Source organism: Emys orbicularis, chromosome 13 (assembly GCF_028017835.1).
Source record: "Emys orbicularis isolate rEmyOrb1 chromosome 13, rEmyOrb1.hap1, whole genome shotgun sequence".
Classification (NCBI taxonomy): domain Eukaryota; kingdom Metazoa; phylum Chordata; order Testudines; family Emydidae; genus Emys; species Emys orbicularis.
In genome coordinates this window covers 23,020,806-23,092,894 of record NC_088695.1, presented here as the reverse complement: position 1 = coordinate 23,092,894, position 72,089 = coordinate 23,020,806, and the positions used below count along the sequence as shown (strand labels likewise).

Sequence of the window (72,089 nt, the reverse complement as noted above, 5' to 3'; positions counted from 1 at the left end):
GCAGGGACTGAGGGCAGTGGATTGAGGGTGGGAGGCACAAGGGGGACACTGCGGGGGAGGCTGAGGGAACAGGGTCAGGGTGGGGGCTGAAGGCAGTGGGTCGGGTGAGATGATCGGGGGGAGGGGAGGGACTGTGGGGGAGGCAGAGGGAACAGGGTTGTGGGGCTGAGGGCAGTGGATTGAGGGTGGGGGGCACAAGGGGGACACTGCGGGGAGGCTGAGGGAACAGGGTCAGGGTGGGGCCTGAGGGCAGTGGGTCTGAGGGGAGCCCCCACAGGGGGACCTGCCACGGGGCCAGATGAGCCCAGCAGTGCTTACCTGGAGCAGCTCCCAGGAAGCATCCAGCAGGCAGGTCCCTCCCAGTCCCTCTGGCCCCTTCCTAGGGTAGGGTCGGGTCGGGTCAAGGGGAGGGGGGCAGGGGCGGGGGGGGCTCTCTGCCCGGCGGCCGCTGCCTGCTGCCGGAGTCTACAGGCCCCGCCAGTCGCGGCTCTGAGACCCTCTCACACTAATCCCCAGATCTCCTCATATCAGAGCACAACTCAGAGAAACTCCTCATTCTAATCCTCAGATCTCCTCATATCACAGTCACAGCTTTTGGAAACTCTCACACTGAGCCCCAGATCTCCTCGCATAATAGTCTATGGAATCCCCACACCTTCCCTTTGTATTTCATCGTAGTCTCTGTCTAGTGCGTTCAGGCTTCAGCACTCTGGTCTGTTTTCCCAGCCCTGATGAGGGGGCTGTTTCTTGTTTCAGAAATGGGGGAATGTTCACCCCCATCCCCACCCCAATGGCCTGTTCATAAATCAGGTCCTAGGCTGAGCATGTCCCAGCAGGATTATCAAACCCTGTCCCCCTCCCTGCCTCTCCCTGTGTATTTTCTGCCCCTCCCCCTCTACCACAACCTCCCTGCAGCTCACCACAAAATTCCCTACTTCAGCTGGCTCCACCACAGCCTTTTCCCTTCCCTGTCTCCCGTAAAATGGGACAATCTGGAGCAAAACATGGTCGTTATTCTGCAGCCTGTCAGGGTGAGAAGGGCCATTGGGGAGGTTTCTGAATTAGCGTTAGTCCATTTCACAACCCAATTCCCCCCAGACTCTTTCCTTGCAGACAGTTACTCTAGACTCTGCCATGCTAGGAAAACCCTCAGTTACATTATTACAACACAGACCTGTCCCCTCCCACAGGGACTAAACCCGTGAGACACTTTTAAACCCTCCCAGGAACAGAGTCTCTGAGCCATACCCTAGAAAAGAGCAGAATAAAAGGAGCCATAGGCGCTGACTCTGTGGGTGCTCCAGGGCAGAAGCAGCCAAGCTCCCCTACCCGTCCCCCCGCCTCACCTCACCTCCGCCTCCTCCCCTGAGTGTGACGCATCCCCGCTTCTCCCCCTAGCTCCCAGAGCTTGCTGCCATGAAACAGCTGTTTCACAGCATAACAAACTCCAGGGGGGAGGAGCAGGAACGCGGCTCACTCAGGGGAAGAGGCGGGGATGGGGTGAGGATTTGGGGAAGGAGCCCAATAGGGGCAGAGCGGAGGCGGAGTTGGGGCGGGGACTTTGGGGAAGGGGTTGGAATGGGGGCGGGGCAGGGCAGGGGTGGAGTCGGTGCGGGGTCAGGGGCAGATGCAGGTCGAGACCCACCGGCGTCAGCAGAAGTTGGCGCCTATGAAAGGAGACACTTTGGGAGATCCCCCTGACACTGTCCCCAGGGCAGCACATTCCCCCAGCAGCACAGGGACTAGCCAGGGGCAGGAACTGGCTTTTCCTCTCTCTACTCCTCACCTTCTTCCCAGGAAAGTCAATCTGCCCCGGGATGCTGCAGGAAATGGAGCTGGGAACGGCTGGGAGCTGGGAACCTCTCTCCCCACTTACTGCTCTGGCTGCCCCTTTCAGGCTCTCCACTCTCCCTTCTGCATGGAAGAACTGGTTACTGTCCTGCCAATCCTGTGGGTGTTTCCTCTCTAATAGCTATTGCCACTGCTAACAGGAGTGTGAGCCTGGATGTGTCAGGGGCAGCAGCTCTGGGACTTACAGACACCCGGGAGCAGAGATGGGGTGAGGAGGGGCCGTTTTCACAGCGTCACTTTCCTGTTTGGTCCTGCCAGCATTTTCTCTTCCATCACCTGGAGTCTCTGGCTCTGAGAAGTTTATGCCGGCAGAGCCCATGGCTGCTCCAGGGGCTGGTTCAAGCCACTGGAGAAAGTCCCCCTTTGGCTGGGCATAGAGGGGGCGTTAGTGATGATCTGTCCCAGCACAGACCCCACTGGACAGCAGCAGCTGCTCAGCCCTGTCTCCCAGATCACAATGGAGGCAGCAGCATCTACCCCAGGAAGCCCAGGTAGCTCTAAGGCTCCAATATCCTGAGCACAAAGAGAGACTGACACTGGCCTCCTCTGCCTTAGCAATTACCAGAGCCCTCTGCTTGGGGCAGCTAATGACCGAGCCTCCCTGTGCTGCCCCTGCAGCCCCCAAGGGACAGCCAGGCCGATGCTGATCTCATTTGCCATCTGGACTCACACTGGAACCAGAGAACCAGTTCAAACTGGGATTTCGTATTTGAACCAGAACCCAAACCTTATTTTCATTTTAAGAGAAGACAACAAAATACCCAATGGGCTGGTGATTTTCCCAGAACGGGACTAATCAACAGTTTCACTGACTGAACCTGAACCGTAACTGAACTTAAAGCGGGGGGAGGTGGTGGAGGGGGGAAGTGGCAAGCACTGAGTTGGGCAAAATTTCATTTAACCAAAACATGGATGAAGACAGAAATCCTTGAGCCAGAAATAATGAGGTCATAGAAACAATGTCAGACATGTCTGAAATTGAAAGATAAATTGGAACTTCTGGACCAAGGAAAGCCCAAAAAGGGATTTGGCCAATTCTTGATTCATTTGCGGATGAAAGAAAACATATCAAACTACCGGGAACATCAGAAAAATGTCACGCCCAAGCTTATCAACGAGGAAAATATGCATGGGCAGTTCCAGCAACACAAGTGAGTGTTGAAAGAAAATTTCCAGACCTCAAATGTATCCTTTCACTGCAGAGGTCCAATATGGCAAAGCAAACCTTTAAAGATGTTATTTTAGATTGTTCAAACAAATTATTCATTAAAAGTTTTTTGTTTATTTGACAACACAAAAACACTAGGAAAATTCATGTAAAGTTAAAGTTAATAAATAAATAAATAAATAATCAAAAATCAAAACAGTTTCCATTTTAAGTTGCAGCTCTCTTTTTTCAATTTACCTCCACTGAGATTGAAATAGAATTTGAACCGGTAACTGAACTTTTATTTTTATTTCTTTGGGAGGCTTGAACTATAAATGAAATTGAACATATTGAATGGAATTCGAACCAAATGAAAATAAATACACCCCTACCCTGATATAACGCTGTCCTTGGGAGCCAAAAAATCTTACCGCGTTATAGGTGAAACCGCGTTATATCGAACTTGCTTTGATCCGCCGGAGTGCGCAGCCCCGCCGCCCCGGAGCACTGCTTTACCGCGTTATATCAGAATTCGTGTTATATCGGGTCGCGTTATATCGGGGTAGAGGTGTACCAGTTGGACTGCCTGCCTGCTGTTGCTAGCAGTGACTCTGGTTTGACACAGAATCCTGCACAGAAATCCTGTTCAATCCTGTCAACCCCAAACAAAACCAGACTAAATTGGGAGGGGGGGGGGCCCACAGGAGTAAATTCTGAGTCCTTAGGGCAGTGGTTTTCAAACTTTTTGTATTAGTGACCCTTTTCACACAGCAAGCCTCTGACTGTGACCCCACTTAGAAATTAAAAATGTGGGCTCGGGGATGTCAGCCCCATGGAGCTGAAAGCTCATAACACGCTTGTAACCATCTTGCGACCTCCTGCGGGATCATGACCCCAGTTTGAGAACCCCTGCCTTAGGGGGAAGTCCCCTGCCCTCCCAACCACAATGCTTGTTTGACCATGGGGTGGGGTAGCTGCCATTGTATCTCTCACCATCCCTCTCCCTTCTCCTACCCTCTGGCTCTCTCTCCTCACCAGCCAGTCTCCACTTGCTCTCATATTCTCCCTCCAGCGTCCTCACAGTCACCTCATAGAATCATAAAATATCAGGGTTGGAAGGGACCTCAGGAGATCATCTAGTCCAACCCCCTGCTCAAAGCAGGACCAATCCCCAACAATCCCCCCCCCAGGCAAATGCTCAAACCACTGAGCTATCCCTCCCCCATATCCCCCCTTTCCTTCTCTTTATCCTCCCCCCAATGTTTCCCTCTATTCCAGCTCTGCTCCCCGGAGCCCCAAAATTCTCCCCCTGCCCCAATTCCTGGGTATTTCCTCAGCCTCCCTTCAGCGTCCCCTGCATTCCTGTTCACCACCCTCCTGCCCCCTCACACATCCCTGTTCACCCCTCAATGCCCTCTGGCTCTCAGAGCCCCCTGCCCCTCTCCAGCCCCCTTCTGGCTCCCACCCTCCCTTTTGTCCCCCCAGATGTCGCTTTCCCAGCCCTCACCATGGCGGGGGTAGCTTCACCTGCCCTGCAAACAATGGGAGCTGGCGGCAGTTTTCCTGGACCCAGGGCAGGAATCGCAGTCAGCTCTGCTGGGAGTAGCCTGGGGCCAAACCCTCCCCACGCAGCCTGGGTGGCACCGCTCCCCTGTGGGGGGTGGGCATGGTGGGCAGGTCTCTCTTACCTTCCCTCCAAGTGGTGCCCTCCCTGGGAGCAGGGGCTGGGGCCCGGGAAGGGGGGTCCTGGCCAGGCTGTGGTCTCTGCACTGGGAATGTTACTGCTTAAGATTCACCTTTCCCGGCTGCAGCCAGGGCTCTGGGGTCCCAGCAACAGCTGCCAGGGCTCAGGGATCTTGCAAGGTGCATGGGCTCCCCACAGTGCCCCAGAGTCATTGTGATTCATTTCCTGCTGCCAGGACTGAGTGTCCCCAGGGATCACCCCCAGAGCTGCATCCCAGCTGCTCCTGGATCCTACTGACCAAGAGATTGCACTACAGCCCCCTGCCTCAGACCCTGCCTCCTGGGGCCCCATGTCCCCTGGGCACTGGCAGCTTAGAATATCAGGGTTGGAAGGGACCTCAGGAGGTCATCTAGTCCAATCCCCAACTTTCCCCCCCCCCCGATCCCTAAATGGCCCCCTCAAGGACTGAACTCTGGGTTTAGCAGACCAAAGCTCAAACCATTGAGCTATCGCTCCCCCCACAAAAATAGTAGCAACTCTCAGCATTAAGGGGGCATCAGGCATAGAAGCCACCCTGTCAATGGACAGAAAGGAGACATGCAGATCTCTGGGAGGGGGAAGAAGGGGCGTTTCTATGGAGACTAGGCATTGCTCCAGAGAGTCCCCAGTATCAACAGGGACGCAGGAGTCATGGGTCCTGGTCCTAGAGAAGCTCCTGTGACCAGGAGCTGCAGGAGACACATTTCTCAGTGACGCTGACTCTGTGTGTGAGTCGCTCTGGTCACAGACTGGCACAGGGAGCAGTTTGTCAGAGATGGTCTCTTGTCTCCACGCCAGGTTCACTGGCTACTAGCCCTGGGCCGGAGCTGCAAGCTCTGCTTCCCTGACTCAGGCCATGGAGTTGTCACTGTTCAGTGCTTTGCCACCAGCTCTGTTTGGTGATGGGCAGGGCCAGATTAACCCATCGCTGGGCGTTGGGCAAAGCCCCTTATGTCACGCCCTGCCCCAGGGTTCCCCTCTGCCCCTCTCCCAGCTGGATCCCCCATGTAGACCCGCACTGCAGCTCCCTGCTGGATACCTGGATGTTGGCACTGAAGCTCCTGCTGGTCTGGTTCAGGTACTGGTGCTCTGTCCACTCAGAAGGGGCTTCAGCATTCCACCTCACCCCATTGTGAAGATGTGGGGTGCTGGCACCAAAATTGAATGAGTAGCCTGGTGCCCCTCCCCCCAAAATAGGCCATAGGTCTGGGCCTAACCTGAATGGGCAGTGGGGCAGCCAGCACTGAGCCTTCCCACTGCTGCCATGGGGCAGGGTCCTGAGCCCCCTCCCCCCCGATCTAGATACATGCCTAGTTTACCTGTTCCTTAACCCAGCCCTGACTACACCTGGCCCTCTGGGGTGGGGGTCTGACGGGGAGGGTGTGGGGAGTTGATTCAGTAGCTGTTGTGTCCAGAGGGGTCTGGTCCCTGCTAAGAGAGAGGAGGCTGTGCTCGATCTGAGGATTGTAGAGTGACTCCATGAGAGCTTCCTAGAGACATCCATGGAGGATTCCCACTCCATCCCCAGGCACATAAACAGCCTTTTCCAGGGAGTACCCTTTGTGCAGCTGGACTGGCTGCTACTGTATCCCAATTGTTTAACTCAGATTAAACATTAAACACAATTGCATTTAACCCCTATAGTGTGTTTACAAATATGCACTCACCAGAGGTACCTTCCTTGCCATCACGGTCCAGCAACAATAGGTCCTGGGAGGTGATTGGCTCCAGAGTTAGGAAAAGGTCCTGGCTGTCAGGGAGAATGGATCCTCCACTTGCCTGCTGTGCATTCTCCTCCTCCTCCTCCTCTTCCTCATCAACAGTGTCCTCCTCATTGTTGCCTGAGGCCACCTGAGGCTCCTGGGAGGTATCCATGGAGAGTTCTGGGGTACTGGTGGGGTCCCCACTTAGAATGGCATGCAGCTGCTTGTAGAAGCGACATGTCTGTGGTTCAGAACCAGAGCAACGGTTCGCCTTCCTTGTCTTCTAGTACCCTTGTCTGAGCTCCTTTATTTTCACGTGGCACTGCTGTGTGTCCCTGGTGTAGCCCTTGTCCCATGTGCCCTGTGCAATTTTGGCATAGATGTCAGCAATTTCTTCTGCTGGTTTGGAGCTCTGCCTGCATGGACTCTTGTCCCCAAACAGCAATCAGATCCAGTGTCTCCGGTATGCTCCATGCTCAAGAGCGTTTGTGGCCCTGGGCAGCCATGGTCAGCTGTGGTGGTGAGCTCTCCATGCTGATCAAACAGGAAATGAGAATTCAAAAGTTCCCAGGGCTTTTCCTGTGTACCTGCCTGAAGTACAGTGGAGTTGAAAGTGCTGTCCAGACACCTCCTGGAAGCCAATCCCTTCGAAATATACAGTGCTGTGTCTACACTACCCCTAAGTCGACCCGGGAAGGTCAACTCTAGTGCTACGTCTCTTGAGGAGGTGGAGTACAGGAGTCAATTTTAAAAGCTCTTTAGGTTGGTGGAAGGGGCTCAGTAGTGTGGACACATTCATTATCAAATTGACCTAATGAGGTTTATTTTGACCTAAAGCTGTAGTGTAGACCAGCCCCATGTCTCCATGGAAGGGGGATCCTGTCTGGGAAGGGAAGGGATAGGGGAGAATTTCAGCCAGGCAGAGGGAGCTTCTGGAGGAGTTTCTCTCTGTCCCTTCTCCCACCTGTGGCCCATCAGCTCAACGGCTAGGGCTGCAGCAGGGAAGTGGGACTGATCAGGGCTTCTCCTCCTCTGCCTGGAAACAGGACCCCAGAGTGGTGGTTCTTGGAGTTAATGCCCTATTTGGATGCATGGGGCCGTTCTGCCTTCTCAGCGCTGTTATCTTAATCTCTCTGCAGACTCAGACAGATGTTACTGTATCAGATATTGTTGGGTCTCAGTTTCAAGTTTTCCCCTGCAAACATGAGGGCTAGAACCTTACTCAATGGCTATTGGCAGTCGTAACATTAAACAGCCAAGTAAGATTTTGCAGGCCTGGGAGTTTAGATTGGAGGCTTTGGGAGTCTCTGTTGATATTCAGCCTGTTCCTCCTCCTACATCTTTCCCCAAATTCATTCTTGTCTCACTATAAAATAGTTGTTTCTGTTAATGCCATGGTTATCTGTAATACAGCAGCAGCCAGAGGCTCCACCCTATTGTGCTAGGTGCTGTAAATAAACATCATGAGAGACAGCTCCTAAGGGAAAGACCTTACAGCCTCAAGATCAAAAATTGTAATAATAATAATTAATAATGATTTTGTAGGTGTCGAGAGAGATTCCATGATTAAGGCCATTTCCTTACAGCAGGTATTCAACTTCCATTAAATGAGAAAAGTATAGATTCCCCCCCCCCCAAATTATTCTTACACATCACCTGAGAATTTACTGCTTGGGCTGGAAATAACTTCAGTGCTTATCTGAGGGGTGGAGAGGCTCCCCTGTGGCAGTGTAGTGTCCACCGGGTGCTGCACGGGACTCCGGATGGCTTTGGCACACATAGGGCTCGGCTCCTCCTGGGCAGTGCCCCAAGCCAGTCAGAATCAGTGGGGGAGGAACGAGTCTGCTGAGCAGGCTGCATGTGTGCTGAGCATTCCCGCCAGGGGCTGGTTCTCCACACAGTGCTGGGAGCGGGATGCGCCCTACCAGGGGTTTATGGGGGAGTAGTGGGCTGGGGGTGGTGGTGAAGGGACAAAGTGGGGAAAGGACAGCGAGGAGGGGAGCATGTAAAGGGTCAATGGGTGGGCAGCAGAGGCAACATGTGAGGCAGTCACATGACTCCCCTCAACCTTTGAATTGTGCCTCCCCCCTCTATCGACAGTTATGAGTTGCCTGTGCTGGATCTCCTGGGCCTGTGGGTAGAAGAGGCTTTGCAGGCACAGCTACAAAGCAGCTGTAGAAACGTCGACATCTGTGAGCATATTGCTCAGGGATGCAGAAGGGATACGAAAGCAGGCAGTGCTGCGTGAAAGCCAAGGAACTGCAGCAGGCCAATCAGAAGGCCAGGGATTAGCCACTGGGCCAACATGACTTGTGCCCAGGGGCCCAGCCAACTGGGGGATCCTGGAAAAAATCTGCCACTGGGTGGCAGAAGCCTGGATCCCTGGCCACTGTGTGGGTCGGCGGGGGAAGCCCCAGAACCCCGACACCATCCCCAGCAAAAGCCACGGGATGGGGGAAGCCCTATTCTCTGGCAAAAGCGCGGGGTGGGTGGGGCAGAAGCCCCAGCGCCCTGATCCTGGTCCCCCACAGAAGTGCAGGAGAATGGCAAGGGCAGTCCCAGGACCCCCTTGCAGCCCCAGGACTGGAGGAGCTTTCACTCCCTGCTGCAGCACTGGGGCGTAGTGGGGGACAGAGCTTCTCCAGTCTTGCGGCCATGGGGGGGGGGCTGAAGTGGGGGGCAGAATGGGGGAAACCCAGGGTGGAAGAGGAATGGGCCATGGGGAAGGGGCAGAAAGAGGTGGGGCAGTGGGAAAAGCAGAGGAAGATGCACCAGGACATAATAGGGCTTCTCCAACAGCAAGCATAGAGGCTACAGCCTGTTGTGGATCTACAGCTTCAACAGTCATGGGCTCGCCTCCCTGTGTAGTCCGTGGAGATCTCCACTGCAGCACTTTCCTACAACCCCCCCTCAACATGTTTGCATAACCACAGAAAAATAACCCTTTCTGTTGATGTACTCTGGGGCAGGGTAGTGTGTTGCCCAAAATAGGGGTATGATTGCTGTCTATCGCTCCCCCGAAGGTAGGGAACCCCATTGCTGCAAATCCATCATGTCCTGCAAGTATCAAAGTCCTGCGTAGCATGAGACGATTAATGGCCCTCTATGCTTGTATGACAATGACCCCCACAGTGGACTTTCCAGCTCCAAACTGATTTCCCCATGAGTGGCAGCAATCCGGCATTGCAAGTTTCTACAGTGTGATTGCCACTGTCAGTGCATCAAAACAAACATTGCTGGTGAGGTCGTGCAGCACTGACACAAGGAGACAAGTATGCAAGTGCACAAGCAATATACTAGTGGCAGTGGCTTTATGGTGACATAACTTGCGTTGGCAAAGTTTGTAGTGTAGACAAGCCCTTAGACTTTGTGGGTCAGTGTTGGTCTTGTGATTTTTTAAGCACCTAAAAATTAGGTGCTATTATGCTCAGTGTTGCAACACCTAAATCCCTTCATGGATACCAACTTGGAAGTTCACAGAAAACAACCCTGGTGGGGAGATGGGAGTGGGATGTCTCCTTTTTCTCCCTTTAGATTGCATCATTTAGTTCATGTCCACACTGGGACAAAGGTGTGTTGTTCAATGCGATAGCAAACACAAGGCAATGATCTCATTATTATACAGTCCTAGTGGAGATGAAGCAAGTGATGCTTTCACTCTGATGTAGCTGATCAAGGTGACGGCTAACCCTCCCAAAATTTCCCAACCCATTAATTTCTTCTCAACCCGATACACTGCAGTGAAATTATCACTTACCTTTTCTTTTGAGGGTTATTTATTTTGCAGGATGTTTAACCCTTTCTAGCCATGCGTCACACCCCCAACATGAGACTGGTGTGGAAGGGCGAAATTAGAGCTCCTGGATACATCTTAAGGACCTTTCAACATTGATACGAGCTGTGTTTATACTGAATTCTTTGTAAGGCCAAATTATTGATGCACGCTTTGGCCCAAGTTAAAAACTTAGTCCACGCTTTGTGAAACACTTTAGTGATTCCAGGGTTTGGTCTATGTGTTGACTTAACATAGCAATTAATGTTCTTCAGAGAGCACTTACTCTGGCATTCAGAATCCATGAAGGCTGTGAGGTGCTGTATCTCATTTTCCCTTTTGCACAGCAGTTCAAGCTTGTAGTGGTTTTTCTGATGTGTACAGTTTCAAGATTAACAGGAGTACTTGTGGCACCTTAGAGACTAACACATTTATTTCAGCATAAGCTTTCGTGGGCTACAGCCCACTTCATCGGATGCATAGAATGGAACACACAGGGTATGTCTACACTACGGGATTAATCCGAATTTATTTAATTTGAATTTAGGAAACCGATTTTATAAATTCGAATGTATTCGGCCACACTACGCACATTAATTCGGTGGTATGCGTCCAAGCTACCGTACTAGCATCGATTTCCAGAGCGTTGCATTGTGGGTAGCTTTCCCATAGCTATCCCATAGTTCCCGCAGTCTCCACCCCCCTTGGAATTCTGGGTTGAGACCCCAGTGCATGATGGGGCAAAAAACATTGTCGCAGGTGGTTCTGGGTACAGCCTCCCCCTCCCTCCCTGAAAGCAACGGCAGACAACCATTTCGCGCCTTTTTTCCTGAGTGAACTCTGCAGACTCCATACCGCAGCAAGCATGGATCCCGCTCAGCTCCAGAACGCAGTCATGAACATTGTAAACACCTCGCGCGTTCTCGTGGAGTTTATGCTTACCCAGGACAAGAAAAAAGAGGCGAGGAGAAGGCGGCGGCGACTGCAGCGCAGCGACAAGCGTGATGAGGACATGGACATGGACCGTGAATTCTCTCAGACTGCGGGCCCCGGTGCTTTGGAGATTATGATGTTAATGGGCCAGGTTATAGGCTTGGAACGCCGATTCTGGGCCCGGGAAACAAGCACAGACTGGTGGGACCGCATAGTGTTGCAGGTGTGGGACGATTCCCAGTGGCTGAGAAACTTTCGCATGCGTAAGGGCACTTTCATGGAACGTTGTGAATTGCTTTCCCCTGCCCTGAAGCGCCAGAATACCAAGATGAGAGCAGCCCTCACAGTTGAGAAGCGAGTGGCGATAGCCCTGTGGAAGCTTGCAACGCCAGACAGCTACCGGTCAGTCGGTAATCAATTTGGAGTGGGTAAATCTACTGTGGGGGCTGCTGTGATGCAAGTAGCCAAAGCAATCACGGAGGTGCTGCTACGAAAGGTAGTGACTCTGGGAAATGTGCAGGTCATAGTGGATGGCTTTGCTGCAATGGGATTCCCTAACTGTGGTGGGGCGATAGATGGAACCCATATTCCTATCTTGGCACCGGAGCACCAGGGTACCCACTACATAAACCGCAAGGGGTACTTTTCAATGGTGCTGCAAGCACTTGTGGATCACAAGGGAGGTTTCACCAACATCCATGTGGGCTGGCCGGGAAGGGTTCATGACGCTCGCGTCTTCAGGAACACCAATCTGTTTAAACGGCTGCAGCAAGGGACTTACTTTCCGGACCAGAAAATAACCGTTGGGGATGTTGAAATGCCAATTGTTATTCTTGGGGACCCAGCCTACCCCTTAATGCCATGGCTCATGAAGCCATACACAGGCAGCCTGGACAGGAGTCAGGAGTTGTTCAACTACAGGCTGAGCAAGTGCAGAATGGTGGTAGAATGTGCATTTGGCCGTTTAAAAGGTCGCTGGCGATCCTTACTGACTCGCTCAGACCTCAGCCAAACCAATATCCCCATTGTTATTACTGCTTGCTGTGTGCTCCACAATCTCTGTGAGAGCAAGGGGGAGACCTTTATGGCAGGGTGGGAGGCTGAGGCAAATCGCCTGGCTGCTGATTACGCGCAGCCAGACACCAGGGCGATTAGAAGAGCACACCAGGAAGCGCTGCGCATTAGGGAAGCTTTGAAAACCAGTTTCATGACTGGCCAGGCTACAGTGTGAAATTTCTGTTTGTTTATCCTTCATGAAAACCCGCCCCCTTTATTGACTCATTCTCTGTAAGGAACCCACCCTCCCCCTTCCCCCAGCTTGCTTTCAAAGGAAATAAAGTCACTATTGTTTAAAAATCATTTATTCTTTATTAATTGATTATAAAAAGAGGGAGAGAACCTGAGTGGGGTTTGGGAGGAGGATCAGCGGGAAGAAAAAGCCCACTAAAAAAAGGTTAAAAAAATGGCAGCCTTTTGCTTGGGCTGTCCACTGGGGTGGAATGGGAGGGTGTACGGAGCCTCCCCCTCCGTGTTCTTACACGTCTGGGTGAGGAGGCTATGGAACATGGTGAGGAGGTACGGGGGTTATACAGGGGATGTAGCGGCACTCTGTTCTCCAGCAGCTGTTCCTGAAGCTCCACCAGAGGCCGGAGCATGTCTGTTTGCTCACGCAGCAGCCCCAGCGTTGCATCCTGCCTCCTCTGATCGTCCTGACGCCACCTCTCATCTCGAGCGTCTCTCCTCTCCTCACGTTGGTCCCTTCTGTCCTCACGTTGGTCCCTCATGTCCTCACGTTGGTCCCTCCTGTCCTCACGTTCACTGGCTTCTTTCCTATACTTGCAAACCGTGTCCTTCCACTCATTCAGATGAGCTCTTTCACTCCTGGTGGATTGCATGATTTCGGCAAACATCTCGTCTCGCGTCTTCTTTTTCCGACGCCTTATCTGGGATAGCCTTCGGGAAGGAGGAGGGAAGCTTGAAACATTTGCAGCTGCTGGAGGGAGTGAAAAAAGGAGAGAATTTTTTTAAAAGATACATTTTTCAGAACAATGCTTATACTCTTTCACGGTGAATACTATTCACATTACATAGCACATGTGATTTCTGTGCAAGGTCGCATTTTGCCTCTTAATATTGAGTGCCTGTGGCTTTGCTGCTAGAGATCACAGACGCAGGTCCGGGCAACAGAATTCAGCTTGCATGCTGCCATGGTAAGCCACTGTCTTTAGGCTTCTGCGCCCTGCTTTCCCACATACCAAGCAAAGCCCGTTGTGCTGCAGTTTTCCTGTTAACCTTCAGCAGCAGAAAACAAGCTAACACCCCCCTACCATCCAATTCTCTGGGATGAGTGCTTTATCCCTCCCCCCACCGCATGGCTGGTATCAGGGAAGATCCCTGCAGGAACCAAACTAACACCCCCCCCAACCCACCATGAATTCTCTGGGATGAGTGCTTTATCCCTCCCCCCACCGCGTGGCTGGTATCAGGGAAGATCCCTGCAGGAACCAAACTAACACCCCCCCCCAACCCGCCATGAATTCTCTGGGATGAGTGCTTTATCCCTCCCCACCACCGCGTGGCTGGTATCAGGGAAGATCCCTGCAGGAACCAAACTAACACCCCCCCCAACCCGCCATGAATTCTCTGGGATGAGTGCTTTATCCCTCCCCCCCACCGCATGGCTGGTATCAGGGAAGATCCCTGCAGGAACCAAACTAACACCCCCCCCAACCCGCCATGAATTCTCTGGGATGAGTGCTTTATCCCTCCCCCCACCGCGTGGCTGGTATCAGGGAAGATCCCTGCTAGCAAAACGCGAAAAGCTCTGGGCCAATCCTCCCCCCCCCCCTTTGCACTTGGCTAAATGCAGGGAAGGATTTCTTTTCAGCCACAGGCAAACAGCCCAGTAGGAACGGCCACCTCTGTCCCCTTAATTAAATTCCCGTATTTCAACCAGGTTACCCTAAGCGATATCACTCTCCTGAGGATTACACAGCAAGATAAAGAACGGATGTTGCTTGAATGCCAGCAAACACCGGGACCATACACTGCCAGGCTTTGTCATGCAATGATACCAGATTACTTGCTACTAGCATGGCGTGGTCAAGTGTCCTACCATGGAGGACGGAATAAGGCTGCACTGCCCAGAAACCTTGTGGAAAGGCTTTTGGAGTACCTCCAGGAGAGCTTCATGGAGATGTCCCTGGAGGATTTCCGCTCCATCCCCAGACATGTTAACAGACTTTTCCAGTAGCTGTACTGGCTGCGAATGCATCCCAAGTGCTCAGGGCAAATTAATCATTAAAAATGCTTGCTTTTAAACCATGTTTTATATTTTAAAAGGTAAACTCACCTGAGGTCCCTTCCATGGGGTCATGGTCTTGGGTACTGGCTTGGGAGGCTTGGGAGGGTACTTCAGTCAGGGTGAGAAACAGATCCTGGATGTTGGGGAGAACGGAGAGCTGGGTGCTCTCTGCCAGCTCGTCCTCCTCCTCCTCCTCTTCCCCTTCCGCGGAATCATCAGGTGTACCTGATGAGATTATCCCCATCTCAGAATCCACAGTCAGAGGTGGGGTAGTGGTGGCGGCCCCCCCTAGAAATGCATTTAGCTCGGCGTAGAAGCGGCATGTCCGCGGCTCTGACCCGGGGCGACCGTTTGCCTCCTTTGCTTTTTGATAGGCTTGTCTGAGCTCCTTGACTTTCACGCGGCACTGATCTGAGTCCCTATTGTGGCCTCTCTCCATCATGCCCTTGGAAATTTTTTCAAAAGTTTTGGCATTTCGTCTTTTCGAACGAAGTTCTGCTAGCACTGAATCCTCTCCCCATATAGCGATCAAATCCAGTACCTCCTGTACGGTCCATGCTGGTGCTCTTTTTCGATTATCAGCCTGCATGGTTACCTGTGCTGATGAGCTCTCTGTGGTCACCTGTGCTCTCCACGCTGTGCAAACAGGAAATGAAATTCAAATGTTCCCGGGGCTTTTCCTGTCCACCTGGCCAGCGCATCCGAGTTCAGATTGCTGTCCAGAGCGGTCACAATGGTGCACTGTGGGATAGCTCCTGGAGGCCAATAACATCGAATTGCGGCCACACTAACCTTAATTCGGATTGACAAAACCGATTTAGACACTACTCCTCTCGTCGAGGAGGAGTACAGAAATCGAATTAAAGGGCTCTTTAATTCGAATTAAATGGCTTCGTTGTGTGGACGGGTCCAGCGTTAATTCGATTTAAAGCAGCTAAATCCGAATTAAAGTCGTAGTGTAGACCAGGCCACAGAAAGAAGATATTTATACATACAGAGAACATGAAAAGGTGGGAGTTGCCATACCAACTGTAAGAGGCCAATCAATTGAGATGAGCTATCATCACCAGGAGAAAGAAAAACCTTTGAGATGACCCATAGAAGGTGTGAGGATACTTAACATGGGGAAATAGATTCAATTAGTGTAATGACCCAACCATTCCCAGTCTCTGTTTAAACCTAAGTTAATTGTATCTAATTTGCATATTAATTCAAGTTCAGCAGTCTCTCTTTGGAGTCTGTTTTTCAAGTTTTTTTGTTGCAAAATTGCCACCTTCAATCTGTCACTGACTGGTTAGAGAGGTTGAAGTGTTCTCCCACTGGTTTTTGAATGTTATGATTCCTGATGTCAGATTTGTGTCAGATTAGATACAGGCACTAACTGTGAAATATCAGTATTACCAGGCCTTTTAACGTAAACTGTTTTGTCATGTAATGAAACAGTATAACCATGGGTTTCCGAGTAGCAGCCGTGTTAGTCTGTATCCGCAAAAAGAACAGGAGTACTTGTGGCACCTTAAGTACTCCTGTTCTTTTTGAGTATAACCATGAAGGCTTTTACAACATAATGAGTTCTTATGTATTACTCCCAACATGTTCAGGGGTTTTTCCAAAAAACCCTGTACATTATACATTTTTACAGTTCTTGGTATCAGCACCACAGTCACAAAAGTTAACATTAGCATTAACATCAAATGTATTACAAGTGTACATTCACAATCATTTTTGTATGCCAAGTCTTTTGTTTAGACAAATCATTCTTTAGGTCAGCTTGTTCAATATCCCTTTTGAACCTCTGTAGCTTTTTCTTGACCCCCAGGGTCTTCCTTAACATAGGCTTTTAGTTTAACCACTTCCTTGGGGTTTTGGTATTTTAGGGTTCCTCCCTGTCCAGTAGGGTCAAAATCTGAACTCTTTTGTATAACAGAATCCATTGGCTGGCTACGGGAAAGTCTTTCTCCCCCCAGTCAGCCAGGTAATTTGCATTAACACAGACACTAGCTTGTTTACTAGTTTTCAAATCCTCAAGCTTTACCAATTCCAAGGCTGGACTCTTTCTTAAAGAGATACCATCCATTTTCACTATCATGTTAGACTCAAGGTTCTTTTGTCCTTCCCTCACCAACCTCTGCTTCCACATGGAATCAGATGTCAAGTCCACTAAGAGACTACAAGACACATCCAAAATAGATGAGAGTTTACCTGTCATCCCCTCTATTCTCGTAACTGCACAACTGTCCTCCTGTTCTGCAGATTCAGCTGTCCAGTCTTCCCTCTGAACTTGAGATACAGACTGTTTACTCAAAGAATCAACATGGAGACAGTCCTGTCCCAACAATATTTTCTCCCCGACAAGCTGGTTACGCTTATAGGGCTGTTTAAACTCTCTAACAATTTTTATTCCATTTGAAATCTCCTCAAATCTACAATGAATTATTTCAAAGCAAATTCAGTGGATTCATTTTCATTTGAAAGACTTTGGCCACTAGGCCCGAACACACTTTCCTCAGAAGAGAGACTGTTTCAATGTTGTTCAACATTTCAATGACTGTTCAACAATGGCCCATTAAGAGTCAATGGAAACAATTCCTTTTTGCCCTACTAGGCACAGCTATTGACTTTTTACAGACTTCAGAGACTTCACCCAGAAATTCCTTTCTTTCTGCAATATCAAGCACTGAAACAGATTCTTTCTGAACTTTATTCCTATCCAGAACTGACTTTGGCACAACAGACAAATCACCAAACTCCATCTGAGTTTCACTTACATCCAGAATCACCTCTGACCCATCAGGAGGATTTTCACAAACCCCCCTTTCAGGTAAACTGCTAGACTTCATAGTCACAAGATCAGAAGCATTATTTTCCTTGTTACAAGTTTCCACACTGTCAGTGGGTAACAGTCAAATCACCTTCATGCTCTCCTTGTGCCTGGATATATCACATCACCCTGATCAGACAAGGTTGTCTTATCTTTACCCAGCAACACTAGCAAGAAGCAAAATAGAAGTACCCGAATCGCTCGGTCTCTGGGAGCTATTTATGACATCAACTGGATGTAACCTAGTTGCAATGTCATCATCCCTAGCAGACACAAATTTAGGACCACTTCCTGCCTGCTTTAGTTGGATCTAGAACCAACTTTGGGTCAACTGATACATTTTCAACCTTCAGAGGCTGACAGCTTCTTCTGTCTGCTCTACAAACAGAAAAGAGCTGGAGAAACATTCCCCTTTAACAAACAAACAGCTTGGGATATCCTTTCCTTTGTGCCAGCACACATGACTATTCACAGACAACTGCTTGGAGATTGGGGTAGTTCCCTTCATGGGAAAGTCATTACCCCTAACAGACACAGGACCATTTCCTTCACTGTCATAATTCTCCACACACTGGTAACAGATAAGGTATAGGGATAGTCACGTTCCACTAACCTTGCCTTCCCAAACTGCTGATTAGACAAAGCCATCAGCTCAGAAAGCTGCCTATGCTCATCTAAACTTAAGCTTTTTTTACCTTCCCCTCCCTTAACAGATAAACTACTTTCTCTTACAGATAGAGTCTCATTACACTGAGCTGCTTTAAACAAATCATTTCTACCTTTTTCAGGCTTACTTTCAAAACCTTTACTTGCAAACAATCCATCACTCACCAAGGCTGTACCCCATCCTTCCTCAGTTAGGGCTTTAACCTGATCACCAACTTTAATTTGCCCTAGAGAAACATCTTCCTGAGCCTTGTCTAATGCCAGATTCACTTCTGAGATACCAGACACTCAGAAATTTCTTCCACATATGCACTGCTTCTTTGCACAGATAAACAGCTATCTTCCTCATACAGACATTTGGAGAAACCCTCCATAGGCAAATCCTTGCCTCTAGTAGACACAGGTTCAGGACTATTTCTTTCCTGTGACTGGTTTATGTTATCAACTTGACTGAACAAAGTTTTGATATCATCCCCAATCAAAAGATCCTGAGGCAATAACTTCCTTACACCAATCAAGATGGATTCTGGCTAAACGCGCACTTACAGTAAACTCATAGAGGATCACAATATTCACACTCTTATCTGGTAAATAATCTTCCTGTTTGACAAAATCTGATTTAAAAAGAGTGATGTTAGAAGCTGTAATTTGTGCTAAACAACTTTTACCATTGACGTTTACATTTTCTGCACAAGTTATGGGGTTTCCTTCACCTGAGCTTACAGTAAAATCATTTACATAAAAGGTGGCAGTGTTGAGGTAAATTTTGTACACACAGATAACTGCTTAGAGTCAAACAATATACCAACACGGTTACAAACTGGATAGATTTTATCCCCATCTTTGCTGTTGGGAGGAGCTGGCTTTCCAGGATGATACAGTTCCTGTTGTTCCTTCATTCTCTTGAGTTGGAGCTTAAGTCTGTCCACTTTTGCCTTAGCTTCTAGTTACTGCAATCAAATGTATGCCATTCATGTTCAAAACACAGGCACTCTCTTTCAGCAGCTTCTCTTTCCATATCAGCTATTTTTGGTTCATGTTCAAACTGCTGCTGGTTTCTTACTGCAAGCATTTCCCCTGGATCTGCTTCCTTATCACTGGCAATTAGCACTGTCTAGCTTCTTCATTGTTGTACCTGAAAGGCTAGTTGTAGGTGTTTCCAACTTCACATCTTTCAGTAATACATACATAGCAAAACTTCATTACTTCACATACAATGATAGTACATAAATCCAATGAGGTATTAATGTTTAGCAGATCAAGACCTTTAGAATGATACCTCACAAGGCATACTTGGACCAAACAGATCATAATTATATTACAGTGGTGAATATGGAGGTGCCAGGGTGTTGTTTTGGGGCATAGAGTGTCACACTTGTTTATCTTGTGATTTTTGTCCACTCCCTCCCCTCCCTCATGTGTTTGATAATTTACAGTGGTGCCAACCTTCCTGCAGGAGGGTCAGGGAGGAAATTCCAAGGGTCACAGAGGCCAGAAGGTTGGGTACATAGGTGTCCTCCAAGATCATAAAGACTAGGGAGTACGAGGCTAGAAAGGCTGATTTCAGGGTCCCCCGTGTGATATTCTCTCATATCTCAGTGACAGAGTCTGAGCTGGGAACTCCACCCTACTCCCACCCAGGGGAAGATTCTCTCCCCAGGGACAGAGGCTGGTGGGAAAGTGAAGATTGGGGACTCATCATCAGCATCCAAAAATGTCACCTGCTTACGTTCACAGTCCAGACAAACCCAGATCCTGCTGGGGACCCAGCTTTGGGGCAGGGGAGTCGGAGGGGAGGTGAGAGCCCAGCACCGACCCCACCAGCACTCCACAGCCTAGATCCCCCACTCAGGGTTATGACTGATCCCTCCCTTCCTTTTCACAGACTCTCTGGCAACTCCAACAGCCCAGAATTCCCCACCCCCCACCTCCACCTCCCAGCAATGTCTCCCTGAGGTGAATCCCTCACACCCCAGCACACAGAACTCAGTGTCAAATCTCTTAGGATTGTCGGGCAGATCCTGCCATGTGTCTCTCCATCTCACACTTTTCCGATCCTCAGACAGGATGAGCTGGGGATGAGCTGTGTCTGGATCCAGAGTCACATTCACTGGGGAGAGAGAGAAGCAGAGCGTTAGGGGCAAAGCTCAGTCCTGGGGGAGGGTTTGATCATGTCACTGACAGAATCTGTCCCAGCTGGAGAGTGAACCAGGAAATCTCCCTCTTCCAGGATTTACCTGTCAGCTCTGAGATCTCAGCCCAGTGCTAGGGAGAGTCAGTTGCTAGGCAGAGATGGGCCAGTGACAGAGTGAAAGAAGCAGCTGGGCAAGGCCTTAGATTCAGAATTTTTCCTGTCCTTCCCCGACCTCTCCCCCTCCTCAAGAAGGGAACTAGAGACTCTGGTACCACAGGGTTGCCCCAGCAAATTATACAACCTTAAATATCACTGTGTCCCAGCTGCCCCTTTGGTGGACTTTGGTATGGGGCCTCCCCACTGCATCCGGTCTACTCTGAAATGTCACATCTCAGATAGCAAGAGGCCAAATGGTACTAGTATTGAGCATGCCCAGAATTTTACTGCTTAGCAGCAGTTGCAGCACAAAAGTACATTAGCACAAGAGAGGGAGGGAGGGGTTTTGACACTGTATTGCTGAAATATGACCATGTATATCATTGTTCCTACCACTACAATTGCAACAAATCTTATACAGGAGTATGTCATGTAAGGTATCAATGGAAAAATTACAATCTATCAAATAAGATTATACAGTTTAAATCCATGTATCATCACTGTATCTGAAGTTATCAATATTGGCGCGCTCTCTCTCTCTGTATCCCAAATGTGTCTGTTCCTGGCATAACACCCATCAGGTAAAATCTAAATTGAAGCCAGACAGCTTTGTGTTTATGGCCCATCAAAGGCAATTAACTCTCATAATGGCCATAGACTAAATTAATCCCACCCAGCAAGCCTTCCTGTGGACACCCGAGCCAGAATGTGAATAATGGCTGTGACTGTGAGTCATCAAAGAATGTAAGGGCATGTGACCCTAGACTCCATCTTGTGTAATTTTATGTAAACTGAGACTGTGAGCTTTGTTTGGGACAGTAAAATGCCATCTGCATGGCAGAGGGTATAAAAGACCTCGAAAACATCTCAGTTTTGTCTTAATTTCCTGTCTCACTTCTCTGGACTGGATTTCTAGCAAGCAAGTTCTAAACAAGGACTGATGATACCCAAGCTGTTTGGGTAATTTCCAGAGAGACTTTTGCAAGCTAGCAGTTATTCCATCACTGATTCAAACCTGACATAAGAACTTTGCAATCACTCGTATGTATATGATTTCCTTGACCATTTTAACTCTCTATTTCTTTTCTCTTAAAATTAAACCTTTAGATTTTAGCTACTAAAGGATTGCCAAAAGCATGATTATTGGGTAAGATCTGAGTTACATATTGTCCTGGCTTTGTGTCTGATCTCTTGGGATCAGAGGAACCCTTTGTTTGATGAACTTGGTTTTCAATAACCACTTATAAAGTCTAGCGTCTGGGTACTGAAACAAGGGCTGGGATGTATAAGGGGACTGCATTTTTGACTTCTTGTTAACCAGTGTGGTGAGACAGAAAATTACTTTTGTTTCTGGCTTGGTATATCTAATGGTAGCATAATCACCAGTTTGGGGTGTCTGCCCCATTTCTCATCAGTTTGTCCTGAATCTGGTATCCTCAGCTGTGACCCACCGAGGCACAGTGACAGGGGTTAAAACAAGTCAAGGCGGTTCATGGTGGAACGAGGAAGCAGCTACATGTGCAGGAGAAGGTGCAGAATAGGTGGCTGGTGGAAAGAGAGAGAGGGTCATGCTAGTGATGGGGAGGCTGAAGTGATGCCCTGTTTAACAGAGACAGGACCATGCTGGGATCATGGTGGTTGGAGAGAGGAGAAAAGAGACAAGATCACAGCTCTGATCACAGGAGCTCCCCAAATCTGTATAATGGAGCCAGGAGAGCCCCTGTCTGTGATCAAGGCCCTGTTTCTCCACTTGAGACTGGAGCAAGAATCTCCCACAGACACAGTCCCTGCTCACCCTGTCAGTATGGGGACTTTGCAGAGCTACTGGCTTTCTTCAGAGGGGAGAAGATGAAGAAAGAAACAGAGTGTCATTGGAGATAGTCCATCAGCACAGGGTGATAAAACAAACTGCCCCTAGAGTAGTGCTATGGAGGTGCATGTCCCACTGGATCTCTATGAGTGGAGGCTGCTATTACAAATCTCTGTAGGGTGTAGTGCAGGGGTAACCAATTCCCCCCCCCCCCCAAGGTCCAGATATCTTGGTCCAGGTACAGTCAAGGTCCAGACTCCAGAGAAAATAAGAACAAAAAATTAACAATAATGATAAGTAAATAAAAATATTTTGGGGTCCATTCAAGAGCCCATAGTCCACCTATTGACTACCCCTGGTGTAGTGTACATGCAGGTGGTGGAGGGGCAGAAAGAGTAGATGCCATATGATATAGATTCATTATGGTGTGGTAGGGCAGGACATAGGCACAAACCCTGCTTCACCTCATGATGTCCTGGGAAATGCAGGGTGTTGGAGAGGTCTGCCTGAACTATCACATCCACGCCCACATTCAAGGAAAAAGAGGCACATTGTCTCATGGGAACTGATATTTGGATTTTGATAAAATGTGATCTTTAATTACCTTCTTCTCTAGTTCTTCTCCACCCTAAAACCAAGCATATAATTAGAAATGAGAGCTGATCTGAACCAATACTGTATGATTCAATATTACAAAACTAATACACTGAGGAAAAAAGACAGAATTTCTTCCAGATGTATGCTGCAATATTAAGCTGCAGAACCTCCACTGGGTTGCATGAATGTTTCTCTACCATGGTGTAGCTTCACTGCAGAATTAGCTCAGGATCTTACCTGGCTGTTGCGCCCATACACAATAATACACCCATTTACTGCCCATACACAAAAATTCTGACTCAGGTTTGATGATGCCTTAATCCTAGGGTTAGTGGAAAGGCTTGGAGTATAGGCGATAGCCCAGTTTAACTCAGGTTGGTTACCTGCCCACTTTCCAGTGTGGATGGAGGCTAATCAACTCAGTTGCTGATAGTCCTCCAGTGCCTTCCCACAATTCCTCCTGGGACATTTTCTTAGCCACTACCTACTCCCTTCTTCTACACCACAGGCCACCTTCCAGTTTGTAGACATTGGTTTGGTGTTTAAACCCTACATTGCATATGGTCTGCTACAACTCTACTGCACTTCCAGAGTACTTGTACAGAGATGCCATCTAGGAGATCATCCTCCCAGCATGCTACCAGCTGGTCAGGTACTAATATGAAGATCCTGGTGGACCTCTGGTGTGAGATCAGTAACACCCACAATTTGGGGAGGGATGGAGTCAAAATATGCTGTTCCAGGAGGATATCTCCAAGCTGCTGGCAGAGGAGGGAATTCACCAGAGGGAATCACAATGCAGGGAGAAAATCAAACCCTCAAGACCACATAAAATCAAGGATCACATCCTCAGTCTGATAACTCACTGGGAATGAGCCCTTTCTATGAGGAGCTGGGCCAGGTGCTGGTATTGCCCCAAGCAGAGATCCCCCTTTCCCCCTGGATGGGCTTTTGACTATGGATGGTACTGGTGCTTGACCAGGCAAAGTGGAACCAGAGGAGCTGGAGCAAATGCTACATGCTTTGTGACATTGCCAGGATGACCTAAAGTCTGAATCCTAGGACCTCTTCAGGGAAGAGATGGGAGAATGGACCAGGGAGGATGCAGAAGAGGGACCAGCATTGCAGCTGCTGGGTAAGAGGCAAGCTGCTATATTTGTTAGTGTTATGGGGAATATTACAACTGTTTATGACCAGTCTCATCACTGCCATAGGGATGTTATGTACTCGGGATCAGCTTTGATAACAAAGCTTTAACTGAGGACAGAAGAAACCTCCATTTTCCCTGCTCCTCCTTTCTTGCCCCCTCCTCCCTGGCCATGTGGATTCCAAGTGTGTGTGGAGGTGACAGGGTGTGTGTGTGGGGGAGATAAACACAAAATCAGTGATGTGTTGTGGCACACTCTGCTGCGTGCATCAAAGCAGTACAACCAGCAATACTTGCAAATATAGGGAAATGGGCAGCAGAAGAGGAGGAGAGTGAGTGAGATTGGGAGCTTTACCTAGGTACATTTAATCCTGACTCAATGAACGGGTGTGGACTAGATGATTTCTTCAGGTCCCTTCTAGCCCTACATTTCTATGATCTCATACTGACACTAGCATTCAAACATTTCTGGAGGCAGCTTACATAGTAAGTTCCATGCAAAGTCCTTGGTGAGGACAGCACCATTGTGGACACAGCAACATGGGTATGACTTGTGTCAGGCTTTTCAGTGGGGACACTCACATCTGGGCGACACTAACCCAGTTGCTCAGGCCCAGGTGTCGATCACCTGGACTAACTCTGCAGTGAAGATGTGTCTCTAGAGACTACACATTTAAAATACTTTTCTATTATAGGAAGTCCAATTACCCATGTAACTATTAACACATTACAAACAGTTTCCCCACTGACACACTACAATTATGTTGCAAAATACTTGGCAATAAAGGCCTAATTCTTCACCCATTGAGGTCAATAGCAAATCTTCCATTTAGTTCAGGGGGAGCAAAACTAAATGCAAAGGTACTAATCTTACAAAGACAGATGCACATATTTAACTTTGAGATCACACAGGGGTCTGTCCTGAGTCTGGTACTACACCTCTACCCTGATACAACGCTGTCCTCGGGAGCCAAAAAATATCTTACCGCGTTATAGGTGAAACTGCTTTATATTGAACTTGCTTTGATCCGCTGGAGTGCGCAGCCCTGCCCCCCCGGAGAGCTGCTTTACCGAGTTATATCCGAATTCGTGTTATATCAGGTCTCGTTATATCGGGGTAGAGGTGTATTCAGTATTTTCATTAATGACTTACATAATGGAGTGGAGAGTATGCTGTTCGGAGTAGATATTAGGAAAAACTTTCTAACTACAAGGGTAGATAAGCTTCGGAACAGGCTTCCGAGGGAGATTGTGAAATCCCCATCACTGGAGGTCAGAGAGTTCATCATTATTCATAAAGATTTACAATTGTGGAGAAAAATTAAATTACAAATATGTATACTTGGATAAAATGACTTGGGTATTTGCTATTTCTTTGGTTAATAGAAACAAATCTATTTAGAGTTACTTAGGTCTTACCACAGAAGTGAAAAGGTTTCATTTTCCTCTTCTTTTATATATTACATGTCTTTATTACATTAGGGGCTTGTACACACTCGTGCTTACTTAGGTAGAACTTAAGTCGCTCAGAGGTGTTGAAAAGCCACCCCCAAGTGACGTAAGTTACACCAATCTAAGGACTTGTCTATACTTACTGCTAAATTGGCACTGCTGCGATCAACACAGCAGTGTCGATTTAGTGGGTCTGGTGAAGACCCACTAGGTTGATGGCAGAGCGCTCTCCTTTCAACTTTGTACTCTACCTCCCCAAGAAGTGTAAGGTAAGTTGGTAGGAGAGTGTCTCCCATCGACTTCAGTTATGTAACTTAGGTAACTGAAGTAGCATAACTACGGTCGACTTACAGCGTTAGTGTAGATGCGCCCTCAGTGCCAGTGTGGACAGTGGTATGCTGGTGGGAGAAGCTCTCCTGCCAACATAGCTACCGCCGCTCAGGGAGGTGGAGTAATTATGCTGATGGGAGACCTCTCTCCCATCAGCATAGATCGTCTGCACTAGCAGCGTTACAGCAGCGCAACTACATCAGTACAGCTGTGCCGCAGTAGTGATTCTGGTGTTGACTAGCCCTAGGTTGTCAACATTTCTATTCAAATTACTGTTTTATTTCTATGACATTTATCTCATGGGTCATTTCTCAGTATTGTCAGTACTAAAGTTAAGACTGAGAGCTCATTTCTATGTAAACCTCTTCCTTTTAACTGCATGTTGCTTTTTTCAAATTATCTTCCGGCGAGAAATGATCAGTCTTGGCCTTAACCCCACATTAATAAAAATAAAGAAACACGTGAGCATGCACACAAACAAACCAAAATTCCCACCCTAATCAAGCTATAGCTTTGTACAAAGTTGTAACTGTGGAGTGAGGAGAAATGACACTTACCAAGTGCTGCAGTAAGCTTCCCTTTAAAAAGTACAGAAATAAATATTAATGATTATTCAGAGTTTATTTCTGTATTGGCACACAGTTAACGGACTGAATTCTATGTGTATGAAATTCACCATGGAGTTCAGGGCTGCGTCTGAGTTATGTGAATGCTGGGCAGAGCGATTTTACAGTCAATATATTTTGACTAACTCAGAACTTGGTTTTGAAGTTTTAAAATTGCTATAAATTTGTTTGCTCTCTGAAGATTGTGAGCATTTACTTACTGACTTTCCTCAGAGGTAGTTCTATCGGGCTTAGCCACTGAGGGTGTGTCTACACTGCAATAAAAGGCCAAAGGCTGGCCTGGAGCAGCAGACTCAGGCTCCCGGGGCTTGGGCTGCCTAGCTATAAAATCACAGTGTAGACCGGGGTGGGCAAACTTTTTGGCCCGAGGGCCACATCTGGGTGGGGAAATTGCATGCAGGGCCATGAATGACGGGCTGGGACAGGGGGTTGGGGTGCGGGAGGGGGTGTGGTGTGCAGGAAGGGGCTCAGGCCAAGGGGTTGGGGCATAGGAAGGGTGCAGGGTGAATGAGGGGGCTCAGGGCAGGGGGTTGGGGTGCGGGAGGGTGTGGGGTGCAGCTGGGGGCTCAGGCAGGGGGCTGGGGTGCGGGAGGAGTGCGGCAGGGAGTTGGGGTGCAGGGTGCAGGAGATGTTTGGGGTGCTGACTCCGGCCCAGCGCCGCTTACCTTGAGCGGCTCCAGATGGCAGCGGCACGCAACGGGGCTAAGACAGGCTCCCTGCCTGCCCTGGCCCCACACCGCTCCTGGAAGCGGCTGGCACCTCGTTCCTGAGGCAGTGTAGACCGAGCCAGCCCAAGCCCGAACCCAAAGATCTACACTGCTACTTTTAGCCCTGCAGCATGAGCCCTGTGAGCCTGAGTCAGTTGATCTGGGCTCTGAGACTCACTGCTGAAGTTGTTTGTTTTTGCTTGGTGACGTGCCCATAGTGTCACCGTACTTTAGGTGTAGCTTGCTACTTTTACAAGTTACTTGTCTTTGGTTTTAGGTTGTAATTATTAATGTAACGGCTCAGAGATTATTTCTATTCAACCTGGAGAATCTGAGAGAGATCGTTGCAATACAAAACTCGATTTTGTTGAGTAAAACACTTCAGATTACATTTTGGTTTGAAATTCCTCAGGTTCAGTCTTGTCCCAATTTCTTTTAAAAAGCTGAAGTAAAAATGAACCAACTCCAGAAAAATTAAAGAGAAACACCCACAGAAGATCCACCATTGCACAAAAGTTTTCTCCTCAGTGGGAGGTGAATCAGACTTACCAATTTCTGCATCATATTTCCCATAAAAAGAAAGAAAGAAATATCAGTTTTTGTTATGTGTTCCCCTCTTCTTATTTTATTTCCCTTTATCATTAACATGACAGTTAAGGCTGCAATATTCTTTCTATTAAATCTCCTCTTCAGGAGATCAGAACAGAGGATCTGGTGGTACCTTCTGGTCTTAAACTCTAGTCTATGACTCTATTGCTTATCAATTTTTCAATTTAGATTTTGGAATGAAATGTATCCAGTTTAGTCTTTCCCCACATTTCATAAAGTTACATTAAAAAACAAACCCACACACACCCAACAAAGCAAGCAAGCAAACAAAAACAGGTTTCATAGTGCAATAAAATTTTAAAAGTTTAATTTACAAGCAAGCAACTCCACACCAATTAAACAACTCCTATCTGAGGATCCAATTTTGTACAACTGTTTTCTTGTCGGGGGGTGGGGATAATGACACTTACCAATTTCTATATGTTGTTTCCCTAAAATAAACAGAAATAAATATAAAAGTTTATTATGCGCTTCCCTTATATGTTATTTTGCTGTATCATCAATACAAAAGTTAAGGCTGAGAAATTATTTCTATTCAACTTCCTCTTCTGCATTACTTATCTTGCCCATCACTCCTCCAATAACATTTTGGAATGAAGTTTATCCAATTTAAACTTACCTCAGATTTTTTAAAACTACATGAACATGTACACACTCACACAAACAAATCAAACAAAAGACACAAACAGGTCAATATACAACTGTGTAAGTGTGTACAAACAATGTATTTGTGGAAAAAAGGAAAATGAAACTTACCAATTTCTTCAGTACGTTTCCCTTAAAAATATAGAAATAAATATTATCATCTCCTTTCTTCACGAAACAGAGTTAAAATATGTATGAAATTCACTAGGAGCACAGAGGGATGTGTCTGAATTTTGTGGAAGTTGGACAAAGACTTTTTTTATGCATGAAATTCACCAGGGTTTACAGATAGCTGTGTCTGAGTGATGTGAGAGATACTATTATTTTCTCCGTAACCAAGGAACAAATGTGTTTATTTACTGACTTACCACAGGGGCATCTTTATAGGGCCCATCACTGTAATGTTAATGCACTATACTTTAGTAGCAAAAAAGAGATTTGAAGTACAAATAGGAGAGACTAGGCTTTGCAGAACCTTGTCTCAAGTGGGACCAGAGATGGACACCAGTAGCCCCCTGAGAACTGGGAGGAGCGGGAGCTGGAGGACCAAGCAGGATGTAGGGATGTAAAAGGTTAACCGGTTAACTGGTAAGCATTAGTCTTACCAGTTAACCCGCCTTCACCGTTAATCCCGGGACGGCCGGCCCCAGCAACCCTGCGCCGGCCAGCCTGCTGACCGCGGCGGCCCCAGCCACCAGAGCAGCGCCACCTGGCTGGAGTGGCCCCAGCCGTGCTGCCTGGCCAGAGCGGCCAGAGCAAAGCCGGCCGGCTGGAGCGGCCCCAGCCACAGCAGCCGCAGGATTGTCCCCAGACGCACCAGCGGGCTGGCCCTTTAATTGGTTAACCATTTAAACAAAATATTTTTAATCATTTAAATGGTTAATTTTTTTAAATGGTATTTACATCCCTGGCAGGATGCAGATGCATCAGCTATGATCTGATTCTCTGGCTCAGTTCTACTGCCGGAGACTCTCCTCCCTCCAGTTCCTCTCCCCACCTCCCCTCTACCAATAAATTCACATGTATTCTTCTCCTTTATTTAGGACAAGACCAGCAGGTCACATATTCTTTTAATGTTAAATTCCTGAAGTGCCCTTATTCATTTAGTAGGCTAAAACCTGTATTTACAGTATATTTCTCCCTCTAATATTTACCTTTCCTTGTAAAGAGATAAACAGTGAGGCTAATGAATCCAAACAAAACCACCAGGATCACACTCAGAGCCACCATCCAGGGATTAACCCTCGGGAAAAAGGGATCTAAAAAACAAAAAATCCAGGACTTGCCTTAGTTTGGAAGCGGTGACTAAAAACATATGTTTTTATTCCATACAAATACATAAATAGTGCCCAGCATGATTTGTGAGAGATAAGAATGAAAGAATGGTCAGGTCTATCCTACACAACCAACCAGAAACTGATTTTAAAAATGGCTCCAACCAACACAGCTTTAACACTGATTTATCCTTGAAAAAACAGGCCTGATTTGATTCATTGATATTCAGAGGGCCATAGAGTTCGGATATAAATTGCAAAATTCAGAAATTGCCAAATTAATTATCATATTTTTGAAAAACCCACTATTACCCCCAAATGTTTGGATAAGAATCAAAATTCCTCCAAACATTTGTGCAGCAAACTAATTAAATTTCATTTGCTGTTCTTGTGCTCACAGTCAGAGATAGATTAAGGTTTCATGAGGCCCTGGGCCACAGAAAGTGGGGGGGCCCTCCCCAACTCTCCTGCCCCGTTCCGCCCACGGTCCTGCCCACAGCCCCACCCCATTCTCATTGAATGTCAGAAGAAACAACATCACGACTTAGGTGGCATTTCACACAACAACTAATGAAGAATGAGTTGGTGCAGCAACAAGATCACAAACAAGCCACAGTACAAAATTTACCACATTAAAAAAAGTCATTTACGGTGCATTTAAGGTTGCAGGAACAGAAAGTGTCAGTGGATTGAGTGAAAATTTCTTCTAAAAAATGTTGGAAGCTTGTTTTTTTGCTTTTGGGCTTTTTTGTTTGTTTGTTTCCTTTATTTTGTGCTGTATCAGGAAAGTCGGACTCAACATTAAATTTACATGAAATCCAAATCTTTGATAGTCTGAATATAATTAAGGGAATCAAATTGCCTGAACTGTGACTCATAGAATCATAGAATCTCAGGGTTGGAAGGGACCTCAGGAGGTCAGCTAGTCCAACCCCCTGCTCAAAGCAGGACCAATCTCCAACTAAAAAACCTCTAAGGAAGGAGATTCCACCACCTCCCTAGTGAAAACGTTTTTTCCTAATATCCAACCTAAACCTCCCCCCACTGCAACTTGAGACCATTACTCCTTGTTCTGTTCTGACTCTGCAAATATACCAGCCTCCCATCTTCTTTGTTTGTATGTGGATTATGAAATATCCACCACAGAGTCTTCAGTTCTTTTCTTCCTATGTTTTGTTTAGTTTCTATTGGTGGTGAGTTCAGAGTGGGGTTTGGATGGTAACTGACCTGCTATAGAAATGGCTGATTCCTTGTCTTGATTAAGAATGGTGTTCCTGATGCAGCAGGACAAGTTTTGGTTTGAATGCTCCGTTACAATGATAGCAGTTTTTGTTTCAAACAGGCCGTTATCACCTCGAGATGTTGTTTCAGAGAGTGACAGTAGATATCTCCCACTGAGATCTCTCCACAGTACTTCAGGCTCTGGGTACCAATCAGTTGATTGACAAACCACCCGGATCCCTCCATTCTGGTGACCCTCAACAGAGATGAGAGGAGCAGAGCCCAGACTTAAGGGGAAAAATACATAAAATGGTGTTAATTCCATGAATTAATTTATAAAGCATAAGGGAAAAGGGACAGTTTGTGGATCCCTTACTCACACTAGAAAGCACTAATTCACATGGATAGTCAGTGGAAGTGATAAATGAATACTGGAATCTCTGAAATCCCAACACGTATGGGGACACAAAAATGTGAACAAGTATTTAAAATAATTTCACTGAGTCAGTGGGAAATATTGTCATCTTAACACAGGAGTAACTGAGTGCTGAGCACCTTTGGAGATATGACACTTGATTTAGATATTTAAATAGGACCTGAACTCTTTGAAAATCTGGTTTTTAGTGCATTGGATGGATATATATATATATATATATATATATATATATATATATATATATATATATAAACTGGCTTAATGGTTACAGTGTCAAAGGAGCAGGGGAGAAATGCTCAGTCTTGTGTAAGAGTGGAAAATACATAACTTCCCACCCCACCCACCCACCATCACCATTATACTGCCTCCGCAAATAACAAGGCTGCATTCGATTTTAAATAATCTCTAAGTAACAACCAGCAGTGAACCAATAAGAAGGCCATAAAAGTGTGGCAATCCCACCATAGCCACACATCCTAGAAACAGCTGCAGAGCAACTGGAAGGCCATATTTGTCCAGAAGTCCTTTCTCTCCTAACTTCAAACAAAAATTTATTTTGAGCAAGAAAGTGCCTTGGCCATCCTGAAAATGTTTTTAACAACATGTTGGGAAAGTTTTCAGACTATTTCCCCCAAGTATGAACATTGCTGTTTGCTGAAATTTAGATGCACTGTGTTATTCTAAAACAATTCACAAGCAGGGAGTCCGAGTTACTGTAGAAAGAAAGAAAGAAAGAAAGAAAGAAAGAAAGAAAGAAAGAAAGAAAGAAAGAAAGAAAGAAAGAAAGAAAGAATAAAGCCTGTAGCCCACACAAAGATAATACAGACACAAGCCACTGACCTGCTACCTGCAGTTCCAATACAGTTACTTCATCAAATGTATCATCTTGAACAAAGCAGTGGTATAGTCCTTCATCAGAGTGTCTGATATTGAAAATCCTCAAGGCAACGTTTCCATCTGTGAGACCAGCTTTCAAAAGCTCCGTCCTTCCCCGATACTCTGGCATCTGCATTTCATACTGATCCTTCCCATCATGGTACCAGTGCACAAAGGAAGAAAACTCAGACCGGAACCATCTCACCTCCATGTTTACAGCACTCATCCTGGGGGACAGGTGACAAGATAACACTGTTTCCTGACCCACGATGGCAATGACAGGGTCACTGGGTCCAATCACTGTGAACTGGGCTGCAAAATGCACCAGGACAAAAATAAAATAAGCTCAAAGGAAAATGAGGATTTGATATGAAGGTCACATCCAACAGGTTCTATTTTATACAAACTTTCCAGAAAATTCACCCAGAGGCAGATACCTGCCATGAAAAACTTCAGTTTGAATGTTTAAGGGAGAGCAGTGCTCTGTTCTAAGAACAGACAGCCTCAGTGTATGGCACAGGCACACACCACTAAGATAGTGTGTGGAGCTGATAACAGGCAAGCTTGGTACTGGGGATTTCCCTACACCCCCACCCTGAATTTCCCCAACACCCCCCCAGTAGTCAACTAGTTACATACAGTGCCAATTTAGTCATTGATTGGAAATCTGAATTGAAATGAAACACTAACACACTTTAAAAGCATATACAATGTATGATAAAATACTTGTACCTAAAAAAGTATAATAGGTTTGAAAAGTGTGAACAAAGATTAGCTTTTTGACACACCTGTTGTTTTTTCTGACAATGTTGGCACATTTGTTTTGGCAATGTCGGCCAACCTTATCATTTCAAAATTATGATTTGTAAGCAAGGTCTGAATGACTCTCCCCTGACAGCTAATGATGAGCCAGGGGTGGGGCGAAGGCTTCAGGACCAGACTGTATTTACATGAACTCACCTACTCTGCCTAGGTGTCAAGGCTGTATCCCTACTTTGAACTTTAGGGTACAAATGTAGGGGCCTGCATGAAAACTTCTAAGCTTATCTACCAGCTTAGCTCTGGTCCGCTGCCACCATCTTAAGAATTCCCTCCCTGGGAAGCCTTGAGAAACCTTTCACCAATTCCCTGGTGAATACAGATCCAAACTTCTTGGATCTTAAACAAGGAGAAATTGACCCTTCCCCCCTCCTTCCTTTCACCAACTCCTGGTGAATACAGATCCAAACCCCCTTTGGATCTTAAAACAAGGAGAAATTGACCCTTCCCCCCTCCTTCCTTTCACCAACTCCTGGTGAATACAGATCCAAACCCCCTTTGGATCTTAAAACAAGGAGAAATCAATCAGGTTTTTAAAAAGAAGGCTTTTAATTAAAGCAAAAGGTAAAAATCATCTCTGCAAAATCAGTATGGAAAATAACTTTACAGGGTAATCAAACTTAAAGAGCTCAGAGGAATCCCCTCTGTCTTAGGTTCAAAGTATAGCAAACAAGATAAGCACTTTAGTAAAAGGTACATTTACAAGTTGAGAAAACAAAGTAAATCTAAGACGCCTTGCCTGGCTTTTACTTACAATTTTGAAATAAGAGAGACTTGTTTAGAAAGATGGGGAGAACCTGGATTGATGTCTGGTCCCTCTCAGTCCCAAGAGCGAACAATCCCTTAAACAAAGGACACACACAAAAGCCTTTCCCCCCCCCCCAAGATTTGAAAGTATCTTGTCCCCTTATTGGTCCTTGGGGTCAGGTGTCAGCCAGGTTACCCGAGCTTCTTAACCCTTTACAGGTAAAAGGATTTGGAGTCTCTGGCCAGGAGGGATCTCAGCACTGTACACAGGAGAGCTGTCACCCTTCCCTTTATAGTTATGACACGCCCCCCAAATCACAGATAGTGTTGGACGTTTGGTTCCACACTGGCTGTGATTTCTTTCCTGGAGCTCTAGGAGAAAACAGAGTTAATAAGACACATGTACCTTTAGACATACTACTGATTATATAAAAACTAACAATATGTTTTATTACAAGAACAATTGTTAACCAGTTAACTCTGGGAAACTTTCCCGGGAGAGTGCATCAGCCACTTTGTTAGAAGCTCCCGAAATGCGTTGTATTTCAAAATCAAAATCTTGGAGAGCTAAACTCCACCGAAGAAGTTTTTTGTTATTTCCCTTGGCGGTATGAAGCCACTGTAGCGCAGCATGGTCTGTTTGTAGTTGGAAACGTCGTCCCCAAACATATGGGCGTAACTTTTCCAGCGCGTACACAATGGCGTAGCATTCCTTTTCGCTGATTGACCAGTGGCTTTCCCTCTCAGACAGTTTCTTGCTGAGAAACACGACAGGATGGAATTCTTGATCTGGTCCTTCCTGCATTAAAACTGCTCCCACGCCTCGCTCGGAAGCATCTGTGGTTACTAGGAACGGTTTGTTAAAGTCTGGGGCCCTTAGCACAGGGTCAGACATGAGTGTTGCCTTAAGCTGGTTAAAGGCCTTTTGACACTTATCAGTCCACTGAACTGCATTTGGCTGTTTCTTTCTGGTTAGGTCTGTCAGCGGGGCGGCGATTTGGCTGTAGTGTGGTACAAATCGCCTATAATATCCGGCCAAGCCTAAGAAGGATTGGACCTGTTTCTTTGACTTTGGAACCGGCCACTTTTGGATAGCATCCACTTTGGCCTGTAGGGGATTTATAGTTCCTTGACCCACCTGGTGCCCCAGGTACGTCACTCTGTTTTGGCCTATTTGACACTTTTTAGCCTTAACAGTTAGTCCTGCCTGCCGGATGCGCTCGAAGACTTTTTTCAGGTGCTCCAGGTGTTCTGTCCATGAATCAGAAAAAATGGCCACATCATCGAGGTAGGCAACTGCAGATTCTCCCAATCCTGCTAGGAGACCATCTACAAGTCTTTGGAAGGTGGCGGGTGCATTTCGCAACCCGAAAGGAAGTACATTGAATTCATACACCCCTGCCTGGGTGACGAAGGCTGACCTTTCCTTAGCGGGTTCATCTAGTGGTACTTGCCAGTACCCTTTGGTTAAGTCTAAAGTAGAGATGAATTGGGCATGTCCCAATTTTTCCAATAGCTCATCTGTGCGTGGCATTGGATAGTTGTCAGGACGAGTTACAGCATTTAGCTTACGGTAGTCCACGCAAAAGCGTATTTCCCCATCTGGTTTGGGAACTAGAACCACTGGAGATGCCCATGCACTGGTAGAGGGGCGGATTATACCCATCTGTAGCATGTCCTGGATCTCCCTTTGTATAGCCGCTTGGGCATGAGGTGACTCCCGGTAGGGTGGGGTTCTAATTGGGTGAGCATTACCTGTGTCAATGGAGTGGTATGCCCGTTCGGTCCGTCCTGGAGTGGCTGAGAAAATCGGTGCAAAGCTTGTGCACAGCTCCTTTATCTGCTGTCGCTGCAGACGTCCCAGGGTCGTGGAGAGGTTCACCTCTTCCACGCCACCATTCCTTTTTCCTTTATAGTAGACACCTGCAGGCCACTCCGCGTCATCAGTTTCCTGGGCTGTAAACTGGCAAACGTTTAATTCTCTAGAATAAAAGGGCTTAAGAGAATTAACATGCTATACCTTAGGCTTTATGTTGGAGGTGGGGGAGGCTATGAGATAGTTAACAGCTCCTAGGCGCTCCTGGACCGTGAATGGTCCTTCCCACGACGCTTCCATTTTATGGGCCTGGAGCGCCTTTAAGACCATGACTTGGTCTCCTACTTTGAAGGACCGTTCTCTGGAATGTTTATCATACCAGGCCTTTTGCTCTTCCTGAGCATCCTTTAGGTTTTCTTTAGCAAGGGCTAAAGAGTGTCGGAGGGTGTTTTGTAGGTTGCTTACAAAGTCTAGAATGTTAGTTCCTGGAGAAGGCGTAAACCCCTCCCATTGCTGCTTCACCAACTGTAATGGCCCCTTAACCTCGCGGCCATACACAAGTTCAAATGGTGAAAACCCTAAACTGGGATGTGGTACAGCCCTCTGGCAAAAAGCAACTGCTGCAACACTAGGTCCCAATCATTGGAGTGTTCATTTACGAATTTATGTATCATGGCCCCCAAAGTTCCATTAAACCTCTCCACCAGACCATTGGTTTGATGGTGATGAGGGGTGGCAACCAAGTGATTCACCCCATGAACTTCCCACAGGTTTTTCATGTTCCCTGCCAGGAAATTAGTTCCCGAATCTGTAAGGATGTCGGAGGGCCAACCTACCCTGGCAAAAATGTCTGCTAATGCCTGGCACACACTTTTAGCCTTGGTGTTGCGTAAGGGTACAGCTTCCGGCCATCGGGTAGCAAAATCCATGAAAGTCAGTACGTACTGCTTTCCTCTGGGTGTCTTCTTTGGGAAAGGACCCAGAATATCCACAGCTACTCGCTGAAATGGGACCTCAATTATGGGTAGTGGCTGGAGAGGGGCTTTAACCTGGTCTTGGGGCTTTCCCACTCGTTGGCACACCTCACAAGACCGGACATAATTAGCAACGTCCTTGCCCATTCCCTCCCAGTGGAAGGACTTCCCCAACCGGTCTTTGGTTTTGTTCACCCCAGAATGGCCACTGGGATGATCATGGGCTAAGCTCAAGAGTTTTACCCGATACTTAGTGGGAACTACCAGCTGTCTTTGAGGATGCCAGTTTTCCTGGTGCCCACCAGAAAGAGTCTCCTTGTATAAAAGTCCTTTTTCTACAACAAACCGGGATCGGTTAGAAGAGCTGAGAGGCGGTGGGGTGCTCCGTGCCGCCGCCCAAGCTTTTTGAAGGCTGTCATCTGCTTCCTGCTCGGCCTGGAACTGTTCCCTTGATGCTGGAGACATCAGTTCCTCCTTGGACTGTGGACTGGGGCTTGGTCCCTCTGGAAGCGATGTAGGGGCTGGGGTTTTTTCCATTGACTGTGAACCGCTGCCCGCTGGTGCACTATGTGGTATCTCAGGCTCTGGCTGAGCCTCTTGGGTAGGGTTATCTGCTGCTTCCGCCAGTTTAGGCTCGCTGGTGCCCTCTGGCATTGGAGTTGTAGACGGGGTTGCAAGCGCTGGACTCAGTGCTGGCAATGGTTCTGGTGCTGGTTGCGTTGCCAGTTCCGGTTCTGGGACTGGCTTTGGCTGGGTCTCTGGGATTGGATCCACTACGGCTGTTGCAGTCGTTGGCAGGGGATCCGGTTCCACCACCTGTGTTTGGGTCTCCGGTAACACAGACGGGGTCCTGGTGGACGGCTCAGGAACAGGGATGGGGGTGAAAGCTTGCTTAGCCTGGCTGCGGGTGACTATTCCCACCCTCTTGGCTAGCTTCACATGGTTAGCCAAGTCTTCCCCCAGTAGCATGGGAATGGGATAATTGTCATAGACTGCAAAAGTCCACATTCCTGACCAGCCCTTGTACTGGACATGCAACTTGGCTGTAGGCAAGGTTACAGACTGTGACACGAAGGGTTGAATTGTCACTGTAGCCTCCGGGTTGATGAGTTTGGGGTCCACTAGGGATTGGTGGATAGTTGACACTTGTGCCCCAGTGTCCCTCCAAGCGATAACCTTCTTTCCGCCCACTCTCAAGGTTTCCCTTCGCTCCGAGGGTATGAGAGAGGCATCTGGGTCTGGGGTTCTTTGGTGTGATTGGTGTGTAATGAACTGTAATCGGTTGGGGTTCTTGGGGCAGTGAGCCTTTATATGCCCCAGTTCATTACATTTAAAACATCGCCCTGCTAAGGTATCACCGGGGCGATGTTGGTTGATGGAGACTGGTGTGGTGGGGTGAGAAGGCGTCTGGGGTTTCCCTTGGGATGTGGGTGGGGCCTTGGGTTGTCCCCGGTGATAAGGTTTTGTTTCGGTTTGCCCCTTCTGATATTCGCTCCAACTGCTACTAGCTTTTTTCTTTTCTGTCACCTCCACCCATTTGGCTCCAATCTCCCCCGCCTCGGTTACAGTTTTGGGCTTCCCATCTAGGATGTACCTTTCTATTTCCTCAGGAACACCCTCTAAAAACTGCTCCATTTGCAATAGGAAGGGCAACTCTTCCGTAGATTTAACATTTGCTCCTGATATCCAGGCATCCCAATTTTTCCCAATGTGGTAGGCATGTCGGGTAAATGACACATCAGGTTTCCACCTTAGGGCTCTGAACCGCCGACGGGCATGCTCAGGTGTTAGCCCCATTCTGATTCTGGCCTTGTTTTTAAAAAGTTCATAACTGTTCATGTGTTCCTTAGGCATTTCAGCCGCCACCTCTGCTAAGGGTCCACTGAGCTGCGGCCTCAGCTCTACCATGTACTGGGTTGGAGGGATGTCGTATCCAAGGCAGGCCCTTTCAAAATTTTCTAAGAAGGCCTCAGTATCATCGCCTGCCTTGTAGGTGGGGAATTTCCTGGGATGGGAAGTGGTAGCTGGAGAGGAGTTGTTAGGATGGGCTGATGCACCCTGCCTAGTCCTTGCTGCTTCCAGTTCCATCTCTTTTTCTTTCAGCTCCATCTCTCTTTTATGGGCCTCCTGTTTGGCTTTCTCTTCTCTTTCATGTTTGGCTTTTTCCAGCTCCATCTCTCTCTTGTGGGCCTCCTCTTTGGCTTCTTTCTCGAGTTTTTTAATTTGAAGTAGTCTCTGATGTTTTTTCTCATTTTCTTCTGCTTCTAGTCTGGCCAGTTCTAGTTTGCTAGCTGCTTCACTGGTAGTCATTTTCCTGCTTTCCTGTGCTGGGCCACACCCCTCTGCAGTTGACTGAAACTGGGATGTATTTAGCTCAGGCTCCTGCTGAGTGCTGCTGAGTTAACAGAGACTTTCTAACTAGCTACTTCCGAGGATGTAAAAAGAAAAAAAAAACAATTCAGATTGTAAATTACCTTTACCAGATCAAAGTTTGCTCACTTATTGAACCGTTCTCTTAACAAAGGACCTTGTTAAAAAAACTTAACACCTCTGCCTTCAGGCAAGGAGAGATAAGATATGCATCTACCTTCAGCTCTGCTTTCCAAGCAGCTAGAAGGAAAAAAAAATCTTACTGGCTTTTGGGTTTAAAACGATCCCACCGCTGTGCCACCATGTCAAGGCTGTATCCCTACTTTGAACTTTAGGGTACAAATGTAGGGGCCTGCATGAAAACTTCTAAGCTTATCTACCAGCTTAGCTCTGGTCCGCTGCCACCATCTTAAGAATTCCCTCCCTGGGAAGCCTTGAGAAACCTTTCACCAACTCCTGGTGAATACAGATCCAAACCCCATTTGGATCTTAAAACAAGGAGAAATCAATCAGGTTTTTAAAAAGAAGGCTTTTAATTAAAGCAAAAGGTAAAAATCATCTCTGCAAAATCAGTATGGAAAATAACTTTACAGGGTAATCAAACTTAAAGAGCTCAGAGGAATCCCCTCTGTCTTAGGTTCAAAGTATAGCAAACAAGATAAGCACTTTAGTAAAAGGTACATTTACAAGTTGAGAAAACAAAGTAAATCTAAGACGCCTTGCCTGGCTTTTACTTACAATTTTGAAATAAGAGAGACTTGTTTAGAAAGATGGGGAGAACCTGGATTGATGTCTGGTCCCTCTCAGTCCCAAGAGCGAACAACCCCTTAAACAAAGGACACACACAAAAGCCTTCCCCCCCCCCAAGATTTGAAAGTATCTTGTCCCCTTATTGGTCCTTGGGGTCAGGTGTCAGCCAGGTTACCTGAGCTTCTTAACCCTTTACAGGTAAAAGGATTTGGAGTCTCTGGCCAGGAGGGATCTCAGCACTGTACACAGGAGAGCTGTCACCCTTCCCTTTATAGTTATGACACTAGGTATCCAGCAGACAGAGCTGTGTTGCCCAAGTGATCAATTTTGGCTGGTGTTGGGTTACAAATCACTTTAGTGTTGAATGTGGGGGTCCTGAAATGTTTTTATCCTTATTGTATGGATAAAGGGCAGCAGAACTGTAGTTAGCCTGTCCTGATTGAGGGGGGCACCCTGAGTGCTTAATTTTTGCCAACTCTGAGCCCCGGCACATCTAGGCTTGGCAGTTCATCACCCCTGGACCTCTGGGCTTGCCATATCAGTTATGAAAGTAAAAAACCTGCTTGAGCCCTGGCACCTCTTTCATTACAAATTAAGCACTGGTCATGCTCAACTGAACTCACTCACTAAGGAAGGGGTTTGGATGGCAGATCCCAGTGGAGGATTGATGTTAATTTCATTGACGATCTGTTTCTTATTATTCTTCTGTCCCACAAATCCTGCCCTCCCCATGCAGTAACATGGACTGCCCATGGAGTATGATTAGGCCTGGTAAACTGAGAGAGGCAAATAGAGGAATTTTGAGGGGGGAGGGCATGATCCAAATCTCACTGAAGTCAGTGGGATTTTTTCTACCCCTACATTTCAGTGGGATTTGGATGAGGCCCTAGAGAAACTGTCCACTTTTTTGTGCATGCTTAGAGAATGCCTTGTCACCTGAAGTTTAGTTGGCATCTCCAGCTGCTGCAGATTATAGTGTCCTGCTTGCTTAGCTCTGCTCTTCCAGTGGAGTGTTAAACACCTGAGCTCTGTGATCTGTTCTGGGGTCCAGTATGTTTCTGGTGCAACTCAAGGAGTTTCTTTTTTGATATAGGAAGCTCTAAATAGTTTGGTGCCAAGCTGCCACCTCTGTCTCATGTGACACCACGGTGTCTGAGAACAGCTGAAATGCTCAGGCTAATAGTCCCACTGGTTTTAATGGGCGGGGGATGGTGGTGGGACACTTTCAATGTAGGGTCTTGGGTGGAAGAGGAGGGAATTGAGATAAGGTGAGCTGGGGAGTTATTAGGCCTGAAGAGTTAGGGAGCAAAGATGGTGTTAAAGAAAAAGAGAAACCAAACCAAAATAACACTTATTGTTGGTCCAATTTGGAATTTGTGATAGTTTTTGTCCAGTTTTATATTTGCAACTATAGAGAATAATGGGAACGTTTTCATAAATACAAAACCCAAATAATTTCATGTATTTAGATTATCACTCTGCAATAAGAATATCCATCCAATGCTCTGGGCATAGTTTACAATCTTTAAGAAACACTTGATGCCAAGTTAAAGAAGTATGGGCTGGATGAATGGACTGTAAGGTGGATAGAAAGCTGGCTAGATCGTCGGGCTCAACGGGTAGTGATCAATGGCTCCATGTCTAGTTGGCAGCCAGTTTCAAGCGGAGTGCCCCAAGGGTCAGTCCTGGGGCCGGTTTTGTTTAATATCTTTATTAATGATCTGGAGGATGGTGTGGACTGCACTCTCAGCAAGTTTGCCGATGACACTAAACTAGGAGGCGTGGTAGATACACTAGAGGGTAGGGATTGGATACAGAGGGACCTAGACAAATTAGAGGATTGGGCCAAAAGAAACCTGATCAGGTTCAACAAGGACAAGTGCAGAGTCCTGCACCTAGGACGGAAGAATCCCATGCACAGCTACAGACTAGGGACCGAATGGCTAGGTAGCAGTTCTGCAGAAAAGGACCTAGGGGTCACAGTGGACAAGAAGCTGGATATGAGTCAACAGTGTGCTCTTGTTGCCAAGAAGGCAAATGGCATTTTGGGCTGTATAAGTAGGGGCATTGCCAGCAGATCGAGGGACGTGATCGTTCCCCTTTATTCAACATTGGTGAGACCTCATCTGGAGTACTGTGTCCATTTTTGGGCCCCACACTACAAGAAGGATGTGGAAAAATTGGAAAGAGTCCAGCGGAGGGCAACAAAAATGATTAGGGGTCTGGAGTGCATGACTTATGAGGAGAGGCTGAGGGAACTGGGATTGTTTAGTCTCCAGAAGAGAAGAATGAGGGGGGATTTGATAGCAGCCTTCAACTACCTGAAGGGGGGTTCCAAAGAGGATGGAACTCGGCTGTTCTCAATGGTGGCAGATGACAGAACAAGGAGCAATGGTCTCAAGTTTCAGTGGGGGAGGTCTAGGTTGGATATTAGGAAACACTATTTCACTAGGAGGGTGGTGAAGCACTGGAATGCGTTACCTAGGGAGGTGGTGGAGTCTCCTTCCTTGGAGGTTTTTAAGGCCCGGCTTGACAAAGCCCTGGCTGGGATGATTTAGTTGGGAATTGGTCCTGCTTTGAGCAGGGGGTTGGACTAGATGACCTCCTGAGGTCCCTTCCAACCCTGATATTCTATGATTCTATGTATGAATAAACAGACCTGTAAATACCCCAAGATCAGATAAAGTATTCCAGCAACAAAATAAATATAGCCAAAAACAACTAAGGTCCTGCTTCTGCTCGATGCTTAAGTTTACATTCTGTGAGTAGTTCCAGTGACTTCACTGGGACTACTCACAGTAATTGAAGTTTAATGTGAGTCAGGATTGGGGGCTAAATAAATCCTATAAGCAGCAGCAGAGGCAGTGAGGACACTGTGAACATAAAAAGTTATGAAGACAATAATAAAACCGGGCAGAGAGGAGCTGAATCTGGACCTCTGGCAGAACAAGAGAAACTTCATCTTCACTGTAATTTCATCTAGACAACAGGGAAGAGGAGAGAAACAAACAAACAATAATACAACTTTGTGAGTAGAATGCAGTGATTATGAGAAGCTGGATATTGGAGTTTTCACAAGATGGTGTGACAGCATTGATTCCATATTTTAGAATGAAACTGAGTTTCCATTAGGAGTCTGATTTTGTACCCTCTGCATCATATCCGCGCATAGGCGCTGACTCAGTGGGTACTCCGGGGCTGGAGCACCCACAGAAAAAAATTGGTGGGTACTCAGCACCCACAGGCAGCTCCCCGCCCCGCCCCCCCGCTCCAGCTTACCTCTGCCTCCTCCACGAGCGCGCCGCCGCGTCCTGCTTCTCCCCCTCCCAGTGCTTGCGCCGCGAAACAGCTGATTCACAGGGCAGGGAGGGAAGGGGGAGGAGGGGGAACGTGGAGCACTGGAGGAAGAGGCGGGGCCGGGGCGGGGATTTGGGAAAGGGATCCAATAGGGACAGGGAGGGGGTGGAGTTAGGGCGGGGACTTTGGGGATGGGGTTGGAACGGGGGCAGGGAAAGGGTGGAGTCAGGACGGGGCCAGGGTCAGGGAAAGGGGCGGGGGGGCATGGGCACCCACCGGCGCCGGAGAAAGTTGGCGCCTATGTATCCACACACAAAGTCAGAGGGGTGTAAAATGGGATAAAAATTTCCCATGATCATAAAAAGGAAGAAAACTCTCCTGAATATGAATTAAGGTTAGAATTCTGAAAATTACTGAGCACTGACCTAATTGTGCCCCATTGATGTCAATGGGAAAGCTTGAATGGGGGCAGCAAGGTCAGACCAATCCTCAGAGGTTTCAACAATCTGACCCTAAAATTGTATGTGCCAGAATATCTCCTTTTTGTGATTGAAATGATGGCTTTAGCATTTTTTCCTCACAATCCCATAATCCCCTTGTGATGCTGGTAAACCAGCTGCCAGTTCTTGCCAAGCCTGTAGGTATCAGCTGAGCACTGACAAATTCATAGCTGGAAACCAGACCAGCTCACCTTTATGTTAATATTGTTCAATATAGGTCTTAGACTTGTAAAGATTTGTTTAGTGCTTAGACTCTGTACAAGGCTTGTAAATTGCTGCATTCATTAATCTTACGTGTAATGGCTGTATCCCATGCTATAAGGTAATATGTAAGTTTTGCTTTATAATTGTAAAAATGCCTGCTCTAAACTTGTGAACCTAGGCAAGAAAGGTGGTTCCTCCACCCCTCCAGAAGAACTATCAAGACTAAATGGGCCATTGTGGAACATCACAACACGAAGGCTAGTTTAATGGCCCTCTTGCATCCATGAAGGTGCTATGTGTGAGAAACCACTTTCCATCAGCTTGAATTCTGGAAGAGGGAAATGAAGAGAGCTAACATGAAGATATTTCATCTCTTTGCTCTTTGAACTCTTACAAGGGCTGGAGCTAAAAAACAAAAAGCAGAGTTCCCCAGGGTCAACCTGGGTTAGCCCTAAAAAGACATTCAGTGCTGACAGATTACTACACCTCTGTTGCCTTTTGGAACTGAACTCATAGATTGAACTCATTTGTATATATATGTTACCTGCTTTAACCTGTAAATATCTCTCATTTCTTTTTCCTAGTTAATAAATCCTTAATTAGTTTACTATGGGATTGGCTACCAATGTTGGTTTTGGTCTAAGATACAAATTGATCTGGGGTAAGTGACTGGTCTCTTGGAACTGGGAGCAACGTGAATATTTTGTGATTTTTTGTGCAAGTGATCATTTGTCACTGAGTCGTTTTTCTGGGTGGCAAGATAGACAGGCGTGACCAAGACACTGTCTGTGACTCCATGGAAAGACTGTTACAATGATCCAGGATTTTTCATTTGTTACTGGCTTGGTAAAATCCAATTATAGAATATACCACCAGTATGGGGTATCTGCCCTGAGGTTGGCACTCTTGGTCATGAGCCACTCCAGACAGCATGACACTTCCCCACATACTTTACTTTTCCATAATGGGAAACAATAAGCCAATATCATAAGTAAAGGTGAGTAAGCTGTGCAGGAAGCACCTGGGAAGTGTTTAGGAGCAGAACAGTTTATGATTTATTGTTTGTATTACAGCAGCACGTAGGGAATCAGCCACTGATCAGGATCCCATGGAACCAGGCACTGTACAAAATCCAAATCTCTATCCTAGAGGGAATCCCCTCTCTCATGGATCTGTATGCTTCCACATGGCCAAAAAATACATGTGGGGTTCTTTTTATTTGCCTTTTGGTATCTGAGACTTTAGCTCACAGGTCATATTCTCAAGCTTTTTTTCTACAATCATGTGGGCTAGAAACTTCCTTTAAAAAAAATAAAGCTGAAATTCTCTCATAATCACAGGATTTTAACAGTTGGAGTTTTAAGGAAAACATCAAATATTACAGGACGTTAAAATGGTGAGAATTCATAGAATATCAGGGTTGGAAGGGACCTCAGAGATCATCTAGTCTAACCCCCTGCTCAAAGCAGAACAAATCCCCAGACAGTGGTTTTTTTGTTTTGTTTTTTACACCCCAGTTCCCTAAATGGCCCCCTCAAGGATTGAACTCACAACCCTGGATTTAGCAGACCAATGCTCAAACCACTGAGCTATAACTGGTCAAATATGTTTCCTTAAAAATTCATAAAGAAATAATGGCTTTCAGAATGAAATAAAATTATTCTACTTAACTGCCAGGGGGCAAATTTGTCACATACACATGGGAGAAAGGACAAGGGAAACATGCAGTGTCAGCTATAGGTAGTCTTAACTCAGGAAGTTCCTTCGAAAGGAAATGTAGCCAAACTCCAATCCTGCAGACAATGGAACTTTCTGTGCCTGCGTCCTGTAGATAACTAAGTCTTTGGTTTGCAAAATAACGCAAGGAGGAGGGGGCAAGTAGATGAACAATAAGGGGTCACAAGAGGGGTAGATACATGTAGCTTGCTAATTATGTATGGTAATGATAGCAATTTTGGCCAATCATACAGCGATGGATTATCACAGTCAACTGCATATAATACTTTGGTGTAAGTGTTTTCTTTGTTCTTGCTGACTTATGAGCTCAAACCCAATTGCAATTGAAATAAACGGATCGGCCCTCCTGGGGCTCCTTGCTTGATTAGCTGTGTCCGTCTCTCCTTATTCCTCAGCTGGAACGGACAGGAATTTCTACCACAAGAACAACACAAAAACAATCACAAAAGCTTTGTGATTTGGATTTTTCAACAACATATTTCAACAAAATGAATTTTCTTATTTCAAATAGATTCAAAATGAGCTGCTCAAACTAAAACGAATCAAAAGCTTTGTTTATTGTTATTACTTATTATTATTGTTTCCCCTGCATCATTTCTTAAAAAAATAAATAAAAGAGAGAGAGAGAGAGAGAATGAATATTGGAAAGTCTCAACTCCCATGTCCTTCAAAATTAAAGTATTTGTTTTGATTTCATTCATTAGTTTAATGCAACAATTTGTTTCAAGCTGTTTCTTTTAAAAACTGGAAAAATCCATAAACATTTCAAATCAAACAAAAATCGTGCAAACTTTTTGATGAAAAATAAATCCCAGTTTTAATCATGCCCAGGGATGCCCTCATGAAATCTCCCCTCTGATTGCTTTTTACACCACAGGGAACAATGTGTCTCACAGTTTGTAACATGGCCTCACTTGCCATTATGTCATCAAATCTTTACTAAACCCAGAACTGTAAAATCACCCAGGCTACCTGTTTGGATGGTGCCTGTCATAACTAAATGGAAGGGTAACAGCTCTCCTGTGTACAGTACTATAAAATCCCTCCTGGCCAGAGACTCCAAAATCCTTTTACCTGTAAAGGGTTAAGAAGCTCGGGTAACCTGGCTGACACCTGACCCAAAGGACCAATAAGGGGACAAGATGCTTTCAAATCTTGGGGGGGGAAAGGCTTTTGTTTGTGCTCTTTGTTTTGGTTGTTGTTCGCTCTTGGGACTGAGAGGGACCAGACATCAATCCAGGTTCTCCACATCTTTCTAAACAAGTCTCTCATATTTCAAACTTGTAAGTAAACAGCCAGGCAAGGCGAGTTAGTTTTACTTTGTTTTCTCAACTTGTAAATGTACCTTTTACTAGAGTGTTTATCTCTGTTTGCTGTACTTTGAACCTGAGGCTAGAGGGGAATCCTCTGAGCTCTTTAAGTTTGATTACCCTGTAAAGTTATTTTCCATCCTGATTTTACAGAGATGATTTTTACCTTTTTCTTTAATTAAAAGCCTTCTTTTTAAGAACCTGATTGATTTTTCCTTGTTTTTAGATCCAAGGGGGTTGGATCTGTATTCACCAGGAGTTGGTGAAAGGAAGGAGGGGGGATGGTTAATTTCTCCTAGTTTTAAGATCCAAGGGGTTTGGATCTGTATTCACCAGGGAATTGGTGAATGACTCTCAAGGCTACCCAGGGAAGGGAATTAGCTTTGGGATGGTGGCAGCGGACCAAATCTAAGCTGGTAGTTAAGCTTAGAAGTTTTCATGCAGGCCCCCACATTTGTACCCTAAAGTTCAAAGTGGGGAAGCAGCCTTGACAGTGCCAAATTGGTGTAGCCATACTGAATAAATAGTGAGAGCATAACTTGCCACAACTTAAACATGGCTGAAGGGCTGCAGAGGATCCTGGAACCAGGTTCCCTTTTAAGCAGAAGCAAATTTGATAAGGAACTGGCAAAGTCTGCGTGTACTATCGATATTGAGCCTATTGGTCGGCAAATATGGGCCCATGGAAAAGTAAATATCACATGTATCAAGTTCCAGCATGGAGCACAGGTCGACCTGGTTGTAGTGACCTTACAGCAAGGTCACCATGCAGAGAGTCAGAGTGAATGATTGATGAGTGAGTAAACGTGGGGTGATCTTCATTTGGTACCACCACCCTCAGCCCCTTCTAAAACACTAATTAGGTAAAATTAGTAACCACACGCCCGCTGGGCATGCTTTTAAGACATGTGACTCCTTTGAGGAAAAAGAGTACAAGAATCAAGCAAAGTAAATTACTGAGGTTGGGATTCCTTAATTAACGCTTGAAGAAGTAACACTGCTAGACAGAGTAGCCAAAACTCTGCTCCGTGGGCTCGAGTAGGACTATGAACCAGAGGGGCCGTCTCAAGGCAACCAAGGCCTTGCCTCGAGGGAATCCGAGACAGACCAGAGGGCTAAGAACAGAGCAGGAGGGAAGAAGCCGTCTATAAAATTGGTAACCACCTTCTCTGTTTGCCAAGCAAGAAGTGCGTGAGGCTAGTGCAGGGCCTGTTTCTGTATGTTGTGAAAGAGACTCGTTAAGGGGAATGCATAGCTCTTACATATAGCTCTCAATGTCTAACATAGGAGTTATGTGCTTAATATAACCCTTTACCGCTTGTGTAATTCCTTCTCAATAAACTGCTGTGTATTGAAGATAATTACTGTGGACCTTTTTCACTGGTATGACAGTAATCTGCTCTACCGGGAGCCAGTAAAGATCCATTTCAGGGGCAGTAGTGCCCCCTGTTGTCAACCCTTCCACAGCGTTGTGCTACAAAGACAGGAGGCAACATCAACTCGATCACAAGATAACAATGCAATGAGTACAAACTGATCACTCAATACTTGTTGTGGATCAATTAACATGGACACAGAAAGCCAATACCTAGCTAAAAGTGGAGACATGCCCTCATTGTCTAATCACATTGAAGATTCTGGGCCAGATTCGGTAATTAAGTCCATCCCTATTTCAGCAACACACTTCAGATAGTGCCTAACGTTAGGCACGAACTTAATTCCCACCGATTTCAAACGGATGTAATTTTGTTTCTATTGATTGTGGATAAAATTGGACTTTTTTCCTTTGAAAGTATCAGAAGCAAAAGGACTCAGCCCCACAGTCAGAGGTAGAAAACTAGTGACAACAGGCAGGCCAGGACACTGTGGTGATGGTGGCTGAGTTTGCAGCACTGTTTCTCCCTGTATTCTAAATACAAGAAGATTTTTTGTTACAAATCTCCCTTTAACCTTATTAAAAGCGGGACTGGACCCAATGTTCTGGAATAAAATACAGTAAAAGAGAAAATGAATTACTAATTGAACATACTGTAAAAACCTGGTTGTGCTAGGAAAGTGATCTGAACTGTAGTTTGATCTAGACAATAGGACAGGGAAAAGAAAAATACTTTATCGAAACATATTTTGCATTTACAGCTGATTTGTTAAACAAAGGAACCATTATCTGTATTTAGTGAATTGAACCGATTGTTTCTGGTCACCACAACCTTCAAGATTTTAGAGCTGGTATATTTCATCCTCCCACACTTTGTTTTTATTGATAAGTTGGAAGAGGAAAACAAATTTTAAGAACATAAGAACAGCCATACTGGGTCAGACCAAAGGTCCATCGAGCCCAGTGTCCTGTCTTCCGACAGTGGCCAGGTGCCCCAGAGGGAATGAACAGAACAGGTAATCATCAAGTGATCCATCCCGTCGCCCATTCCCAGCTTCTGACAAACTTTCCTGCTTTTTCAACTCCCAACTGGTTTCTCAACTTTGAATGGATAAGTCATTAAACTGAGCTAGTTGGGTACATTAAAATGAAGAAAATATTTGCTCTGCACCTGCAGTAGAGGTTATTGCTGTCAAAATTCTGGTTCCAGGTGCTCAGCCAGTGACTGCCACTAGTCATTCATCTGACTTGCTTTGAAACTTCTGTAGCAAGCGTATACTGCTTGGATATTATATATAAATTTCAATGATTTTAATAGATTATAGTAAATTTAGGGTTTGTCATAATTTTAACTTAAATTTAAACTGTTTTTTTTTTTTAAAAAAACCTATATTTAATTTAAATTTAAAAAATCCAAGTTAAAGAAAAAACTGATTTAAATTTAAAAAATCATTTAAAAAAAGATCAGTTTTCATCCACCGGGTTTGATATTTCCTTCAGCCCCTGTTGCCAAAGAACTACAGCACTTTGAGGAATTAAATTAATAGGTGTGATTCTTTGGCTTGGGTAGATTGGATGAATTACTGTAGAAAGCTCAAATTTGTTTGTCCCTTTCAAAAGCAGAGCAGTAGCATTCCCAACCCCAGTAATCAAAAATCAAAAGTCAGTGTAACCCCACCCAAATGTCTGGTCTTGTGGCTTTGATTAGCTGTAAAACTGCATGATTTTATTGGCGAACTCATGAAGAATGTGGTATCTGGGAACACATGCAAGCTGTAAATTGCTTTTTACTAGGGCTGTCAAGCAATACAAAAAAATCATTGCAATTAATCACGTGATTTAAAAAATTAATCGCCATTAATCGCACTGTTAATAGAATACCATTTATTTAAATATTTTTGGATGTTTACTATATTTTCAAATATATTGATTTCAATTACAAAATGTACAGTGCTCACTTTATATTTATTTTGATTACAAATATTTGCACTGTAAAAAAAAGAAAATATTTTTCAACTCACCTAATACAATTACTGTAGTGCAATCTCTTTATCATGAAAGTTGAACTTACAAATATACAAATTATGTACAAAAAATAACTGCATTCAAATATAAAACAATGTGAAACTTTAGAGCCTACAAGTCCAATCAGTCCTACTTCTTGTTCAGCCAATCGCTCAGACAAACAAGTTTGTTTACATTTGCAGGAGATAATGCTGCCCACTTCTTGTTTACAATGTCACCTTAAAGTGAGAACAGGAGTTCGCATGGCACTGTTGTAGTTGGCATCGCAAGATATTTATATGCCAGATGCGCTAAAGTTTCATATTTCCCTTGATGCGTCAACCACCATTCCAGAGAACACACTGATGATGGGTTCTGCTTGACAACGATCCAAAGCAGTGCGGACTGATGCATGTTTATTTTTGTCATCTGAGTTAGATGCCACCAACAGAAGGTTGGTTTTCTTTCTTGGTGGTTCAGGTTCTGTAGTTTCTGTATTGGAGAGTTGCTTTTTTAAGACTTCTGAAAGCATACTCCACACCTCGCCCCTCTCAGATTTTGGAAGGCACTTCAGATTCTTAAACCTTGGGTGGAGTGCTGTAGCTTTAGAAATCTCACATTGGTACCTTCTTTGTGTTTTGTCAAATCTACAGTGAAAGTGTTCTTAGAACGAGCAACATGTGCTGGGTCATCATCTGAGACAGCTATAACATTAAATATATGGCAGGAGACATGCAATTCTCCCCCAAGGAGGGCAGTCACAAATCTAATTAACGCATTATTTTTTTTAACGAACGTCATCAGCATGGAATCATGTCCTCTGGAATGGTGGCTGAAGCATGAAGGGGCATATGAATGTTTACCATATCTGGCACATGAATACCTTTCAATAACGGCTAAAAAAGTGCCATGCAAACGCCCGTTCTTTCAGGTGACATTGTGAATAAGAAGCGGGCAGCATTATCTCCCATAAATGTAAACAAACTTGTTTGTCTTAAGCAACAGAGGGTCCTGTGGCACCTATAAGACTAACAGAAGTATTGGGAGCATAAGCTTTCGTGGGTAAGAACCTCACTTCTTCAGATGCAAGTAATGGAAATCTCCAGAGGCAGGTATAAATCAGTGTGGAGATAACGAGGTTAGTTCAATCAGGGAGGGTGAGGTGCTCTGCTAGCAGTAGAGGTGTGAACACCAAGGGAGGAGAAACTGCTTCTGTAGTTGGACAGCCATTCACAGTTTTTGTTTAATCCTGATCTGATGGTGTCAAATTTGCAAATGAACTGGAGCTCAGCAGTTTCTCTTTGGAGTCTGGTCCTGAAGTTTTTTTGCTGTAAGATGGCTACCTTAACATCTGCTATTGTGTGGCCAGGGAGGTTAAAGTGTTCTCCTACAGGTTTTTGTATATTGCCATTCCTGATATCTGACTTGTGTCCATTTATCCTCTTGCGTAGTGACTGTCCAGTTTGGCCAATGTACATAGCAGAGGGGCATTGCTGGCACATGATGGCATATATAACATTGGTGGACGTGCAGGTGAATGAGCCGGTGATGTTGTAGCTGATCTGGTTAGGTCCTGTGATAGTGCTGCTGGTGTAGATATGTGGGCAGAGTTGGCATCGAGGTTTGTTGCATGGGTTGGTTCCTGAGTTAGAGTTGTTATGGTGCGGTGCGTGGTTGCTGGTGAGAATATGCTTAAGGTTGGCGGGTTGTCTGTGGGCGAGGACTGGCCTGCCTCCCAAGGTCTGTGAAAGTGAGGGGTCATTGTCCAGGATGGGTTGTAGATCACTGATGATGCGTTGGAGAGGTTTAAGCTGAGGGCTGTAGGTGATGGCCAGTGGAGTTCTGTTGGTTTCTTTTTTGGGCCTGTCTTGTAGCAGGAGGCTTCTGGGTACACGTCTGGCTCTGTTGATTTGTTCCTTTATTTCATTGTGTGGGTATCGTAGTTTTGAGAATGCTTGGTGAAGATCTTGTAGGTGTTGGTCTCTGTCTGAGGGGTTGGAGCAGATGTGGTTGTACCTCAGTGCTTGGCTGTAGACGATGGATCGTGTGGTGTGTCCGGGGTGGAAGCTGGAGGCATGAAGGTAGTGGGTTTTCGGTATAGGGTGGTGTTAACGTGGCCATTGCTTATTTGTACTGTGGTGTCCAGGAAGTGGACCTCCCGTGTAGATTGGTCCAGGCTGAGGTTGATGGTGGGGTGGAAGCTGTTGAAATCATGGTGGAATTCTTCCAGGGTCTCCTTCCCATGGGTCCAGATGATGAAGATGTCATCAATGTAGCGTAGGTAGAGAAGGGGCGTGAGTGGACGAGAGCTGAGGAAGCGTTGTTCCAGGTCAGCCATAAAGATGTTGGCATATTGTGGGGCCATGCAGGTGCCCATAGCGGTGCCACTGGTCTGGAGGTATATATTGTCACCAAATTTGAAATAATTGTGCGTGAGGATAAAGTCACAGAGCTCAGCAATAAGTTGTGCTGTGTCATCATCAGGTATACTGTTCCTGACAGCTTGTATTCCATCTGTGTGTGGGATGTTTGTGTAGAGAGCCTCTACATCCATGGTGGCTAGGATGGTGTTTTCTGGGAGGTCACCAATGCATTGTAGTTTTCTCAGGAAATCTGTGGTGTCACGGAGATAGCTGGGAGTGCTGGTGGCGTAGGGTCTGAGTAGGGAGTCCACATATCCAGACAGTCCTTCAGTGAGAGTGCCAATGCCCGAGATGATGGGGCGTCCAGGATTTCCAGGTTTGTGGATCTTGGGTAGTAGATAGAATAACCCTGGTCGGGGCTCTAAGGGTATGTTGATTTGTTCCTGTGTTAGTGTAGGGAGTGTCCTGAGTAGATGGTGCAGTTTCTTAGTGTATTCCTCAGTGGGATCTGAGGAAAGTGGCCTGTAGAATTTGGTATTGGAGAGTTGTCTGGCGGCCTCCTTCTGGTAGTCAGACCTGTTCATGATGACAACAGCACCTCCTTTATCAGCCTCTTTGATGATAATGTCAGGGTGGTTTCTGAGGCTGTGGATGGCATTGCGTTCTGCACGACTTAGGTTATGAGGCAAGCGATGTTGTTTTTCCACAATTTCTGCCTGTGCACGTCGGCGGAAGCATTCTATGTATAGGTCCAGACTGTCATTTCGACCCTCAGGAGGAGTCCATGTGGAGTTCTTCTTCCTGTGTTGTTGGTGGGAGGGTATCTGTGTATCAGTGCGCTGTTCAGTGTTATCTTGAAAGTATTCTTTGAGTCGTAGGCGGCGAAAGTAGGCTTCCAGATCACCGCAGAACTGTATCATGTTCGTGGGGGTGCTGGGGCAAAAAGAGAGTCCCCGAGATAGGACAGACTCCTCTGCTGGGTTGAGTGTGTAGCTGGATAAATTGACGATATTGCTGGGTGAGTTAGGGGTACCCCTGTTGTGGCCCCATGTGCCAGGTAGGATTTTAGACAGCTTACGGTCCTTTTTCCTTTGTAGAGAGGTGAAGTGTGTAATGTAGATCTCCTGTCTTATTTTAGTAAAGTCCATTTGTGTGGAGGGTTGGTTATTTATGAAAGTCTCCAGGTTGGAGAGCTCTTTCTTGATGTTTATCTGTTTGCTGTATAGGATGCTGATCAGGTGGTTCCTCAGTTTCTTTGATAGTGTATGGCATAATCTCTCACTGTGGTCTGTGCAGTATGTAGATAGCAATGGATTTTTCACCTTCAGTACATTTGGTATGATGTCCATCCGTTTGCATTTGGAAAGGAAGATGATATCTGTCTGTATTTGTGCAAATCAACAGAGCCAGACGTGTACCCAGAAGCCTCCTGCTACAAGACAGGCCCAAAAAAGAAACCAACAGAACTCCACTGGCCATCACCTACAGCCCTCAGCTTAAACCTCTCCAACGCATCATCAGTGATCTACAACCCATCCTGGACAATGACCCCTCACTTTCACAGACCTTGGGAGGCAGGCCAGTCCTCGCCCACAGACAACCCGCCAACCTTAAGCATATTCTCACCAGCAACCACGCACCGCACCATAACAACTCTAACTCAGGAACCAACCCATGCAACAAACCTCGATGCCAACTCTGCCCACATATCTACACCAGCAGCACTATCACAGGACCTAACCAGATCAGCTACAACATCACCGGCTCATTCACCTGCACGTCCACCAATGTTATATATGCCATCATGTGCCAGCAATGCCCCTCTGCTATGTACATTGGCCAAACTGGACAGTCACTACGCAAGAGGATAAATGGACACAAGTCAGATATCAGGAATGGCAATATACAAAAACCTGTAGGAGAACACTTTAACCTCCCTGGCCACACAATAGCAGATGTTAAGGTAGCCATCTTACAGCAAAAAAACTTCAGGACCAGACTCCAAAGAGAAACTGCTGAGCTCCAGTTCATTTGCAAATTTGACACCATCAGATCAGGATTAAACAAAGACTGTGAATGGCTATCCAACTACAGAAGCAGTTTCTCCTCCCTTGGTGTTCACACCTCTACTGCTAGCAGAGCACCTCACCCTCCCTGATTGAACTAACCTCGTTATCTCCACACTGATTTATACCTGCCTCTGGAGATTTCCATTACTTGCATCTGAAGAAGTGAGGTTCTTACCCACGAAAGCTTATGCTCCCAATACTTCTGTTAGTCTTAAAGGTGCCACAGGACCCTCTGTTGCTTTTTACAGATTCAGACTAACACGGCTACCCCTCTGATACTTGTTTGTCTTAGCAATTGGCTGAACAGTTGGCGATAAGTGGAGTGACCCGGCCCCAACCTGCTCCGCTCCGCTGGCTCGTGCTGGGGGGGCAATTCCCCCCCCCCGTGCCCTCCAAGCCTAGGGAGGAGATGGAGCGGTAGGGAAGGGGCATGGGATGGGGAAGAGAAGGGGATGGAGGAAGCGGGAGCAGAGGGGAAGCTGGAGCCCAGCATTCGGCATCCTCTTGGCAGAAGCTGGGGCTCCCCTGTTAAGAAGGCCCATCGAACCCTCACCCTGACAAGCCCCACCTTCCCTGCATCTGTAACGCTCCGATGAGTGCCCCCAACACCCTCTCCACTGAGCCCCAACCACCTGCATCTGGACTCCCACCCAATGAACCCCACCTCTCCTGCACGTAGACCCCCGCCCCATTAAGCCCCAAACACCTTCACCTGGATCCCCTGCAGAGTCCCATTGCCCCTGCACCTGGAACCCCGCAATGAGCTTCTGTGCATCCAGATCTCCCACTGAGCCACCCACACCCAGATTGCCCCACAGAGACCTCTGTTACCCCCACCTGGATCCCCCCACACTAAGTCCCTCTGCACTTGGATCCTGCTGCCGGGCTGAGCCTGCTAACCCACACCTGGTGTGCCTGGCACAGGGAGACAGGGCCCCAGGGTGTTTCTGGGGCAGGCCTGGCCCTTGCACTGTTTCAGGGTCAGGTGCAGTCTCACTGCCGAGTCCCTGTCCCGGGATGGGGTAGACGCATAGAATCATAGAATATCAGGGTTGGAAGGGACCTCGGGAGGTCATCTAGTCCAACCCCCTGCTCAAAGCGGGACCAATTCCCAACTAAATCATCCCAGCCAGGGCTTTGTCAAGCCGGGCCTTAAAAACCTCCAAAGAAGGAGACTCCACCACCTCCCTAGGTAACGCATTCCAGTGCTTCACCACCCTCCCAGTGAAAAAGTTTTTCCTAATATCCAACCTAGACCTCTCCCACTGCAATTTGAGACCATTGCTCCTTGTTCTGTCATCTGCCACCACTGAGAACAGCTGAGCTCCATCCTCTTTGGAACCCCCCCTCAGGTAGTTGAAAGCAGCTATCAAATCCCCCCTCATTCTTCTCTTCTGGAGACTAAACAATCCCAGTTCCCTCAGCCTCTCCTCATAAGTCATGTGCTCCAGATCCCTAATCATTTTTGTTGCCCTCCGCTGGACTCTTTCCAATTTTTCCACATCCTTCTTGTAGTGTGGGGCCCAAAACTGGACACAGTATTCCAGATGAGGCCTCACCAATGTCGAATAAAGGGGAACGATCACGTTCCTCGATCTGTTGGCAATGCCCCTACTTATACAGCCCAAAATGCCGTTAGCCTTCTTGGCAACAAGAGCACACTGTTGACTCGATAGGATAGCTTTCTTCGATAGGATAACGAGTCTTGTGGATAAGGGAAAAGCTGTGGATGTGGTATACCTAGACTTTAGTAAGGCATTTGATACGGTCTCGCATGATATTCTTATCGACAAACTAGGCAAATACAATTTAGATGGGGCTACTATAAGGTGGGTGCATAACTGGCTGGATAACCGTACTCAGAGAGTTGTTATTAATGGTTCCCAATCCTGCTGGAAAGGCATAACGAGTGGGGTTCCGCAGGGGTCTGTTTTGGGACCGGCTCTGTTCAATATCTTCATTAACGACTTAGATATTGGCATAGAAAGTACGCTTATTAAGTTTGCGGATGATACCAAACTGGGAGGGATTGCAACTGCTTTGGAGGACAGGGTCATAATTCAAAATGATCTGGACAAATTGGAGAAATGGTCTGAGTTAAACAGGATGAAGTTTAACAAAGACAAATGCAAAGTGCTCCACTTAGGAAGAAAAAATCAGTTTCACACATACAGAATGGGAAGAGACTGTCTAGGAAGGAGTACGGCAGAAAGGGATCTAGGGGTTATAGTGGACCACAAGCTAAATATGAGTCAACAGTGTGATGCTGTTGCAAAAAATGCAAACATGATTCTGGGATGTATTAACAGGTGTGTTGTGAGCAAGACACGAGAAGTCATTCTTCCGCTCTACTCTGCTCTGGTTAGGCCTCAGCTGGAGTATTGTGTCCAGTTCTGGGCACCGCATTTCAAGAAAGATGTGGAGAAATTGGAAAGGGTCCAGAGAAGAGCAACAAGAATGATTAAAGGTCTTGAGAACATGACCTATGAAGGAAGGCTGAAAGAATTGGGTTTGTTTAGTTTGGAAAAGAGAAGACTGAGAGGGGACATGATAGCAGTTTTCAGGTATCTAAAAGGGTGTCATAAGGAGGAGGGAGAAAACTTGTTCACCTTAGCCTCTGAGGTTAGAACAAGAAGCAATGGGCTTAAACTGCAGCAAGGGAGGTCTAGGTTGGACATTAGGAAAAAGTTCCTAACTGTCAGGGTGGTTAAACACTGGAATAAATTGCCTAGGGAGGTTGTGGAATCTCCATCTCTGGAGATATTTAAGAGTAGGTTAGATAAATGTCTATCAGGGATGGTCTAGACAGTATTTGGTCCTGCCATGCGGGCAGGGGACTGGACTCGATGACCTCTCGAGGTCCCTTCCAGTCCTAGAATCTATGAATCTATGAATCTATGATCATATCCAGCTTCTCGTCCACTGTGACCCCTAGGTCCTTTTCTGCAGAACTGCTACCCAGCCATTCGGTCCCTAGTCTGTAGCAGTGCATGGGATTCTTCCGTCCTAAGTGCAGGACTCTGCACTTGTCCTTGTTGAACCTCATCAGGTTTTTTTTGGCCCAATCCTCTAATTTGTCTAGGTCCCTCTGTATCCGATCCCTACCCTCTAGTGTATCTACCACGCCTCCCAGTTTAGTGTCATCTGCAAACTTGCTGAGAGTGCAGTCCACACCATCCTCCAGATCATTAATAAAGATATTATTATTAGGAGGGTAGGAGGAGACTGCAGGGTAATCTCCCACCTCCATGCAACCAGTGGCCTGTGCTCCCCACTGCCATGTGCAGAATTTTAAAATATTGTGCACAGAATTTTTAATTTTTTGGTGAAGAATCCCCTCAGGAATATGGGGTGAGGTGCAGCTGTGATGGTGGGACTGTGAGGAAGGTGGTGGGCAGTGGGGAGGTCTATGGGCGGAGGGTGCTGGGCGAGCAGTGTGGTGTGCAGGGTGTGCTGGTGTAAATGATGAGACCAGCCTGGGATAATGAGCTTGTCCCACCAACATTCTCAGACTACCTGGAAGAAAAACAGTCCTGTGATGACACACCTAGGTTGTTGGACAGAGGGGACGTACAAGTGGAAGGTGTCCATGGCACCCTGGATATCCTAGTACCAGAACAAGAGATGCAGAATCCTGTGCAAGTAGAGGGGGTACCCTCAAGAGAACCTTCACCATGTCTAGCCCCAGAAGAAGTCCCCACTGCCCTTGCCATGCCCACTCTTAATAGGCGTGAGAGGGTTATAAGGCAAGTAAACAAGCTAACTTACGATGCACCTGGAGTAGTTAGTGAGGAAGTGATACACTTAGCTCACAGGCTTGTGGCAGCCATAGTGGGTTTCCTCAGACCCTTTGAGGAGAACTCATGTACTTGGTATAATCTGGAGCGTGATTTGCCGGGACGACAAATTCTCAGCTGGGGGAAGGATGTAAGCAGGGTCTGCTGAATTCTTCTCTGACAGCTAACTGGGAGGGGGAGACACTTTAAGAGCAATCTGTATTTACATGAACACATCTATTCTGCTTAGATATTCAACAGATAGAGCGGTGTGCTGATCAAAGTGATCAACTTTGGCTGGTGTTGTGTTACAAATCACCTTAGTACTGAATGCAGGGGTAGTGAAATGCTGTTACCATTATTGTGAATAAAGGGGAGCAGGACTGTGCTTAACCTGTCCCAAATGAGGGGATCACCCTCAGCTGAAAGGACCTCATTAAGCCAGGGGCTCGAATGCCAAAGCCCTGTAAAGAGTAAGAGAGGTAGGGACAGATGTCACAGCCAGGAGGTTGTGAATCCTTCCCAAGGGTCTTCCCTAGACTGGTTTAACCTGTTCCTCTCCACTGTTCAAAGAATGAACTAAATAGGCTTCATTAGAAGCCTCTTTTCATAGAATATCAGGGTTGGAAGGGACCTCAGGAGGTCATCTAGTCCAACCCACTGCTCAAAGCAGGACCAATTCCCAACTAAATCATCCTAACCAGGGCTTTGTCAAGCCTGATCTTAAAAACCTCTAAGGAAAGAGATTCCACCACCTCCCTAGGTAACCCATTCCAGTGCTTCACCACCCTCCTAGTGAAAACGTTTTTTCTAATATCCAACCTAAACCTCCCCCACTGCAACTTGAGACCATTACTCCTTGTTCTGTCATCAGGTACCACTGAGAACAGTCTAGATCCATCCTCTTTGGAACCCCCTTTCAGGTAGTTGAAAGCAGCTATCAAATCCCCCCTCATTCTTCTCTTCTGGAGACTAAACAATCCCAGTTCCCTCAGCCTCTCCTCATAACTCATGTGCTGCAGCCCCCTAATCATTTTTGTTGCCCTCCGCTGGACTCTTTACAGTTTTTCCACATCCTTCTTATAGTGTGGGACCCAAAACTGGACACAATACTCCAGATGAGGCCTCACCAATGTCGAATACAGGGGAATGATCACGTCCCTCCATCTGCTGGCAATGCCCCTACTTATACAGCCCAAAATGCGGTTAGCCTTCTTGGCAGCAAGGGCACACTGTCGACTCATATCCAGCTTCTCATCCACTGTAACCACTAGGTCCTTTTCTGCAGAACTGCTACCTAGACATTCGGTCCCTAGTCTGTAGCAGTGCATGGGATTCTTCCGTCCTAAGTGCAGGACTCTGCACTTGTCCTTGTTGAACCTCATCAGGTTTCTTTTGGCCCAATCCTCTAATTTGTCTAGGTCCCTCTGTATCCTATTCCTACCCTCCAGCATATCTATCACTCCTCCCAGTTTAGTGTCATTTGCAAACTTGCTGAGAGTGCAGTCCACGCCATCTTCCAGATCATTAATGAAGATATTGAACAAAACCGGCCCCAGGACCAACCCTTGAGGCACTCTGCTTGATACCGGCTGCCAACTAGACATGGAGCCATTGATCACTACCCATTGAGCCCGACGATCTAGCCATCTTTCTATCCACCTTATAGTCCATTCATCCAGCCCATAATTCTTTAACTTGCCAGCAAGAATACTGTGGAAGACCGTATCAAAAGCTTTGCTAAAGTCAAGGAATAATACATCCACTGCTTTCCCCTCATCCACAGAGCCAGTTATCTCCTCATAGAAGGCAATTAGGTTAGTAGGCATGACTTGCCCTTGGTGAATCCATGCTGACTGTTCCTGATCACTTTCCTCTCCTCTAAGTGCTTCAGAATTGATTCCTTGAGGACCTGCTCCATGATTTTTCCAGGGAGTGAGGTGAGGCTGACTGGCCTGTAGTTCCCCAGATGCTCCTTCTTCCCTTTTTTAAAGAAGGTCACTATATTAGCTTTTTTCCAGTCATCCGGGACCTCCCCCGATCGCCATGAGTTTTCAAAGATAACGGCCAATGGCTCTGCAATCACATCCGCCAACTCCTTTAGTACCCTCAGATGCAGTGAATCCGGCCCCATGGACTTGGTGCTCGTCCAGCTTTTCTAAATAATCCTCAACCACTTCTTTCTCCACAGAGGGCTGGTCACCTCCTCCCCATGCTGTGCTGCCCAGTGCAGCAGTCTGGGAGCTGACCTTGTTCGTGAAGACAGAGGCAAAAAAAGCATTGAGTACATTAGCTTTTTCCACATCTTCTGTCACTAGGTTGCCTCCCTCCTTCAGTAAGGGGGCCACACTTTCCTTCACTTTCTTCTTGTTGCTAACATACCTGAAGAAACCCTTCTTGTTACTCTCAACATCTCTTGCTAGCTGCAACTCCAAGTGTGATTTGGCCTTCCTGATTTCACTCCTGCATGCCTGAGCAATATTTTTAGACTCCTCCCTGGTCATTTGTCCAATCTTCCACTTCTTGTAAGCTTCTTTTTTGTGTTTAAGATCAGCAAGTATTTCACTGTTAAGCCAATCTTAACACCTGCCATATTTACTATTCTTTCTACACATCAGGATGGTTTGTTCCTGCAACCTCAATAAGGGTTCTTTAAAATACAGCCAGCTCTCCTGGACTCCTTTGCCCCTCGTGTTATTCTCCCAGGGATCCTGCCCATCTGTTCCCTGAGGGAGTCAAAGTCTGCTTTTCTGAAGTCCAAGGTCCGTATTCTGCTGCTCTCCTTTCTTCCTTGTGTCAGGATCCTGAACTCAACCATCTCATGGTCACTGCCTCCCAGGTTCCCATCCACTTTTGCTTCCCCTACTAATTCTTCCTGGTTTGTGAGCAGCAGGTTAAGAAGAGCTCTGCCCATAGTTGGTTCCTCCAGCACTTGCACCAGGAAATTGTCCCGTACACTTTCCAAAAACTTCCTGGATTGTCTGTGCACCGCTGTATTGCTCTCCCAGCAGATATCAAGGTGATTAAAGTCTCCTATGAGAACCAGGGCCTGCGATCTAGTAACTTCTGTTAGTTGACGGAAGAAAGCCTCGTCCACCTCATCCCCCTGGTCTGGTGGTCTATAGCAGACTCCCACCACGGCATCACCCTTGTTGCTCACACTTCTAAACTTAATCCAGAGACTCTCAGGTTTTTCTGTAGTTTTATACGGGAGCTCTGAGCAATCATACTCCTCTCTTACATACAATGCAACTCCCCCACCTTTTCTGCCCTGCCTGTCCTTCCTGAACAGTTTATATCCATCCATGACAGTACTCCAGTCATGTGAATTATCCCACCAAGTCTCTGTTATTCCAATCACATCATAGTTCCTTGACTGTTTCAGGACTTTCAGTTCTCCCTGCTTGTTTCCCAGGCTTCTTGCGTTTGTGTATAAGCACTTAAGATAATTCACTGATCGTCCCGCTTTCTCAGAATGAGACAGGGGTCCTCCCCTCTTGCGCTCTAATGCTCGTGCTTCCTCCCGGTATCCCATTTCCCCACTTACGTCAGGGCTTTGGTCTCCTTCCCCCTGGTGAACCTAGTTTAAAGCCCTCCTCACTAGGTCAGCCAGCCTGCTTGCCAAGATGCTCTTCCCTCTCTTCGTTAGGTGGAGCCCGTCTCTGCCTAGCACTCCTCATTCTTGGAACACCATCCCATGGTCAAAGAATCCAAAGCCTTCTCTCCGACACCACCTGCGTAGCCATTTGTTGACTTCCATGATTCAACGGTCTCTACCCAGGCCTTTTCCTTGCACAGGGAGGATGGACAAGAAGACCACTTGCACCTCAAACTCCTTTATCCTTCTTCCTAGAGCCACGTAGTCTGCAGTGATCTGCTCAAGGTCATTCTTGGCAGTATCATTGGTGCCCATGTGGAGAAGCAGGACGGGGTAGCGATCTGAGGGCTTGATGAGTCTCGGCAGTCTCTCCGTCACATCATGGATCCTAGCTCCTGGCAAGCAGCAGACCTCTCGGTTTTCCCGGTCGGGGCAGCAGATAGATGACTCAGTCCCCCTGAGGAGGGAGTCCCTGACCACCACCACCCACCTCCTTCTCTTGGGAGCGGCGGTCATGGAACCCCCATCCCTAGGACAGTGCATCTCATGCCTTCCAATCGGTGGAGTCTCCTTCTGCTCCCTTCCCTCAGATGTATCATCTAGTCCACTCTCCACATTAGTACCTGTGGAGAGAACATGAAAACTGTTGCTCACCTGTATCTGCACTGCTGGTACATGGATGCTCCTCTTTCTTCTCCTGGAGGTCACATGCTGCCAAATTTCTTCACTGTCCCTCTGTCCCCGCTGCGCAGCCTGCTCTGATTCTTCAGAATGTTGTGCCCGTAGAAGCATATCCTGACGTCTGTCCACGAAATCTTCATTTTCTCTTATGCAACGCAGGGTCGATACTTGTTTCTCCAGACCTCGAACCTTCTCTTCCAATATGGAGACCAGCTTGCACTTTGTACAAACAAAGTCGCTTCTGTCCTGTGGAAGAAAGACAAACATGGCACAACCTGTGCAGGTTAAAACAGCTGAACGCTCACCTTCCATATTACCTTCCTTCTAAGAGCTTCCTCAGCAGTTGCAGTAACTACTCAGAGAAGCCCGCAAGATGAAAGCGTCAGTGCGTTCTCTCCAGGCAAACTCCCTCTGTTAGCCTCCACTGTTCGCCGCTCAGCTGGTTCGCTGCTGATTGCTTTTTTATAACAGTCAGGCCCACTCAAGGCCCACCTGGAACAAAGAACTCCCAATTCACACTTTTCAAACAAACAATCAAGCACACGGTCAAACTGACAAATTGTCCCCGCAACAGACACTTAGATACTCACCAACACAGCCCCCGTAATGCAGCACTTAGCGTACCTCCTGTTAGGGGGCTTATTCCTTCACCCTCTCACTTCCCTGGTCCTTCTCGCATGAATAGAGAGCAGCAATACCCAAAGTCCGAAGGTGCGAACAATTCGATGATTATTGGGGTGAACTTCCAGAAAGCAATGATTCCAATTTCCTTCCTCAGTGTCCTCCTTTCCAGCTCTGACACCACAGAGCCTTGCCTGTGTCCTTGTTCCCATTCCCCCCCCCATTAGCAAAACATGATCCCAATTCCCCCACTCCCATTCCCTGTTCGCATTCTCTCCCCCCCCCCTTACCTGCTGGTTGACTGCAGACTATATAGTAAAACTTGAGTTCTGCTTAGCTATACCGTAACCAATCATTTTACTGAAATTTAACTAACAAATCCTAACATATTGTAACATGATTATTTAACCAATTATATCCCACCACCTTAATTGGTTTACACCCAACAAAATTAATTATACAGCAGACAGAAACAATCAAAGAACCAGACAGAGATTATACAGACAAACAATAGGGAAGTGGAGACTACACTGATAGAACAATACAGAAATGAGGATTTCACACCCCAGCTATTGATAAGTGAGTTCTTGCCAGACAGGATGCTATCAAACTACATTGCCTTTTACATCTTCTAGGCTCTTCCCTTTCTCTGGAGGTGACAGAAATATCAGGACAAAATTGTATTCCTAACAGCCCAATAGCACCTTATTTCCATGTGACTAGTTTGGAATGTGAGGATGTGACCATACACTTCCCAGCTTATGGCTGCCTCTGCTACTTAGCTGAAGGCCTTAGCCTAAGAACAGAGCCTCAGACTGTCACAGTAAGAGAAGGCCCTTACACAGACAGACAGTGATTTTGATTCTTTCTTTTATACCTCTACAACTAGCTTAGTGATAAGAATACACCTCAATTCTTAAAGTATAGACCTTTACAGACAGGCCTGAATATCTATATCCTAACACCTCTTCTCAGACAGATCCCAGGCAAATTCCCTGTTAGCCTCCGCTGTTCGCGGCTCAGCTGCCTTTTTATAACCAGGGCCGGCTCCAGCATTTCTGCCGCCCCAAGCAAAAAAAAAAAATAAAGCTGCGATCGCAATCGCGACCAGCGGCGGCAATTGGGGGAAAAAAAAAAAAAAAGCCGTGATTGGCGGCGGCAGTTCGGCGGCAGGTCCTTCGCTCCTAGAGGGAGTGAGGGACCTGTCGCCCCCGAATTGCCGCACATGCCGCCCCCTCCCTTGGCCGCCCCAAGCACCTGCTTGTTAAGCTGGTGCCTGGAGCCGGCCCTGTTCATAACAGTCAGGCCCACTGAAGGCCCACCTGGAACAAAGCACTCCCAATTCACACTTTTCAAACAAACAATCAAGCACACGGTCAAACTGACAGACAAACTGTCCCCGCAACAGACACTCAGATACTCACCAACAAAGCCCCCCTAATGCAGCACTTAGCGTACCTCCTCTCGGACAGATCCCAGGCAAACTCCTGCTCTTCGCCTAAGTCCTTTGTAGATCCAGACCAAGGACTTGCCTAGTGCTGTAGAAATTGTGCCCAGAGGACAGACCTAGTAACCCAAGCCAAGGACAGGCAACAGAGAGATCCAGGATCTTCAGGAGTCTGGGGCCAAATGGGGAAGGGTCAGGAGGAGGCATCAGCTTCAGTTCTCTTCCAGTTCCCCAGGCTGCTCCTCAGCTTTGCCCTTTTAATTTTCTTGGTTGGAATTTCCAGCTCAGCAACTGCCCAGATGCCGTCTGCTTTTCTCTTCTGGGCAGGGTTTTCGAGCTCTCCCCAGCACCTCCTGCCCCAGGGACCTGCTGCTGTTGCTATGAGCACTCTGGGCATTGTCCAGCTGGTCCCATTAGCTACTAATGATAAGGACCGAGGGGTTCCCATCTCTTCCCCAAAGGGCTTTGCTCCCACTTCTGGGGTGGCCAAGAATAATTAGAAATAGAAGGCTTAAAAACCAAACAGCTCTAAGTTCTTCAATAGGGGCTGTGAGCCAAAGCACCCCTTCAAATGTCAAACCCACCACTGCCCTCGGGCTCCATGTGAGGCTGATCCGCCTGACATTGAGACCCCAGAAATGTGATTATTCTGCATGTGTTGGTAATAATAATGACTGATTTTTGTAACCTTCATGTCCCTGACACCATGTGATGAGTCTGAGTCTCTCTGTTGCCCTGGCCCCATCACACTCACTGGCTGCAGTGGGGGGGGGGGGGCACATTCAGCTGCTGATTAAAATCCATCAAAGTTAAAAATCTGTGAGGGCTGAGGAACACCAGAGACTTGGATAAATACATTGACACCTTAGAGTGAAACTGGAAATGTAACTCTGAAGAAGTGAGACCCTGAGTTCCTGGAATGTCTGAAAAGTTCATAATGACTAATGCAGTAGGTGATGGGTTCCCCTTTGATCTGTTCTTACATTTTGACAAATAGGTAGGAACTGGTTGAGAATTTGAAAGTAGAAGGCAGCTTGGCTGAAAGTGACCATGAAATAACATGTTTCAGAGGGGTAGCCGTGTTAGTCTGTATCAGCAAAAACAACAAGAAGTCCTTGTGGCACCTTAGAGACTAACAAATTTGTTAGAGGGCTTTCCCTCAACCCTCTCACTTCCCTGGTTCTTGTCACGCAGACAGCAAGCAGCAAAAGATCAGAAGTCTGAAGTGCAGACAATGCAATGTTTATTGGGGGTAGTTTCCAAGCAAGCATATTCCAAAGCCCTTCACACCAGTCGGGCTTATCTCTATACGCTGATAGAGTCTGTTCCCCAGTGTTCCGTTCCCAGCTCTGACACTGCAGAGCATTTACCCCATGTCCCCCTTCCCAGCTCTGATTCTGCAGAGCCTTGCCTGTGTCCCTGTTCCCCATTCCCTATTCCCATTCCCCCCCAAGAAAGCATGATTCCAATTTCCCCTTCCACTTCCTGTTTGACCCCAGTTTACATAGTAATATTCTCAGCTATACCTTATCCAATCATTTTAATGAAATTTAACGAACCAATCCTAACATATTGTAACATAATTCTCTAACCAATTATATCCCACTACCCTAATTAACTTACACCTAGCAAAATTAGTTATACAGCAGACAGAAACAATTAGAGAACAAGACCGATTAACAATAGAAAAGTGGGGGCCATAAAAATAAAACAATACAGAAATGAGGGTTTCACAACCACAACCATTGCTAAGTGTTTTCTTGACAGACAGGATGCTATCTTAAGAGCTGTTTCTTTCTCTGGTGGTGATGGGCACTTTCAGGACAGGATCATCTTCCTAACAGCCCAATACATTATTTCCATGTGACTGGTTTGGGATGTGAGGATGTGACCGTTCACTTCCCAGCTTATGGCTGCCTCTTATGCTTAGCCAAAGGCCTTAGCCTAAGAACAAGGCCTCAGACTATCCTAGTGAGAGAAGGCCCATACACAGGCGGACTGTGATTTTGATTCTTTGTTTTATACCTCTATAACTAGCTGAGTGATAAAAATACACCTAAATTCTTAACATATAGGCCTTTACAGGCAGGCCTGAATATCTATATTCTAATAAAATTTATTTGGGCATAAGCTTTTGTGGGCTAAAATCCACTTAATCAGATGCATGGAGTGAAAAATACAGTAGGCAGGTATATATATTACAGCTCATGAAAAGATGTGAGTTACCTTACCCCCAGGGCCGAGCAAGCTGGTGCTTGGGGCAGCAGCTTGTAGGAGGCGGCATTCCGCCCAATCCTAGGGCGGCACGGCTGCTTTTTTGTGTGTGTGTGTTCCACTCCGGCTGCCCTGTAGGGGACGGCGGCGCGGAGGATGGGAGCGCCCTGCAGCAAGCTCAGCAGGGCAGCCCGCGTCCTTCCCTCCCAGCCGACTGGAGCGGCACGGAGCCCTCCCGGCTGAAGCCCTGGCCGCCCCCCTTCTCTCTCTCCCCCTGCTCCCTCCCCCGCCCCCCCCCCCCCACATCTGCAGTGCAGGGAGTCCCCCTGCACCCTGGCTCCGGCCGCGCCACAGGTTTTTTTTTTTTGCTTTCCCGTTTTTTGCCGCCCATGGTTTTTTTTTTTTTTTTTTGCTTGGGGCGGCAAAAAAGCCAGAGCCGGCCCTGCTTACCCCACTACAAATACATTAAAATCAAGAGGAAGAGGAAGGGGAGAGTAGGCCCATTACTAAATGTGGAGGGAAAGACAATAACATAAAATGTGGAAATGGCAGCAGTGCTACATGCCTTTTTTCTATTTCTATTTCAGTTTTCACCGAAAAGGTTAGTAGCAATCGTATATCTAACATAGTGAACGCCAGTGAAAATGAGGTATGATCTGAGGCTAAAATAGGGAAAGAAAAAGTTAAAAATTACATAGACAAGTTAAATGTTTTCAAGTTGGCAGGGCCTGATGAAATACATCCTAGAATACTCAAGGAGCTGACTGAAGAGATATCTGAGTGATTTGTGATTATCTTCAAAAACTCATGGAAGATGGGAGAAATTCCAGAGGACTGGAAGAGGGCAAATATAGTGCCAATCAATAAAAAGGGGAATAAGGACAATACAGGGAATTACAGACCAGTTAGGGACTAACAACAAGAAATTTTGCTATAAGCTGAGGACTTATCAGTTGGAAGTGACAGAGGAGGAGAAAGACCTGGGTATATTGGTTGATCACAAGATGACTATGAGCTATCAATGTGATACAGCCATGAAAAAGGCTAATGAAGTCCTAACAGTAGAGACAGAGAAGTGTTAATCCATTATACGAGACACTGGTAAGACCTCATCTGGAATACTGTGTGCAATTCTGGTCTCCCAATGCTCCCATGTTTAAGAAAGATGAATTAAAACTGGAACAGGTGCAGAGAAGGGCTACTAGGATGATCTGAGGAATGGAAAACCTACTTTATGAGAGGAGACTCAAAGAGCTTGGCTTGTTTAGTCTAACCACAAGAAGGCAGAGGGGAGATATGATTGCTCTTTATAAATATATCAGAGAGATAAATACCAGGGAGGGAAAGGAGTTATTTAAGTTAAGCGCCAATGTGGACACAAGAACAAATGGATATAAAATGTCCATCAACAAGTTAAGGTCAAAATTAGATGGTTTCTAACCATCAAAGGAGTGAAGTTCTGGAACAGTGGGGGCAAAAAACCTAACTGGTGTCAAGACTAAGCTTGATAAGTTTATGGAGGGGATAGTATGATGGGACTGCCTACAATGGCATGTGATCCACATTGGCGACTACCAGTAGCAAAAATCCCCAATGGTCAGAGACAGAACACTAGACAGGGAGGGCTCTGAGTTACTACAGAAAATTCTTTCCCAGGTATCTGCCTGGTGGGTCTTGCCCACATGCTCAGGGTCTAACTGATCGCTATATTTGGGGTTGGGAAGGAATTTACCCCCGCATCAGATTGAAGGAGACCCTGAGGGGTTTTCACCTTCCTCTGCAGCATGGAGCATGGGTCACTTGCAGGTTTAAACTAGTGTAAATGGTGAATTCTCTGTAACTTTAAGTCTTTAAAACATGATTTGAGGACTTCAGTAACTTAGCCAGAGGTTGGGGGTCTATCTCTGGAGTGGGTGGGTGAGGCTCTGTGGCCTGCAATGTGCAGGAGGTCAGTGACTAGATGATCGTCCCTTCTGACCTTAAAGTCTATGTGTCTATGAGCTTAACTTCAGTACCCAGAAAGATAATGGAACAAATAATCAAATGATCAGTTTGGAAACACCTGGAAAATAATAAGGTGATAAGTAACAGTTAATGTGCATTTCAACAGTCAACAAATCATGTCAAATCAACCTAATAGCTTTCTTTGACAGGGTAACAATTTTTTTATGGGTGGGAGGAAGCAGTAGATGTGGTATATCTTGACTTTAATAAGGCTTTTGATATTGCCTTACATGACCTTCTCATAAACAAACTAGGGGAAAATAGCGTAGACGGAGCTACTATCAGGTGGGTGCAAAACAGGTTGGAAAACCATTTCCAGAGAAGAGTTATCAATGGTACGCAGTCAAACTGGAAGGTCATATCAAGTGGGGTCCTGCAGGGATCGGTCCTCTGTCCAGTTCTGTTCAATATATTCATACATTATTTAGATAATGGCATAGAGAGTACACTTACAAAATTTGTGGCTGATACCATACTGGGAGGGTTTGCAAGTACTTTGGAGGGCTTCTAGGGCAGAGGTTCTCAAACTGGGGGGTCATGTCCCCTCAGGGGGTCACGATGTTATTACCTGGGGGTCATGAGCTGTCAGCCCCGCCAGGCATGGGGCTGACAGCCTGAGCCCCTGTTAAATTAAATTAACCCCCCAGTTTTAATGTATAGGGGGGGTCACACTCAGAGGCTTGCTGTGTGAAAGGGATCGCCAATACAAAAAATTTGAGAACCACTGCTCTAGGGCTTTCTCTGCACATGCTCAGTGTAGTCCCTTTGGAGCAGCAGCCATAGGACTCTGAGACTGGTCTTGTCAGGAGAAGCAAACTGAGATCACAATAGTGCTGTGATGTCTGCTCCCAGACAGGGGAGGTGGGTTGCATGCACTCTCTGGGGGAAACCTTCAAGTGAGTGAGACACTGGTGCACAATGCTCAGCCCTGGTCTTCTTCCTCTCAGTGAACATGAAAACGCTGGTAAAAGTCATCCACTTTCAGCAAAAGCGGTTTTATTCAGGGGGCTGTATCTAGGGAACCTTCAACAAATGACGTCCAATTCAGAACACTAACCTACCCTGCTCCTCCACAGGCCACTTCAAATATCAAGAAAATATCAGGAACCATGCAGAGTTTAGCACACTTTAAATAGTCAAGTTTTAAACAGAAGGCTGGTCTCAACCTTAGCTCTTGAAGTCCTGGAGGTCCATTATAATAAAAGAAGTGAGGAGACAGCACAAGCACCAGCCCCACCTCCATCTATTTTGTGTGCAGCTAAGCAGCTGCCTAACTCCATGGGTGGAGGGGGGGGGGCTTAGCACATACCCCCTCCCATTGGCTAGTTTAGGTGGCTTCCCAACTAGCACGCTGTGTTTTGTGGATCACAGTCTAAGGGTGTGTCTACACTACAACAGCTACAGCAGCACTATGCCATTGTAGCATAGACACTTCCTATACCAATCAAAGTGGTTTCTCCATTGAAGTAGTTAATCCACCTCTCCAAGAGGCGGTAGCTAGGCTGACAGCAGAATTCTGCCATTGACCTAGCTGTGTCTTCTCGGAGGGTTAGAGTGACCTAAATATGTCACAATGGATGTGAATTTTTTCACAGCGCTGAGCAATGTAGCTATGTCAAGCTACATTTTAGGTGTAGACCAGTCCTCATGAAGAATAAGGGTATGTCTATACTACAGCCTTTATGCTGCGGTAGTGCTCTAGTGCAGATGCTTCTGGAATCATTAACAGGAGTGTTTCCACCACTGTAGTTAACCCACCTAACCGGGGAGAGGTCGATCTAGCCATGGCACTCAGGGCATGGAATGTTTTGCAGCAATGAGTGATGTAACTGGGTTGGTCTAAGTTTTGAGAGTAGACCAGACTTAAGAGGGCTTTGCCTGGAATTAAGTGAAAACATAGAGGCGGGCTGACAGCTGTGTGTGTGTGAGAAGCAGAAAGCCAAGAGAGCACTAGTGAGTGTGGTCATCTTGGGAGGAAACTGAGAGACAGAGCTTGCTTCAGGTCCAGGGTACCCTGGAAAGGCAGACTTGGATTTCTGGGTAAGGAAACTGTCTGCTGCTGTTTGTTTCTACTGTGTTCAGGAAACAGAACTTTGTGGACATTCTTTGTAAATAAAAAAGATTTCACGAAAGGAAAACCTGATTTGTAATTTCTCCTCCCAATTGAAACAACCTAGCAAGGCAAATGAGTTGATGGGAAACATTTGCAGGGGACCACAGGCAAAGAATCCGTGCAAGAGAATAGACTGTTGCAAGTTATAGACTTCAGTATATCCAGCTTTCTGCACTTAACACTCCCCTTCTCCCCGAGCTGACACTCCTCTCCCTGCAGTCAGGCAAACCAAACTCAGGATCTCTGACTCATGTTTGCCCCCAGCAAATCCAGTCCATAGAGTGATCATGAGCTCAATATTAGTCCACGGAGAAAAAATGAAGGGAAGACACAGAGGCAGCTGAAAGTGCGGAGACGTGAAGGATTGTTAATTTCCCTTCTGTATATGGAGTTTTACAAAGTTCAAAACTAAAATCTTCTTTCTAGGCCTTCTCTGGAGTTTTGAATGGCCTGGATTGTAAACTTTAGATTGTAAAGTAATAAAGCTTAGACAATTCACCATAAAATCACCCTTCAGTTCAAGGGTTGCTCCTGATTAATGAGTTGCTGAGGTGTTTTTTCCTTATCACGAGCACACAAGCTGCCTGTGACCTTAACCCCGGGAACCCCTATAGCCCTGCTGGTCCCAGGTGAGTGGCTAGATGTTTACCAAGAAAAAAAAATCACTAAAATAACCCAACTGGGTTTAGTTCCCACCTATTCTTATTTCAGTGCAAGTGTCTGCTGACACCCTTATTATGAATGAAGAATGTCCTGGTTTGATTGAGGGTACATCTACACAGCATGTGGGGGTGGGAGGATGTGATTCCCAGCTCGGGTAGACATACACATGCTGGTTCTCCTCGAGCTAGCACACTAACTATAGCCATGCATCTATGCCAGCAAAGGTGGTGCCTTGAGCTAATCAGACAGGTACAGTCCCTCCCTACCCCTGGGTGCTTACTGTGTAGACAAAGCCTTAGTTTAAGATTTTGCATTCTTGTTTGTTTGTTTCCTTCCTCACTTTTCCTTTCATTCCCTTTCTGCTTCTTCCCATCCCACTGCCCCCATTCCTTGTGTCACATAATTCCTTCTTCCTTCTTTTTTATGTTCCTCCAGCTCCTCCTCCCAGCCTCTCCTTTTCCTTCACCTCACTCTGCTCCTGTGGGCAGCTGATACAAGGTGTAACAGGAACCTCCCATTACCAGCAAAACCATTTCTGATGCAGAGCAGGAGGCAGAGAGAACAGAAGCCAAGAGAGCCGAGCAGCCATGGCCTCAGTGACACCTGTAGAGGAAATTCAAGATGAAATCAAATGTCCCATCTGCCTGAAGTATCTGACAGACCCAGTGTCCATACACTGTGGGCACAACTTCTGCCG

At 46.5% G+C, this 72,089-nt stretch overlaps 1 protein-coding gene and 1 pseudogene across 1 annotated transcript in view; one reads left to right on the top strand and one right to left on the bottom strand.

Annotated features, from left to right (window-relative positions):
- Positions 1-19,515: 19,515 nt before the first annotated feature.
- LOC135887707 (butyrophilin subfamily 1 member A1-like) lies at positions 19,516-42,387 on the bottom strand (annotated as a pseudogene).
- Positions 42,388-71,979: 29,592 nt separating this feature from the next.
- Positions 71,980-72,089, top strand: part of LOC135887683 (tripartite motif-containing protein 10-like) — a 12,441-nt gene continuing 12,331 nt past the window's right edge. Inside the window, exon 1 of the mRNA XM_065415410.1 lies at positions 71,980-72,089. This exon is cut by the window's right edge and continues 307 nt beyond it. Within this exon, the coding sequence (XP_065271482.1) occupies positions 71,980-72,089 (110 nt within the window).